Raw genomic sequence first — 72,089 nt, 5'->3', positions numbered from 1 at the left:
AATGTATACCCCAAAATACCTGATAGTTTGGTTTTGAGTTCTTGGTTGGTTGTTTTTTTTAAGCCAGTAGAGCTTCTCTGTACTGGATGACATCAGTAGCTGGATTAATTGCAGTGGAAATCATGGTGCTGGAGAAAATGACTGAAGACTAAGCTTTTAACCTTTCTGAACAGTGCCCTTGTGTTACACATAAAAAGGTTTGCCTTAAAAAATAGTGGCTTGGGATAGCAGAGAAATCTCGTGTCCTCTTAAAGCTTTCAAATATTCATGTTAAAGTTCAGTTTAGCAATATGTCAAAATTTATTTAAAATGGGGCTTGTTCTGAGTCAGTCTTGCAGTTTATACCAACTGCAATAGTATTCCTGGCAATTCAGAAAGGACAGTTGCAAGCAGTCACTAGTAAGACTCCATGAAATGGAACAACCTCTTAAAAGTTTTATCTTCCTCATCTTACTCTTCTCTTCTGCTTATAGCACATCTTCCCCTCTCAGACCTGGTTTATCTTGGCAAAATTTGCTCTATGCATCTTTCTCTTGGGATCTGGAATATATCTCTCTCTCCTGTGATTCAATTTCTTTCATAGAGTTTTCAAGAAGTTCTTGTTGGGTAATTAGATGATTCTGGGACATTGCATTGTGCCAGTTTTAAAGATATGTCGCTGTGAGAGTCAGAAGTGATTGTTCTGATCATTTGACCTCCTGCATGAGATGGTTACAGAATTTCACATAGCAGTTTTTATGTCTTAACTTCTGTCTGAATTTCAGTAAATAGCAATTGTTGTCTGAGGTGACAATTTACTGAAATACAGTTATTATATCTTGCAGTACTTGGGGAAGATGTCAGAGAAGCGTAGGTTTTAACATAACACTGTTTGAACGTCTTTTGCATGCAGCTTCAGTCTGTACTGCTTTGAGATGGAAGAGCAAGACAGGGATCATCTGCATCCCAAATGGCTCCATTCCCTATTGCACAAAATAAGATGGATTGTCTAGATTATTCCATGTGCTTTCTCTTGCTGAATTATGTCTCTAATACAAAAGCAGTTGTTCAGAAAGCAGTCTAGTGCTGGCATTTAGCTATAATGGTTTGGAATACTCAGTCAGAATAGGGATCAGGAGCCTTTTTTTGGTGGCTTTTTGTTGTTGTTTGGTGGGGGTTTGGTTTTGTTTGGTTTTGGTTTGTTTTTAATTTGATATTAAAATGTGTAGAATGGAATGGCCACTTGGTGGCAAAGCTGAATAGGAATGTGACTGCTTCTCAGAAATACTTTGTCAGGCATTTGCGGGAAACTGTCAGGATTATAAAGGCACACTGATTTCTACCTGCAAGGCCATGTTTCTGTTTGTAATTGTGTTCCTAAGTTTTTGCAATCATAACAGTTTTTGTGGTGCTAGTAGAAATGCTTTGATTCCCTGAACACAAGGTGTACTCAACCAGCTTTGCTTTCATTGTGAGGTGAGTTGTGGCAATGTGAGTGCACCTTTCAAAGTCTGTAGCAGATTTCGAGACAGTGGCACGAAAAAGCTTCAGTGACACACCCAGGGGTGTAGTTCTATAGTTTTCTCTATCCCTAATGAAGGTTTTGATCTTCTCCTAATGAGAAAGATACATGCTCTGTACTGTAATGAAGCAAGGTGGAATATGTTAGAAAACTGACAATAAAACCCCAAGGTAATTCTGCTAGCTAACTTCTCTTTTAATTTATTATTTTTAATGTTTTAAGGAGGTGTGGTTTGTAGGGAGACGTTAACACCATTTATGACATCAACCTGTTGTATTGGGAAGTGGGGGAAGACCCTACTAAGATTTCATCTGTATGAGCCTTCAGGACATCTGGATGAGACTTGGAAATGTTTCCACATGCAGGGCACTAGATTTGCTGCATAGACACCAATGGCTCCTGGCACAGCATCATAACAAAATAAAATTATGCTATGCCTTTTCTTCAACCAGAGTTATGACTGTGCTAGACCCTTTTACTTCATATCCCAGTAGACAATATGTCAGCTGCAGACTCATGAGAGAATTGAGCAATTGAAATAAGTAGGAGACATCTCCTGCAACTGCAATTCAGGTGAGGCAAAGAGGTGATTCCTGACAATGTTCAGCAAGGTCTTGAGCTCACTGTGTTTGGAAATGTATGAACAGATTAATTTATGTGTAACAGGAGAATCTCTCTGCTATTTCATCCTGTCAGACAGTCAAACTCCGTTTATTAGCAAGCCTCTCAATTCTAAATAAGAAACTGAATTAATTCTCCCATCTCCTTATTCCTGTAGATCTCCATTAAGCTAATACTCTCAATAGAAGCAACATTCACTTGTTGCTTCTTCCTATCCCATGCTCTCGCTGCATATTCTGAATGGATACACGTGCGTGCTATTGAAGCAAATGAGCTTTTGTTCTAGTTTAGAAAGAAGCCCTTTAAATTGGTTGTAAAAGGACAGACATTTGCAGAACATGTATCAAGTAGTAATTCCTGCTACTGGAAAGCATAGCAATTACATTTAAAAAAAAAAGTAATCCAGGATTTCTTCCATGACACTCTAATGTATCCCACCTCTTTTTGTGTACTTGCACACATTTTACTCTTGGACATGGAATTTAATAGAATTCTGTTTTTCCAAGGCTTTGGAGTTTTACAAGTGGCATTATTAAATAATTCATAGATTTATAATTCTGATTCCCTTGGAATTTTCAGTTCCTTCCTTCAATGTCTTTACAGTATTTCATTCAATGTTTCTTGCTTGGACTGGCTTGACTATGTGATAAAAAAACAGTCAACCCAAGCTCTTTAACCCATCAATTTTAATGGTTAAGATGGCAGGTACTTATCTCAGGTGTCATCTGTTCCCTTTGGACCTGGATAGCACAAGAAAAAAAGACCTTACTGGAATGTATTGCCTCAGAATGTCTTTTCTTTCTTAAATTCCCAATTTATTATGTGAAATAGTTTGCACAGTGCAGTACAAATAATGCACAGGAGACATATTATTAGCTGAAATGGAGAGCAGCAACTCTTAAATACGGCTTTATCTAATCAAATACAGTATATCTGTATGTTTAGATGCTTGCTAGAGCTGACTCAGTAATTCATGCATATGGGGAATGCCTGTGCCCTGCTGCATTTGCAAAGATCAGGCACGTTGCACAGGGCAGTTGCCTTCCCAAGCAGGTTTGAAGGATGTCAGGGACAGGGCATTCAACACTTCGGGCTGCCTCTGTTGACCACTGTTGTTCAGCTCTAAGTGTGGAGCAGAGGTGTTTGACCAAATTACCTGGTGGTGGAAGCTTGTACTAAAGCATGCCTAGGTTTTCCTTGGTGGACCTTCTTTTTCCTACTCTTACCCTGTCCTAGTTTGGCCCTGCAGCTTAAGCCCTCATCTGTGGGGTGAGGCTGTAGGGTCTTTTGCAACGGCGGTGTAGGCAGGAGCCAGACCCTTGAGGGCGCAGATGCTGTCCTTCGCTCTGAAGTGGTGTCCTGGAAGGACTGAGGATCCCCCTTCAATCTTGGACGGGGAAGGCGGCCCCCGCGCTGGCCTCAGGCTTCGCCTTCTGACAAAATGGCTCCCCTATTCCTGCTGCTGCCCCAGGGGCCCTGCCCTGCCAGGAATGGAGGAGCGGGGCAGGGGGCAGGGGGCCGGGGCGGCCCCGTGGAGCTCTCCATGGTGGCCGCCAGCCGTCGCCCGCTGAGGGGCCGCTGGGGGCCGGACCGGGCCGCCGCACCGCCCCTCTTCCCCACCACCCCCCAGTCTCGTCCTGACGCCTGCCCGGCGCGGGGGCGGGGGCGCGTCGCGGCGGGGCGCTCCCAGCTCTTCACCCGCCTCTGCTGCTGTGGGTGAGAGTGCCCGGGAGCGCGGGGCCGCAGCCTCCGCCCCTCTCCGCGTCCAGCGGCGGAGGCGCCGCCCCGGAGAGAGTGGAGTTTCGCCACGCTCCCTAACGGCCGCGCTGGCGGCGCGGCGCAGCCAGGAGTTTCGCCACGCTCCCGCAGTCCCCTCGTGGGGTGGCGGCGCGGTGCATGCCGGGCCCGAGGCGGACTGTCCCTTCGCTGCGCGAGGAGCTGGGTGCCGCGCCTGCCGCCATGTTCCGCTGGGCCGCCGCCGCCCGGGGTCTGTAGCCGCCCCCGCCCCGCTTCGTCGCTGGCCGCCGTGCGCCCCTCTCCCCGCCAGTCCACCGGCGGAGGAGGCGGAGGAAGGCGCCGCCGCGCCCAGCAACCAGCGCCGGAGCTCGGCAGCGCCCAGCGATGTCCGCCAAGGAGGCGAGCAAGGTGCTGCTCCTGTCGTCCCACGCCACCAGCGAGCGTGCCGTCAAGGGTGAGCCTCCGTCTGACTGGCGGCCTGACGCTGCCCGGGCCTGAGCCCAGCGGGTGTGCGGAGAACATGGCTGCCCAGGGCGGCGGCCGCTTGAGTGGCCGGGGGCGCCCGGGCTCAGAGAAATGGCCCGCCCGCGCGTGGGGATGGGGGCCCTCGAGTGTGCTCGCCGTGCAAGCTGCTCTCGGCTGACATGGGAGCGGCGCGCCCGCAGGAGGGTGCCCGGCTCCGTGCAGAGGCGTGGGGTGCCTTCATGGGCGTGGAAATAGCCGGAGTCGGCTGGGTTTGTAGATGGGGAGGCCGAGCTGGACGCCGAGGCTGCCCCGGAAGGCAGCGGGGCTGGTGCCGCCTGCGATGAGCCCTGCGGCAGGCCATCTCCTGGAGCTGCCCCTGGGACTGAGGGTCCGCATGCTGCGGGTAGTAGTGGTGCCCGAGGCCTGCGGCCCCGGTGCAGCCCTCCCAGATGCGGTGCTCGGGCGTTGTTAGCATGAGGGTGCGTGTGCTCTGCTGGATGGGGGCCACCGGCTTCCCCGCCCGGGGTCTGGCCCTTTCACGCCTCCTCTGCGGGGGCTTTCCTGTCTGCGCAGAGGAGATCCTTGTAATTGCAGAAGCTGACAGCGCCGATGAAGAGGGAGTGGGAAGGTGCTGCCGCCCTTTCTATTGGCTGCTGGTCTCAGGTTCCCAGTTATGATGGAAAAAAATTCACCTTGATCTATTTCTTCGTGGCCTTTCTTGATAGCACTCCCTCATGGGAAGCCCTTAAAAATCGAACGTTGTACTTCTCAGAAGAAAAAGCAAAACGTTTTAAAGTAGTTAAATCTATGTGAAACTGAGATGATCTAGTGACCATAATACGGTGAAATATGAGCATCCTTGTTCAGGAGCCCATCAAGTGTGTCATTTTAGTGTTTGTGGGCAGAATAATCCTTCACAACTAAAGCATCCTAATATATATTCATTAGATCAGAATTGTCAGTTAAGAGGATAGCATAGGTAACACTTCAAAGAATTTCTAATTTTTGTTTACTCAGATTACAGATAATTTTATTTTGATCTCAAAGGTTTTGGAATTGAACTATATTTGATAATGGCAGTGTGGATATTCGTAGTAGCAGACCTGGGCTATTGGAATTCATGGCCATACACAATGCAGTCTGCTTTCTAAAACTGATTTTCCTAGGAACACAGAGTGTGACTGAGTTCACCTGGATGGAGGTCTTTTGGCTTAACATTTTATGTAACAGAAAGTCTTGAGAAATGAAAAGGATGTCTTTGCCTTCAGTAGGTCTTAATTAAAGCCCGTAGTATGTTTTGGGAATCAGCGTGTTTTCCAGTAAGCTGGAAAGCTTTGCTCACAGTAAGTTGTTAGTCATTTTGGATTGCTTAACCTGTTGATTTTTTTTTAACAAATTGCAAGAGTGAAAATAGAAAATGTTAAAACTTGTCTATTGGAAACTTGTACTCACTAGCACTTTTTTGATACAATGTTTAGACTTTCTGAATTTTTGGACCTTTACTACAATTTGTTGTTAAGAAATTGAGTTGTTCAAGCAGACCAAGTGACCTAATGGTGATTAGATACTTTACAGTGCACTGGAAAACCTGCTGATGTCCAAGCGCTTAGTAGTTCAGCTTGTTAAACATGACCTGTGCACCTGGCGATTGGAAATTATAACTAAGACTTGCTTCATTCTAACAGGAGTACAGCATGGGGTTACAGAATTTCTTTGAGCCTGGGTATGTAGGGTACAAAATGACTGTAAAAGGAATCAAGCTGTAATAGCTTCATCTGACATAATTGCAACCACTTGAATGTTCATATAACAACATTCTGTTTTTTGTTTTTTGTTGTTGGGTTTTTTTGTTGGTTTTTTTTTTCTGGTGACCTATTCATGCATGTCATGCTGAATTACTGATTTCTGGAGAAAGTTGTGTCAAGATGTCTGTGTTCTTGATATGAAGGACAATGCTTCTCCACCATTAGGTGCAGTGCAGTTGGAAATATTTCTTTAGACAGTGACCCCAGAGGTGCAGGATTGCAGGTCATATCAGTGCAAAATGGGAGTATGTATGGAACATAAATACATTTGTGGAAACCACATTTGAACATGACACCAATGTCACATCCATGTTCACAAACAGATTTGTTGCCTCTTGCATACCCAGAAATGCTTGCCATACTCTTAACTATTGTGTGATCACCTGATGACAGTTAAGGCAATACTCTATAAGGTGGGCCCTCTGCTTTTGTCAAGACAGCACTGCATACCAGGGAGCCCAAAAGTGTGAATTTTTTATGCTGAAAATACGTGGACCAGGTGTGCTGGTGAAACTATTAAGACAACAGATCAAATGGTTTTGGATTGTCTGCACCTTTAACTTCTATAATTCTTATGAATAACTACAGAAATTGCCTCTTTTTTCATTAGTATCCACTTATTGGTAATTATTAGTGAATTTATTTACTTGAATAAGGTTTTGGGATTCTTTTTAAGGCAGTAAGTTTTTTCTGTTTGTTTTCTATAATGTGATCCACTGTAGGAATAAAAATTGTGAAAGCCTTCTGAAAATTTTACATAATAAAGTAGGGTAATAATTAGAGTGCATCACTATTTATATTTTGACGGATATATTTAGCAGTTACTGGGAAGCACATATGTCTAGGAAAATATCTGAAAGGTTATCAGGTTTAATGCTCATATTAGGCGTATATGTAATAAACATAGTCATAGTTTTAAGTACATAGGCTATGCAGCCTAGCTGCGTTGGTATGGCCTACCTTGCCAAATACAAATTCTTAGAATCATAGAAACAACTGGGTTGGAAGAGACCTCCAAGATCATCCAGTCTAACCTATCGTCCAAGATCATTAGTTGCTTTTGAAGTGCATAAAAAGCTCAAATTTTCTGTTTTCATAACTTAGACAATTTAACTAAGTAATTCATACTTAAAGCATTTCCTATGAAGTAATAGTTAGCTACAGGACTGAAATATCTAAAATCAGTTTTTATATTTGCTTACCAAAAGTATCTTACGGCTAGGCTTTTGTTATTGCTCGTTGCTTGTTTGTTTTTAAAGAGATGAGAAAAATGTACCTGTCTCCTTGATTCATTGTTTTCTGAGGCACCCTCTTCATCTTTGAAGAATGATACGTAGTGCTTTACTGTCTTGTGGAAGATAGCATTTGCCTCTATTCTGTCAAAATCAGAAAAACTTTTTTTTTTCTTTAAATGGCTGTTGATATTTAACTGCTATATCAGGTTCATTTGAGTTTGCCTTCGTATTTGGGTGATGGACTGACTAAAATCAGTACTTGTGCTTGAGCTTTCATACTTTAAATTTGTCAATGTGTTGTATCTTTTCTACTGAAACAACTGTTCCACTAGGATGCAGTAAAGTGCTTTCCCTGATATGGAGGAGGAAGTGCTTGTAAGCTCAATTTGATGGAGTGGTCCTGGACACAGCAGGGATGAGTCTTCATTGGTTTTACTTTAAGGGCAAAGTACCATGGCTTTTGTCTGACCCACCTGTTGGTAACTAGCTATGCCACAAAATTGTACTTGGAAGTACTCTATCCTCCTCAGCATTGTCCTTTGTGTACTGTGGGTGTTACTAGGCTGTGGGAAACAATCCACAAGCCCTTGTCATGATGAGCTAATGGATATTTTTTTTTTTCTAAATTTGGAGCTGATGTCTGTTCTTCTAAAAATGAGAGGCTTCAATATTCCTTTATTTTGGGTAAAAGTCATGCTGTAGTTTGGCAATCAGTCATTTTGGATGTTAAATGGTAGCTCATTGAAACAGCTCTTTAGGGATTCCCAAAAAGAAAGTAGCTCATAGACTTGAGCAAGGTCCTAAGTTAGGACACTAATAGCTACTTTGTAACAATGATTTCCATGTAAAAGCAAAAGAAATTATTTTCAGTATTTGAATGGTAAAAATACTCAACAGGTAAAAGGATAAGTGCTTACAGGCCAGATAAAAGCTGTTTTTAAAATGTTGTAAGGCACTTAGAATACCTTTATGGTGCTGGTTGGAAATGATTCTAAAATAATTCAGAAACACAGTGAAGTAAAGAGAATATTAAAAGGTCCTACATAAAAAAAAATAACTAAACATCATCAATAAACTGTTACACTTTTGTGAGAGAGAACGGGATGGAATTGATAAGTTAGTGTGTGGCCTTCTAATTGTGTGGGGTTTTTTGGTGTTTGTTGGTGTTTGGTTGGTTGGTTTGTTTTGCTTTGTTTTATTTTTTGAGAGGCTGGTTAGAATCATCTTAGTAACAAAACCCACTCAAATAATGGAAGCCTGCCTCAATTTTAGTAGGGCCAGTTGGCAATTGAGTCTTGGAGAGGTGAAGCCAGAGAAGTATCTGTCAGATACTTACATGTGTGTTTATTGCATAAGGAACTACGAACTCTTTCAAGACATGAGTCAATTCTTAGTGCTGAGTGGGACCCCAAAGAATTATCTCATTTATATGTAAGTGATTGTAGAACCTATCAATAAAACAATTATTTAATTTTGTTTAAACAATCCCATTTTTCTAGTGTCCCTAAGGGAACTCTGCAAAATTGCAGATTGATTTTCCATAGCCTGTAGTGTAACTCATCTTCTTAATCTGAGAAATGGACCACAGCAATGTTTCTTAAACTCTAGATTGAACTGGAGAGCTGCAGGTCAGGAAGTTTACTCTAAACAGACTCATATCACTTGTTAAGAAAGAGTGGATTAATTGTATTCCTGGGGGAAATAGAGTGTTAAAAAGGTTTTGGTACAGTTTTCATAGATTGAAATCAAGATAAATTGTTAGAATATTTTGGAGGAACCAGTGAGCTAGTTGATCCAGACAAAACTAGGCACAAAGGAGCCTTTGAAGTAAGCAAGTAAAAGACAAAATAACCTTTTGAATAAAAATTAGTTAGGAAAGAAGAAATTAGTAGGAAAGAAACCTCTGTGGTTGAAGGAAGTAGATATCTGTCATCTGTACTCTTGAAATGTATTGCTAAGTTATTAGAAAACAGAGTGAATGGCAAATAATAATTCTTACTCAGGATAGCAAACTTCCAGAGACGTTTCAGAAAGCTCTTTTTAGACTGAGCACCTTGGCAAAGAACTTACAGGAGTCACTGTTGTGATAAAGGTGGAGTAGACTCTACATGGGAAAGAGGGTGGTCAACTCAGGAAAGAAACATTGGGGTCTGTATGGATAATATTCTGAGAATGTTAGTGCAGTGGCAGCCAAACAGGCTGATAGGAGTTTAGGGATTATTAGAAGATCACTTTAGGAAAAAAGAGAATGCACCATCATGCCTTTGTTATATCTTGTGTTATATGTACATCTTGAGCAGAAGCATGTAATTTTAGTCCTTCTTGCTGATTTTCTTCTTTGTATAAAGATATGTTCAGAGGCACAGAGTGGCTTTCATGGAAGGTGGAACAATGAAGATGAGAAATCTGTGACTTAGAAAGGGGCAGCAGAGTAGCAGATAGAATTAGATAAAGCTTACATCATGGAAAAGTTACATAGGAAGCAACTGTAATTCTTGTCTCCCTGTGAAATGGAGAAATGCAATACTAAACAAAACTTCCCAGAAATTCATATAAAAGAAAGGTGAAGTACTTTTTCATCTAATTAAAAATTAAAATTGTGGAATTCATAATAAAAAGGTGCAAGGGAGGCAAAACCTACAAAAGCATCTATTCAGGATCTGGACAAAGTAGTGAAAAGTAGTTCTCAGCAATTGTAAACGTGGTGGTCACGACAAAACTCTAGAGGAAATCCTTAAAACACTGTTTGGAAACAGCACATGGAGGGGAAGACCTATGAATGCATCACTGCTAGAAGCACTAAATAATGTAAGTACTAAATAATCTTTTGTTGTAACACACTATGGCCATTTTAATTGGAGGAGCACCTTTAAATACTTTTCAAATAAATAATTATGTTTTTTCCCAAAGAGAACCTTACAAAATCATCAACCAAGTTAATAAAAAAATTAACAGATAGTATAAAAGATGAATACAAAAGGACATATTAGGTATATTGACGGTCTCACTTGAGATTTAAAATTTTATGAAATGTTTAAGACAGCAAGGATGTCTTAAAAGTCTGAGCCTCTCTCCATCATTTTTGAAAAGTCATGGAGAACAGGAGAGGTGCGTGATAACTGGAAGAAAGCAAATGTCAGTCCAGTCTTCTAAAAAGGCAAGAAAGAGAACCCAGGCAACTACAGACCAGTCAGCCACACCTCCATCCCTGGAAAGATGATGGAGCAGCTCATGCTGGAGGTCATCTCTAACCACGTGGAAGACAAGAAGGTTATCAGGAGTAGCCAACATGGGTTTACCAAGGGGAGGTCCTGTCTGACTAATCTGATAGCCTTCTATGAAACCATGACCACATGGGTAGATGAGGGAAGAGCAGTGGATGTCATGTACCTTGACTTCAGTAAGGCTTTTGATACGGTCTCCCATAATATCCTCATAGAAAACCTCAAGAAATGTGGCGTAGACAGTTGGTCCATGAGGTGGATTGAAAACTGTCTCAACAACAGAGTTCAGAGGGTTGTCATCAGTAGCAGAGTGACCTTGGAGGCCTGTGGCCAGTGGTGTTCCCCAGGGATCAGTACTGGGTCCAGTTTTGTTCAATATCTTTCTCGATGACCTGGATGAGGGCATTGAGAGTACCCTCAGCAAGTTCACTGATGGCACAGAACTGCAGGGTGGCTGATACCCTGTCAGGCTGTGCAGCCATCCAACAAGATCTGGACAGGCTGGAGAGCTGGGTGCAGGCAAACCTCATGAAGTTCAACAAGGACCAGTGCAGGGTCCTGCATCTGGGGAGGAATAACAGCAGGCACCAGTACAGGTAGGGGCTGCCCTGCTGGAAAGCAGCTCCATGGAGAAAGACCTCCACGGAAGTGGAGAGCGAGTTTTCCATGGAACAACAATGTGCCCTTGTGACCAAGAGAACCAATGATATCCTGGGATGAATGAAGAAAAGTGTGTTCAGTAGGTCTAGGGAGGTTCTTCTCCCCCTCTACTCTGCCCTGATGGGACCACACCTGGAATGCTGTGTCCAGTTTTGGGCTCCCCAGTTCGAGAGAGACAGGGACCTGCTGGAGAGAATCCAATGGAGAGCCACAAGGACGATTAGGGGACTTGAGGTGGGGCTTCTCAGTCTTGAGAAGACTGAGAGGGGATCTCATCAATGTCTATAGATATCTGAGGGGTGGGTGTCAAGTGGAGGGGGCCAGGCTCTTTTTGGTGATATGTAATAATAAGACAAGGAACAACGGGTACAAGCTTGAACATAGAAGATTTCATCTCAACATGAGGGGAAACTTTACAGTGAGGGTGATGGAGCACTGGAACAAGCTGCCCAGAGAGGTTGTGGAGTCTCCTTCTCTGGATGCATTCAAAACCTGTCTGGATGCATTCCTGTGTGGACTATGCTAGGTGATCCTGCTTTGGCAGGGGCATTTGACCTGATGATCTCTGGAGATCCCTTCCAGCCTCTAATGTACTGTGATACTGTGATGTGCTAAGAAAGGATAAAATAAATAGTGCCTGCGGTGATTTTGTGTGGTTTCAGGGTTTTGGGGGTCATTTTTCCATGCTTCCAGAATGCTTGTTAAGATAGCAGGTGGTATGCATTCCAAAAAACTTGTGTAAAGGAATAGGTTTTGTGGCATTTAGGAAAAATACCATAATTTGCAAGAAACTGAGTTCTCTGAATCTACACATTCTCGTTTGGGATGAATAGTGTAGCTCCTGTCTTTTCACAGCTATTGATTCTAGCTTTTTGATTCAAGTAACTGCTGTTGTGTATTTGTGCTTAACTGATATTTTCAGGGTTGCTGATCCACAGACCATCTGTGATGCCTTTATGTGATTTCTTCTCAAATCTCTTCTGTCAAATGCTGGTGGATAATTAGATATATTCTGTCCTCAGCAGTCATGGGTGCCGCATCACTTCTCAGGGACAAGCTGAAAGATGTGCTAGGTGTTAAGCTTGGTGATTCAGAGTGACAGTACTTTGACAGCAATGCATTTGTAAAATCAAAACCCACCAAACCTGATTAAATGATAGAATAAACACAGACAACTATGATATCATGGTAATAAACCTGCTGACAAAATGAACTATACTGGCCTGTCTTTCACAGAACGGCATGGTTGTATGATATCTTAGCAGCAACAAACATACATTGTTTCATTTTACCTGCCACCAAAGCCACAAATTCTTTATGAACGCGGTGTGTTTGGTAACCTTAGCAGTGTGAGCTGAGACTGTCTGTGATTCCAAACCCACACTTAGAAAATGAAATCTGGGACACTGAGCTTTTACAGCCAAAGTAGAGTTCATGGAAAATGTTGTGGGTACTTGATTATAGAGGAAAAATAGCTAGTTTTCTTTCACTGCCAAGGAATAATAATTATCTGAGTTTAAAGGTCTTAAGAGCAGAAAACGCTTTGCTTGTGAAAATAGAGTACCTTGTACAGGTGTTCCCCAATACTTTTTCCTACCATTAGTCTAGAGGCTTGGATCTCATCTAGTTTCTTGAACCTGTTCCAGTGGAGTGACTGATACTAGCCAGATTGAACCAAGATTTTCAAAATGTGCATATATATCAGCATGGTTTAAATTTACAGTATCTGCATGTAAGATGTTATTAGCAGCTACTGTTGTGCTCAGTTACTAGGCAATGCAAGATCTGCCTTGGGTGTGAAAGTCGTGTGTTTGTATTAGTTGCCATATTGTACCTCTCAGCAGGGATTATTCTACTGGGTAAAGTGCCATGCTAATACAGTTTTTCTGCTTCTGAACTGCTTTGCAGCATACAATGGATTCATCCATTCAGATGTGTGCTAACTTTTGGATCTCTGTAGCATACTTTGTTGTGATGTATGCAAGTACCCAGAGGTTGTAGAAAGTCAGTGTAGAAGTAGGTTTAGAGGTTTGACTTTTGATATCTGTTTTCTGCAGTATAAAGGAAAGCTGATTGGTTTTTTCCTCTTTGTAAATGCATATGCAAATTGTAATAAAACTATCACAACCATTTTGTTAACAACCCCAAACACTACTCACGTTTTTTTCCCAGCATTACTTCTTAAAATTTTGCATCAATATAGTTAAAATTGCATATCCATATGTATTTTAAAAGTGAAATTGATTCATTTGTGATGACAAGTAACAGTTTGTTTCAGAAAATATCACGTTGTTGTAAATTGTGATATACTATTTTTGTTACTATTTTTAATCTTTTGCTAATAGTATATAGTCTGTTATTTTGTGCTGCAATATGTATTGCTTTAGAGAGTCATCCCTAAATGCTTTTCTGTTGCTTATCTTTGCTGGAAATGGAAGAAGGGAATCCTTTAATGACCAATACCATGTTATTTCCTTAGGGTGATTCCTCTTAATTACCATTCCATAGCAGTCTCAAGAGCACAGATTATGCACAAAGCCTTTGAAACATGGATTATATTTCTGTCTTGGAACACATCATGCCGCAATTCCTTTTCCTTAGGCTATAGCATTCTATTATGACTTCATCAAAGGTTTAATTAAACCCATTAGTTTGCAGAAATTGTCTACATGCTTCAAAAATGATCATCTTTAGCCTATTAAAATACATTATTTGTAATATTTTTCAAAAGTACAATCTCAATACAGTGTTCACTGTTGTTGAGACAAAAATTAAAGTATTAAATGGAAAGAAACAGTTTCATAGTGTTGTTGTTTTATTCAGTTGGGTGATGCAGATAAAATCTGTAGCCATGCTTAATTCTGCCTTCTCTAAAGATTATTCTAAACAAAAAATACCCTTCTTAGGCAATAGTAAAATACATATATGAAAAGGATTTTGTTAAACTATGAGGGAGGAAGTATTTTAAAGACTTCATTTTTCCATGAGGCAAATACAAATTTACAGATGCTTAATTACTTCTGATTCTGACACTCATGATTCAGGAACATGATGGATAGCCCCTGTATATCCAGAGATTTTTAATTTGAGTCTTCATAAATACAGTAATTTGAATACTTTGAGACAGTTCTTTCCGGACACTGAACAGAAATATCTGGTTTTCCAGCCCCCAGAAAACATAGCTTGCTAGACAAACTCAAAGCTGTAGTTTCCTAAAATAGACAGAATTATTTTTTTTGTTCAAATCCCATCTGGCATATATTACATGGACATAAAAACTTAAAAAGAAAATTTCATCTACCTTAGAACTCTTGAGATATTTCTGAACTGTCAGAAGGAAAGGATCAACACCATCTCTCTAAAATCTGCAGCCACTGGTGATCATAGTAAGTCAATAATGATATGCACTTAAGAGAGTGAAGAACAGATGGAAAACTCAACAGACCATTTCTACCACACCCTACATCTAAAAAAAAGAAGTCCAAAAAGTAAAAAGAGTCATCTTTCATTTAAGTAGATCGGTATCTAGGAATAATACGAGAACTAGTGAAACAAAACTCCTATAAAACTGTGTCTTGGAGGTGATTGATTGGTTCTGGCAAGGTATGGTCTCTAAAGCTTTTACAACAATTATAGCAGAAGAAATCTCTGTTGTCTGTTCTCATAAAAGGATGAGCTCCACTTGGCATTTATAAAGGGAGCCATGGGCCCACAATGTGTTAAAAGGTGAGCGAAGAAATGGCCTAAACCAAATTTATAAATATAATTAATTAATAGATTAATATAAACTTTAGATAATGCAAAAATAACATTAAGATAATGTGAAGGTTGGAAAGTCAGGTTAAAAAAAAGGTTGATGCTTGCCCAGTCACAGTTAGGTGACAGTTAAATTTGTCTTGTTGGAACAATGGATTTTAGAGACAAATTATGTTTTAAAACATGGATTTTAGAGAGACATTATGTTTTAAAACTATTGCTGTGTAAGTGTTTATGAACACTTGGACTAAATGGAATTTTAACACTTCCAAATGAAACTTGAATCATTACTAGAGGAGACTGGAAGGAAAGACATGCTGTTGCTTTTGTGTTAATAAAATACTTCATGTCCAAAAGTAAAGTTCCAAATTTATTATACACCATGTAATGTAAAGGCACATTTTTCAACTTCTTCCTTACTTACAAACTTTTATAAGAGGGAGAATAGACAATTCTCCAGTTTATTTTCTTGTCTCATTTACTGTCAGTGAATATATGCCCCTACTCTTAATCTTTTTACTGGCAGTGCAACAGGAAGATAAGAAAAGAGAAGCTCAGTGAAGGAATTTCAGCCTACAGTGGGAATGTTGTAGGCTCCCCAAATTACATTTTTTCTTGATTGTATGAACTTGTTCTGCTGTTTAGTCAGTAGTTTGACAGAATTTCAAACTGGCAGTCCATTTTACCCCTTTTTGCCATTCAGGGGTCATGAGCACATGCTGTCATAGAACACTGTTAGAGTCCCCTTTTGCTTACATTTTTCAGCTGAAGAATACTGGTCTGTTTATTTACTCCTGTAGAAATCATTCTGACATTTTGATTTCCATTACTGGTCCTTGAATCCTTTTAAAATTCTTAGTTCTTTTTTATTAAGTGGACAAACCAGAGTTAGATGTTAGGTTTAATGATGGCATGTCCTTTGGTTTTCAATTCACTAATAATCCTTACCATTCAATTTTCTGCGTTTGTTTGACTTGTCAGCATCAGTGTTTTCCTAGAACTACAAGAAAGACCTTGGTTCTGAATAGTAATAGTGATTTACATATATATTGTAGTCTATATAATAATATAGTGTGTTATAATCTGTGGGTTTTGTATGAAAAGTTACCAATTTTTTCCTTCCTTAATTTGCATTTATTAACATTTAATGTGTCATATTTTGCTGAGCCACTCAGTAGCATGGATAACTTCTGTAGCTGCTACTCTTCGTTGCCTGGAATACTTACTGTCACCTGACTTACTTTCTTTCACCTGAGTTACTCTCTTTTCAGTGTAGTGTATGAATTTATTAAATAGATTCTAGGAGGGCTTCTCTTCTTCCTTTCCAGGTAATGACTAGTACCTTATTTTACTTCTTTAAACAGTATTTTGTCATTTTCTTGCTAATTCTGAATTTGTTTTGATGGTGCTTTTTGGGGTTTTTGTTTGTTTGGGCTTGGGGATTTTTTTGAGGGTTTGATGATTGGCTTAAAATGCCTTTTAATTTTTTTAGATACATACACAGATATCACTGTTCCATCCAGCTTTTAGTGATGTCATCAAATTGGAAAACAACTATTCCATAACAGATCCAATTCAGTTAAAATAACATTGTAGTGACTGCTGTTTCTCCTTCTTAAATTTTAGCTGTCCCTTTTCCACCAACACATCGCCTGACATCTGAAGAAGTGTTTGACACAGATGGAAGACCAAGGGTTGACATTTTGAAGAACCACTTGATAAAAGAAGGTCGAGTGGATGAAGAAATTGCACTTAGAATCATCAATGAGGGTGCTGCAATATTACGGAGGGAAAAAACTATGATAGAAGTTGAAGCTCCAATTACAGGTAATATTTCTTGTTAATTTCACTCATGAATAAATTTAGTAAAGCCAGATTTTTCCAGCAGTATAATTTGCCTTAAATATTACTACAATAAAATTTCTCTGTAGTCTTAATGAATTGTCCCTCACAACTGTATTTACCTAGCAGTACTCAAATGGTATGAAAAAATTTTCTGCACGTTATTTTGCAAAATGAAGGCATTAAGCCTGTTGTAGAAAAGACAGTGGTACTGAGATTAAAGCAGCAAAATTGAAAGTAGCCAAATGCTGATGAATTACAGATTTCTAGTTCCTGTAATGTTGTAAGTGAGTATAAGACAGCTTCCTGGAATAGAAAAATGAACTCAGAATTGTACTGAAATCTAAATACGTGAAAAGAAGCTAATTGCTGTGGTTTGAGGCAGATACTGTGAACTGGAATTCAGGGTCAGAAGTGCACCTTTATAGTTCCTGTATAGGTGAGACTGGCTATTGCATGTGAAACCATGTTATGTGAGGGTAATAGCACTGGAAAGTGTTGAAAAGATTGTTTTACTATCTTTAACACACTAGGACTAGACCCACTTTGATACAGGACTGACTCAGGGCTTTTGGGAATATTGTTAATGGTTTGACTAATTCTGTTTCTGTCTGGCCTGGTAAAAGGTGGAATTGGTGTCTTCTAGTACTTTTATTTATAAACAGTCCAGATTTATAGAAGATAGTTTATGCTGCATATCTGCTACCTATGATAATGCAAGTAGATTTGATTAAACTGTACATCATTACTGTTTTTTAAAAAACAGATGGTTGAAATGGTGGAAACCACTACATTTCTGAACTCAGAGTCTTTTGAAACTCCAGACAAAGCTTAGAACTACAGTATTGTCCATATATTTAGGATTTTTAGATTTCTGTTTATTCAGATAGTTCTCTAGAGCTACTGGTATATTGGTAGCTGAAACAGAAGGAAAGTTCTTGCAGTATTTGAGTAGGAATCTTAAGTGACATAAAAGAGGACACATTCTCTTAATATTTTGTAGGTCATGATAACAAATGCTCCAAAGGAATAACAACCTTTAAAGTGTGGTGTGCCATATCTGATATTTATTTCCAAAGTTATAGCAATATTTTTCTGGAAAAAAAAAGGAAAGAATTACTGATAAACTCTGAGAAACTGGGCAATGCTATTCATCAGTTGATTGGTGGCATTTTGAATCAGTGACAGGCATCATCTCCCAAATCCTGTTGTTATCAGCAATATCTCATGCAAAGATGAGAAAGCAGCTCCTGACTTCTGCAGCGCTGGGAACTCCTGTGGGGAAAAGGAGTTAGAACAGTTGTCTCTTCCATATGTTTTTTTAATTATTTTTTAAATTGAATTGTGAGAGGACCTGGGTTTGCCATGTGCTCTTCAGGGACTTCCCATCTGCTAGCTTTGGCACTTCTGCCTTAGGTTGCTGACCACTGGTCTCATCCTGTCTTATATTCTAAAAACACAAGAAAAAATCCACTGTTGAAATGGTGAACATGGTTCTTCGAAGGAGAAAACTAAGTAAGCAAAAAGAAGATATGTCGATATTAAAAGGATTGTTAGTCTGACTCAGAAACAAAATCATTTTAACCTCTTTTTTTTTCAGTCAATAAGGACACAGCAAATTGTTGCAAAGCAGGAGGCATTTTCAAATACTGTAACAGTGTGAGAACTGAAATCCCGCCCACACCGACAATAACCAGGCTAGCTCAGTCTCTCTCTCCAATGGAAGTGTTTAGAGTAATCATTATTTTGCTTTCTAATACCCAATAGTGACTTATTTACATTCTTTCTCTGCTCAAACTTTGTGAAGAAAAATTAAAAAGATAGTCTTAAAACCATCACAAATGTGTATACAAAGAGAATTTACAAAGATAGCTACAGGCTTGGAGTGAGCACTAAAGACCTGCTCACAAGAAAGACAGCTTTGAAGAGCTCAATGCTCTGTGCATTAACCATACTTTAAAAATGTTCAGCAATCTGCTAGAATCACATAGGACTATCATCAGTTGTCTCAGGTAGTGAGGACAGCATCTTAATGAAAAGCAAAGGTAGAGACTTCAAAAAATTTATATTCCTGCTCTGTACCTGCCTTTACTCTTAATTAGAAGTTCTTTGTGGCTGTTTACTTAACTATATATTAATAACTTTTCTATTAGAAAGTTTTTTTATTTTAAAAATTAATTGGAACAAAATTTTTGCTTGCAGTGTGTGGTGATATTCATGGCCAGTTCTTTGATCTAATGAAGCTGTTTGAAGTGGGAGGATCACCTGCTAACACAAGATACCTCTTCCTCGGTGACTATGTAGACAGAGGTTATTTTAGTATAGAGGTAACTGAATATATTAATCTGTTCTTTGTCCTAAACCTTTCTATAAACACACACTTCTACATTGGTTTTCAAATGAAATTTTAGGTCTACTTTAACACATGAATGTGTTCTGCTCGCTTTGCCCTATGATAAGCCTGACTGACTGGACTGTCCCACTGAAATAACCAGACTTACTCATTTTTCTCTCCTCTTTCATTAGTTAGTTTTTTAAAAGTTGAATTCTATAGCATTATTATATATAATCCTACTTTGGAAATATGCAGGGAGGTGTGTATTTACAGTTTTGGAGAACAGGTGAGTCATGATGGCAAGGTCTTTTAATTTATTATAGCTGTTTATCTGTATAAACCAGTTTCATTTTGCTTATGTAATCAAATGTTTTTTTAATCATTATTAATATTTTTCTTCACTAAAATTCTGGGAGTGGTTGCAGATAATTCCCTAAGGATGGCAAGTGTTTCTGCCATTAATTTTTCAGGTATTGTCAATCTAAATTTATTATTTTTTTTCTGCATGATTATTAAGTGTGCTACATGCCAGAGATGTCATGTTATTCATACCATTTCCTTTCAGAGCTATCATTTTAAAATTAACTGTTGTTCTGGATCCAGCCTGGAGGGTGCCTCAGCTTGGGATTTCTTCATAAATACCAAATCTAATATATTAGAGTGTCACACCATGAAAGTATTTTGCAAGTCATGGTGTATGATACCTCATTTCTGTGTTCAAATTATGCTGTACTAATAACGTGTGATTATGTACTGTAAAGGGCATGCACAATGCCTTTCGGAGTTCTAAGGGGTGGTAGAGAAACAGGAGAAGCAGCAAGAGCAGTTGCCTCAAAGTCATATAAGGAAAAAATTTCAAAAGGCATTCCCTGTTTATTAATGTAGTCTTCTTAGCCTCCTCCTGATAATTACAAATAATGTAATTTCCCTTGAAAAGGCCATTCACATAGCAATACTATATAGTAATATATCGAAACATGATACGACTGCTTTTTACACTTAAAAAAACCTTCTGAACAATGGATGTTCTTGAATATATTTTTTCTCATGAGTTTTATTTTAATACAATATTTTGCATGCTAAATATGATTGTGGAATATGTAAAGATATGCTAAATATACTCTTGAAAACCACTCCAGTGTTCTTAAAAGGCTTGTCTGTCTTCCTTGAGATAATCTGCTCTCTTCTACTCTGAGTGATTGTTTGGGTATCAATGAACTATGTGGCAGATTATCTCAATGAAGTTGAATTGCTTCAAGTGTGTGAAGTTGGGGCTATGCTTTGGGGTACTGTTGAGAAAGAAAAAAGTAGTACATGAAAATCAGCTATTTGTTTTCCATTTTAACCTTAAAAAAAAGTCCTGCTGAAGTTTTTGCTTTAACATTCAGGAAGTGTGATCTGATCTCCAAGAGTTTTCATGTATGTTTGCTTGAAAATCTTGGAAATGTGATACACTTGGTAAAATATTTGACTTTTCACAGAAAAGAGAAGGTGAAATTTTCAAAAAATGTACAAACAGTGAAGTATCATCTTTCAGTAACAAATTCTTTATCAGTCTGTCCTGAAAGACTTATCTTTAATTGCATTGGTATTCTAGTAGTAACCCATTAAAAAATGTCATCACTTCTAATAGGGAAGATAATTACATACTACCATTGTATAGAACAAAATGCTGAGATCAAGATGGAGTCCTTCACATAAGTGTGTGCAAATTATTCTCTTCTGTTCTGGAAATAGCAAGACCAAAAGAAATCTGGCATTAGTGTGTATTTGACAATGAAAAAATGAATATGCCAATACAGGAAACGTAAAAAAGAATAGTTCATTTTGTACTTTATAGGGAACATGTTTGAAGACATTTAAATCTCAGCAATTTAATGAAATGCAGTATCCATTCACTGAAAGGAAGGGATTACTTTGACACTTCTCTATTAACTGTTTTCCAAATTGACAGTTTTTATAAATTTTTCATACAAACTGACTTAACTGAAACAGTTCACAATTATAGAACTTGTCAAATTAATTCATGTAGTCATTTGATTATGATAAGTAGGTTTTTTGTAAGAAGCTGATTATACTCTCTGCTGGGAAACAGTTTTAAAGAGTCCAGGGACTTTGCAATATATTTGGATGTTTTGGAGATACAGAAACACTGGAAAGCAAGTGGTATAATTAGCAAAATCAGTTTTGCATATTTTTACTAAGAAGATAAGAAAAATTCTGTAATTGCTTTAGCTAAACCTCACGATAGAAGTCTTTGATGTATTTTTCCATGTTTGCTGCAGCTTTTTTAAATGTTCCTTTGTTTTCTTCCTTCATTTACTTACTGTTCTGTGGGATATAAGTTTGAGGAACAATAGCTTCAGGGTGCTTGTATTGATTAAGAGCAATAGTAATAACATGGAGGTAACTTCAGTGTAGTCTAGAATTTCTCATATTTTAAGTTTTCTGTACTCAGTTAAAAATAAAAGAATCAGATTTGGAATTTAAGAGCTACATTTTGGACATACAGGACTGCTGGGTAGTAACAGACTCTTAAATTGAAAAACTTGTGCATGTTCTGTAGCTCTGTCCTCAACTGTTCACTGATGATGTTGCAAAAGTAACGACATATGGAAACTTACTATAATTCTTTGAATTTACTGCTTGAACAGTGAATAAATAAAAAGGCTCTCCCAGTTTTGGGGGAGGAAGGAGATTTATGCTATCCAGTCTTAGTTTAAAACTGTCTCCAAATGGTATAGCTAACTTTAATGTAAATAGTTCTGTGAAGTTTTTTTCTTCAATCTCTGTTAATAAGTGTCTGCTTTCCTTGTTCTGCCAGTATTTAGAATCATAAAATCACATTTTAGGTACAAGCACATACATTATTTGTCTAGGTGAAAGTGTTCTGCAAAATGATTCTGCTGAGTTTATTTTATTATTGAATGTCCAGTAAATATACATATTTTTCAGCACGCTGTGCATCTGTTCTAAGGAAAGTAATAAGCAGATTGCATAGATAACGGCCAGAATGGACTTGGGGAAATAGTGCTGTATTTTAAAATGGCACAATAATCTGTTATTTGCTTTTGAAGCTGTTAACATTCTTATTCAGCATTTCTCGTTGAGTACTCTCATAATTTTGAAACTAGTGAGTTTTACCGGATGTCTTTGTTTTTCAACAGTGTGTGCTGTACTTATGGGTCCTGAAAATTCTCTACCCAAGCACGTTATTTCTTTTGAGAGGCAATCATGAATGCAGACACCTAACAGAGTATTTTACCTTTAAGCAAGAATGTAAGTACTGTCTAAGAATGTAAAGTTTGCAGACTTCCAACCTGCTGATCTACAGTCTTATAATTTTGCTTGAGAGATGTTTGTCTGTTAGTTTAATTAAGGTCTTCCAAACATTTGGAGGCCTCTTTGAGTTCTGTACAATTAATTGCTTGCAGTTGAGTTTGGCATTGGAGTGCAAGTTATGGAGAAGAATGCTGAGTGCAGAGATACATTATGGAGTACCTTTTGGTGTATGAATCCTGATTTTAAACTCTTGGAGAGAGGAAGGTTATTTAGTCAGGAATTCAAAGTAATTTACTGAGCCACATTGTGAAGCTAGCAAGCAAACCCTACTGCTGAGTAAATTTTCCATTTGGGGAATTGATTTCAGCTATACTATTAAGACAACTCTTTTGGTGACATCAGCTACTTCTCATTTGGAAGCTCATATAAATATTGATCCAGTGATAAATGGATCATTTACCCTGGTAAAACCCTCTTTGATGTAGGTAAAAGTGATGTAATGTGGAAATGCTCATCTAAACCCAAACATACTGCTTTGGGTTTTTTTTTAAGGATTTGCTTTGAGACTTGCTCTTATAAGTATGATCCACTAGATCGCTTCTTCCATATCATATGGATTTCTTACTGTTTTGTGTTTTCATTCCTGCAGGTAAAATAAAGTACTCAGAAAGAGTCTACGATGCTTGTATGGAAGCTTTTGATTGCCTCCCTCTTGCTGCTCTCTTAAATCAACAGTTTCTTTGTGTTCATGGTGGACTTTCACCTGAAATTAATACACTAGATGACATTAGGAGAGTGAGTATTATGTAAATTTGAAAATAAGTGGACATACAGATATTTAAATGTTACTGTACAAAGTCATGTTGATGAAGTTGTCAGTGTATTATTTTCTGATCTTTCCTTGCTTGCAAGTGTAAAACAGGACCTGAAACATAGGCTAAGCAATGCCATAATTAAAAACTCTAGGTTTGTCTAGTGCAATTTCAGTTAGTAGATCTCATTGGGACAGCTGAAATTGTTACAAAACACACACCAAAAAAAGCCCCTCAGAACACTGTGCGGTTCGCTGAGACAGGTAGAACACATAAAGAGCTTCATATCCAATTAAAATAATGCTTTGCATTTCTTTCTGGAGGAGAGCTAGTGTTCTCATGGCTTACAATTATTTCATAGAATGATAGAATCATTAGGGTTGGAAGAGACCTCTAAGATCATCAAATCTCACCTCCTACCCAACACCTCCATGACCAATAGACCATGTCCCTCATTGCTGCATCTACTTGTTTTATGAACACCTTCAGGGATGGTGACAATATTTTTTGGTGTATCAAAAATCATACTGCAGTTATTCTGAAAAACTGGAGGTATTTTATTCTCTTGATCATGTGGATTTTGATTTTGAGAGTATGTGAAATTGCAGCATTCACTAGAAAATCAGATTTGTATTTAAAATGGCAAATTTGGTAGAGTAATGGCTGTGGAATGCTTCTCATTGCAGTAAACAAGCAAAGTACACTGGTAAGAATGAAAACAAGTTTTAAAAATTATACAATGGCAATACTAAGTAGTGGTGTGCAATTTAATGGGAGGAAGATTGTGATGACATGAGTTACCTGTTTCTAATAACTTAGTTTTGACCCATGTGGACTGCTGATGGCAGGTAAAGATTGTATCAGATGAGAATTTTCAAGCTAAACTGCTTTCCTTTTGGCATAGTACTTTTTTACTTGTAGTTAACTGAGCTGACATCTTGACTGCTGCATTCAGAAATGAAACCCATTCCAGTTATGATTAGTAATAGCTAAATTGTGCTTGATTTGAGCTTAAAATATAAATAGGTGGTTCTAAGAAAGCTTTGAGATTATAGGTAAGGATGGAAGAAAAAAACATTGTTTATCCAATATCAGAGAGAAAGAAAAAGTATGTTCCTAATTTGGTTTTACAGTATATAAATATTGCTAGCTTAATTTGTCTTTTATCTTTATTTATTGTATTTGGGGGCATGGGGGGCATTTTCTCCTTTTTTTGTGCCCCATTTTTCTTTTTTACTGCTTCCTCTCCTCAGACATACAGGCCAGTTGAATTTCATTTCTGAATTTACCAGATTTTATTTTATACTGACTATATCATTTCAAGAGGGTGGAATGTCAATTTATTTCACTGCCAGGCACAATGATGAGAAAGGAGAAGAAAATGGCAGAAACAAATAGGAAGCATATTTACAAGCTCAGAGCAGTAAGTAGGAAAATGCACAGAGGCACATTGGATTTTCAGTGCAAACATTGACATGTACAGAAATCCACATGTGTTGTGCAGAGAAAGAGAAGGAAGAAAGCAAAGCAAGTAAATGGTGTCCTCTTAACAAGGCCTTAACACTTCTCAAGTTACAGCTTTTTGGGAAGTAATGTAAATGAAAAACACTTTGGGAAGCTGCTGTCTTAACAGGGTTGTGATTCATTGTTCTTTTAGTCTCAGTCTTGCAGCTAATCAGGTTTCAAAGGGTCAAATAAATTTAATTAAAAGATAATTCTGTCATCTTGGCCCATACTTTCATATATGCTTCTATAATAGTCAAGGCTACATTAGGATGAACTGTAAGCTTGTATGTATGAAAATTGCATTATATAATGCTTCTGATGAAAATCATGTTTAAAAATGTAAGACACTGTTATTAGAGCTGTTTTGGGGGCCTTTTTTTGAGAGAATTATCTGGTAACTTGGAAAACTCACCATGGGTTGGCAGCAGCTTCAGTAGGTGCATTAAAGCTTGGCATGCACTGATGTGGGATTGTAGATAGCAGTTTCTAAGTTCCCTTTAAGAGATAAGACAAAACAAAGAAGAGTTGTATTTTGGGGCCTGAAACTGGGATGAAACCTTTCTGGTATCCGTCTGAAAGAGGCAACTGTCCTGTTTGTGTCTTGACCTTGTAAGATAAGTGGAAAGGAATGCATACTTTTTTATTTTAGTGTAGCTGCAAAACTTATCTTTACCCATATATTATGCCAATTGTGTTAGAGTGAGCTAATTGGTACTTCTCTGGGCTTTGTATCTTTTATGTGTTATATCACCCATTTTTGGGTGGATCTAAAAGGACCCTCAGATGCTATAATAAATGTCTTCAATTATCATGTTGGAGTCCATGATCAATCTGCCGTGGCACACTGATGCTGTAAATGTATTCAAATTAAATGGGTGATGTGAAATGCTGTTTTTTTATCTAGGAAAAGATCATGCACTTGTACTACAAGTGTGGTGCATGAGATGACTTCTCTAAGCAGTTGAGACAACTGTATAGTACAAGCCTTGTGGTTTATTAGCAGAAGTTCTTATTAGGGAGAGGTCTTCTCTGTGAATGTGTAGACAGTAATCTGATATAAGAAGGGATATCACAGCTCTATAAACAATGCAGGGACCACCTAAGGAAAAAAAAATCTGTGCAGATGCAATTTCTTTTGGATTAAGTCTTGTCAGTATTATTGACATTCTGGAAGGTGATTAAACTGCAACAGATTAAATTATTGTTTATGCTGGTATTGACTTATTTCGAGTTAAAAAATATCATAGTACTTACAACAGTAGAGCCTAGCTGGAAAGATTGCTGCAAGTGTTTCTTGTTTCTGGGAAAATGGAAGTTTATGAAACTTGCAGTAGTCTGATTTTTATTCTCTGAACCTAGTTTAGACAAAGGTCTTGGTTCTGTTGCTAAAGATTCACTATTTCAGAAACATGTCCACATTAATTTAGCTGTCCAGTTATTTCACTTACACCACCAAGGTTCTACTGAAACAAAATTCCAGGAATTGTGATTTGTAAAGAGGAAAGCATGCAGATAAGATTATGGAGACTATTAACTAAAAGAGAAGAAACACAAATTTTATCCTGGCTTTACATAATGGTGTTCTTTTATTTAGTTCTTGGTGGTACTAAGGCTTGATCAGCAAAGTGCCTTGAAATACGTGGGGACGTTACTGGGAATTTGTCTTTATAGTACCTTGCTTCCAGTCTGTGATGTGCTGAAATTTAGTTTTCTTTAGTAATGTCTAAGATGACTGCCACTCTTCCCTGGCTGTATACTGTTTGTAGGGCTTTACTATGTAGTAGTTCTCAGAAAAATTAGGCCAGATTAAAGCTGGTGTCTGTGTCTTCAGGTATATGCAACTTTTGTGAAGGTCTGTTACCTCAAAAGTAACATAGTGTAATTTTAATTTACCGTGCCTTAATCTGCCTCTAAGATTTTGCTACTCCTGAATTTGAGCGTCCATGTGGAGATATGATGTGCTTCAGTTCAGTAGCCCTGACTGCACTATACCTAGAAATTAATTTAGGTTTAAATATCTTATGGTACATACCAAAAAATACGCTACCTGTTTCTGTTTAACACCAGGTTTAGTGATATTTATTCCTCAGTGAAATTGTTGTTCTCAGTTACCTCAATCATATTTAGAAGTATGTTTAAACTAATTTGTTTTGAGATTCTATTTGGACATACTTGCAACATATTCAGAAATAGTCAATCAGTGACCCGTGTTTTGAATTGACTAGTGTGCTTTGCTTCCTTGCCGTCCCAATGTGGAGAAACCCTTAAACTGATTATTCTGATTTGGTATTTGCAATCTGGATTGAGTAGCTTGTAGTGCCACATTCTTAAATTGTGAGATGTCTTGAGAACCATGCCAGTTGGTAAAGTGTCTTGAAGGAGACACTACTTTGATGTTGTCAGTATATTTATTTTTACAAACTGACCTCCTTACTTCCAAGAAATGGCTATGCTATTGCTGCAATGCTATGAGACAGTAATGTGGGAGAGAGATGTGTTCCTTGCAGCAGCCAGAACATTTTATTTCTAACATCTCTATCCATTTGGCCAGAGTCATAAAGAAAATCCTTGAAGAATAAGTCAAGAAAATTTCTTAGAAATGTATTCTAGACTTTCAGCCTTTTGTATTGCAGGAAACATCAATCGGCAAACAGTTGATTCTTCCTTGTGTGAATACTTCTATTAGCATCTGGACCCAAATTTATTGCTGGAGGTTTAGAAACTTGATGGTTTAATCTACAGAAATTCAGGTACTTGCAGAAGTTGATGGACTGGCTTCTTCAATCTGGAAGAAATACGCCCTACTGGGTTTATCATCCCATGTGAGAAACGTTAAACCACTGGATTTTTAATAGTGAATAAATTCCAACAACAACTTCAGTTAATACCTGCCTTGCAATTATCCGGCAGGAATTTGTAAAGATCTGGACCTCTCCACTTATGTTACAGGTGGCAGCCTCGGGAGCTCTGATTTTCCAGGGCATGAGAGAGCTTGGCACTACTGCTGGTTCCATATTTGAATGGATTCCTATGGACCGTTAGACTCAAATTCACCAGGTGTTCACCAAACCTCCCTTCGAACCTGTCATGAAGAGTTAAGTGTTCTCTAGTACCATCAAAGTCATCTTCTTTGGTATGGGAGGTAAAGTGAGATAAATGCACTGTCCATCAAAGAACTGTTCCTACATTTCTTGGATAAAATCATCTTGTGAACAAACTCCAGCTACATAAATATCAAATAAAGTTTACATTGAATCTGGGATTTCTAATTTCATTTCTGGGACATCAGAGATCAATTGACTATTACTTAAGTAGGGTATTTTCCTTTTGTGCTAACAAGTGCACTGTCCTCCTTACCTCTGTCCCTCTTCACTGTGGTTTCAAGGAGAGTTGCAGGCTGCTAAAGCAAGTGTTTCCAAGTGGAATTCTATAAAGAAGCAGATAGAGAAAAGAAAACAAAGACATCTCCCAAAATGCTTATGGCCCATTACACCAGGGCTGTAGCTGAGAAATAAGGCCTGTATGAAAGAAGTCTGACAGCTAAGCTAGTTACCTCTTTATTACACTGTTAAATGATCCATTATGAAGATGGGAGTTCCACAGGGGGGTTGGTTTAGTTTTTTGTTGTTTGATTTTGGCTTTTTTTAATGATATATTTAGTCTCTTGTAGTCAGTGCTAATTATTCATGCTTTTTTTTTTCTTTTTTAATAATACTTGTTTTCTGTACTGCTTCTCTTTGCTAATTCCTGGTAGCGTCTCCAGATTGGTAGATATGGCATGTGCATGAAAAAAGGACCATTTTGTTCCATGTCTGTAACTTGACCTTGTATTACACATATCCATCAGTCTGGAATTTATTTCCCTTTTTACAACTAATCTTATTGCTCTTAACAGGTTTGATTCTTTTGGCATGCCTCTGCCTTATTTCATGAGGAGAAGAGGAAAAAATATACAGAAACTACTTCTTTGAAATGGTTGGGATTTTATCCTAAAAATGTTTGGTATTGATGGATATGTAGTTTAAGAAATGTGTATAAGAAATGTGTAAAACTTAATGATTTAATATTCAAGGAGTCTTTCTGCTATTGCCTTTTCTCAAACAGTTAGATAGATTCAAAGAGCCTCCAGCATTTGGACCAATGTGTGACTTACTGTGGTCAGATCCTTCGGAAGATTTTGGCAATGAAAATTCGCAAGAGCATTTCAGTCACAATACAGTCAGAGGATGCTCGTACTTTTATAGGTGAGAGTATGCTATGATCTGTTTGAAGTTCTAATGTTGTGGCATATTTAAAGAGAATTCTTTTTACTCATAGTTGTTTTCATTTCACAGCTATCCAGCAGTTTGTGAATTTTTGCAAAATAACAATTTGTTGTCAATCATTAGAGCGCATGAAGCACAAGATGCAGGGTATGTACTTTGTGTCTTTCAATAAATTATTCACAGTGAAAAATAAAAGTTAATTACTTACTGCTGTAAAATACAAAATAATGTTTGGTTTTTCAGTTACAGAATGTACAGGAAAAGTCAAACTACAGGGTTCCCATCATTAATAACAATTTTTTCAGCACCTAATTACCTGGATGTCTACAATAATAAAGGTAAGAACTTGTTACTAATAATTGTATGTAATAATAAAATAATAATGTCTTAGTACTTAAGTCATCTAATATCAACAGTTTTTGCCAGATCAGAAGTTATAAAGGATGAAAAAAAAAATCATTAATAGAAGTTATGAGTACCTAGAACCACAAGTGTGGGCAAACCTTTCCTTTCAAAAATTGTTGCTGTTTAGTATTTATGAATGTATCACCTAGTGTTTTCCAGTCAGGCCAGGCTATCCTGTGCTGTCAGTTTTGACTTCTGGTTGTCTTCAATTTGTGAACTGAGTAAGGAATGGGGGAAACGTTGATCAGCAACCTGTGTATAAGCTTGTGTTGTGTATTGTGATGGTACAGGGCCATGATGGTTATGTGTGGGAAATCATGAAAGAACTTATCTAAATACCGATTACCACTGGCAATATTATTAGGGATGTGTCAAACAGAAGTTACTAATTTTTTGCATTTTCTACTTAAGATAAAGTTGCACAGAGGAAGTATGCAAGAAGTGTGGAGATTTACAAGTGAGAATTACAGACAAGAGCTTAACTGTGAATGGATACTACTCATAGTTGAGAACAAAGTTCAACAACAAACAAAAATAAATCCTGATGAAATTATGATGTGAAAATATGGCAGTTCAAGTATGTGATGAAAGAATGATCTCCAGATGTTCAGATAGAATTCCATAGAAAACAGACTTATTTCTATGAAATACATTGCATTTTCTCCCACTCACCTCCAGAGAACCACCCCTCCAACCCACACCACTTATGTAGGGTGATTAACTGTACATAGGATAACATGTGCTGCTGTTACTTCCACTGTTTGTAAAGAAAAGGAGAATAAAAATAGTTTCAGCTGGCTTTTTTCACCATCACTGTGGGTATTGCATTTTAAGAATCCTTTTACATGTCTGCTATTATCAGTGTAATGGAAATGTAAGTATGGAAAAAATGCAATCAGTGCTTTGGAACACGTTCTGTGTTTTGTTCTCTGTGCTTCCCGTTCTCCCTGATCATCTAGATTGCTGTGGTTTCACTCCAGGCTTGCAATATGGAAAGACACATAGGAATAATAAAATCTCTATCCCGATGTACTCTTGTTCTGAGTTGGAATTTTAAGTTGCTGAAATTATACCTTTAAAGGACCTATAACAGGATAGTCCAGAACTATATTGACGTGTAACAGTGTCTTAAGCTGCAACATATGCAACAAAAATTCGAAGTTCTCTGTTAGAAATTTGTGCTGTAAATACTGTGAAAGAAAGAATGGAGAATCTCTCGGATGGTTTTGTCTATAGTATAAATTAGAGCTAAAACAAACCTGTGACTTTACATTTGAGATGCTTGCAAGTTTTAAACACTCTTTTCAAAATGTCTGAATTTTATTTTAGCTGCTGTGTTAAAATATGAAAACAACGTGATGAATATTCGTCAGTTCAATTGTTCTCCTCATCCTTACTGGCTACCAAATTTTATGGATGTTTTCACATGGTCTTTACCATTTGTTGGAGAAAAAGGTAGGCAACAACAGTTACATATCACTGTGTTTCGTACTTCTATATTGACTTTGGAAGATGTTTTGGTTGTTGTTTTTTTTTTTTTTTAGTTAAATAATGTTTTTACCCAATGAGGGATTAATTGCGTAATTTCTGTGAAAATGAGTATCTATGTTTGTCTTTATCAGGTAGAAGATTTGGTGAAGTTGTTGAACTGATTTGGAGGGGGGTTTTGGCATGTGAAAATGCTGTTTCTGAGAAAGGATAGACTGAAATACAACTTGTTCTACAGGTTTTGGTTGTTTTCGTCACTTGTGTCAGTCAAGATAGTTAAAACTGTGTCTAGGAAAGCAAAGATGTTAACAAGCTATCATTTCAGTTGAGAGTGTATGCCTGTATTATTGAGTGGTACCTTTGAACTGCATTTGAAGTCAAGATGAAAATTCTTTCTATTCTACAAAATAGAAAGGTTATATACATTATTAATCTTGTATAGTTATAAAATTATATATAGTTATTGTTATATATAGTTTTTGAATATAAATTGTATTGAGACGTTAATATAAAATGTTAACTTTTCTATATCATTATTATAGATTGATATTCATTAAAGATAACATTTGAAGATACCATTTTTCTTATTAAAAAAATAATATAGCACAGATCCTGTCTCCTGACTCTTTCCCCTGAGTTGTTAACTCTGAATTTAGGACAATGGGGCTCCAAGTAGTTAAAAAACAATGAGGTTACAGGCTATTTGGATCTGATTAGAATCCTTCCATGACAAGAACTGCTCTTTTTGTAAAATAGATCTGAAAGACTCTGAATTTCTTTGAGAAGTTTTCTTGAGATTATATATTCACAGTCATACAAACCTATGATTCTATATTTGTTAATATTGCCTTTAGTGAGAAGTTAATGCAAAGAATTTGGACACTTCTTAGGGCTGTTAACCTACTCAACAATTTTCTTATTTTTGAATGGAGGGACATGACATCCGATAGAGGGTTTTTTTTATATATCTCTTACCTGATGATTATGCAGTAAAGAACATTTTCAACAACAAAGGGTTAATACTGTTTATTTTACTTTTGTTATAATGATGGTAATAGACACCCAAGTGCTGTCAAAAAAGTTGCTTATTGACCTGCTGTATTCTTAAGATAGCTGGAATTATGGCCCTTGTAGGGTGTCTTGCCTTTGTACAAATACATGCTTAACACTTGAAAGATACAGTGTGTTATTGTCTGGTCTACATTGAATAGATTAAAATCAGAATAATTTTTTTGGCCTTTTTTCATTAGAGAGTGACTCCTTCCCAATAATGGAGAAGAATACCATAGCAGATAACACAGGGATTGTATGAATTAGTCATGAATGAACGTAGACAGCAGATTACAGGGCTTTTAAACTGTGTGACTGAACTTCTGGGATAGGTTTTTAAAAACTCTAGGGGAAGGAAGAGTTTGGCTGTTTTAAGAAAAAGTCTGATACGTGTGGGAAAGAGATTGAGTGACAGAATAGGAGTTTTACAGAGAAAGAATTGAGCTTTTTGTGTATCCAGTACGTCAGTGTTTTTAAGGGGAGTTTGAAAAGACGTGTAATTCGTATGATACTCAGATCTGAATATTTTTTTCCCTCAGTGCTTCTACTGCATGCATGCAGGTGCCAGGAATGGAATAGCTTTCTCATTTTAAGACTGAATTGAAGCAGTCAAAGTGTTGTCATATATAAGTAAATTTTGCATAAAATCTAGTTCAGATACTTATCCTGATGTACAAATACTACTGTTACTCTTAGCTAGAAGAACTTGTAAGATAGGAGAGAAAGCTCTGCTGAGTTCTTTGTTAGATGGTATCATTTTCAGCTGCTTTTAAATTTCTGTGACAACACAGATCAAGAAAAAGATCACAATTTATGAAACCAGATTACTGGGCAATGATTGCGCTGTGGGAAACTCATTCACTGTAGTTACCAGTGATTAGTTGTATGTTGTGTGCATGGTAATATTTAAAATCCTACAGGGAGTGAATTAAGATTTATTTTTTCCTATACAGTAACAGAAATGTTGGTGAATGTTTTGAGCATTTGCTCTGATGATGAACTGATGACAGAGGGTGAAGATCAATTTGACGGTAGGGGTTACTTTAAGATATATAAGTCTTGTTAATGGTTGATAACTTGTGAAACAGTAGTTAACTTAAAATGGTGTAATGTTACCTGGAATTTGAAGAAAATTGCCTTCAAAATTTTCTTACATAATGACGCTTATGGGGGGGGCAGAAAAGGGAACTGCCTTTGTATTTGTGATCAAATACTCGTAACTGATTTCTATTTAAAACAAACTTTTCATGGAAAATTCTGAGTTTCTTGACACTTTAAATCTGAAACGTACTTTGATAATACATAGCATAAATTTATTATAAGACCTTGAATTTCTTAATTCAATAAAGAGTTGATGTAGGTACAAGTCAGATACAGTTCTTATGGCAAACTGCTTATACATGAAGTATGAAATACAAGTATAAGTCTTGGTGTTCGAGTTTAAAGCATAAAGTCTAAGGAACTGCATTGTAGAATATGTGTTTATGTAAGGAACTATAATACCTTTTTATCTTTTGAACTGTGATAATGTAGCTTGTTAAAGAGACATTGGTAGCATGGTGACTAAGAAGCAACATTAACATGACGACTTAGCATGTCACACTCTTGTTTTCTTTTAAAGCAATCCTTGATGTCACACCTAAAAGTTTGTCAGACTTGGTTCATTTTTATCCAGTAATAGAACTGATTTTCTGGATTGTTTGATGGAGGGGGAGGAGGAAGGAAAGTATCAGCAGCCTTTGAGGAACACTAGAGAATCATTTATAAAGATACCAGAGACATGACCCGATTCTTCATGTTTGATAACTACTGTATTCAAATGCAGTAGTGGAACAGTGTTGTGCTAAGCAGCCGTGTGTGTTAGATTGGAACGCGTTGGTTATAAGCCACTTTGAACATTGCCAACATTTAGATTGTTGACGGAAATGTGAAAAATCAGAAATAGTCTCAAACACGACCCTGAAAACAGCTAATTTATGTTTTCATTCAAGTACTCCTACTAAATTGAGCTTAAAGCAGTTACATCAAGCATCTGTTGGATAGGGTTAGATGGTTGTCTGAGATGTTAGGATTTATGTTGTCCAGCATAAGTGTGGTCAGCAGTTGATTGCATATGCCCTGTCTTTTGTACAATAGCTGCAGTTTCCTAATGTGAATTATTTTATTCTTCTGTTTCCTTTAACAATTTCTTTGTGTGATGCATCTCTTAATGCCACCTAGGTACTGTCTATGCTTTATCTGTGTGGATGGATTTTTTTTTTAACTGTTGATTTTCAAGCTTTCACTATTTTTTTCATCAAATGTAAAAGATACTCAACAATTCCACTTCTTGTTTGAATGCGTATTTAAGTGTTGCAATTTTCCATTTTATTTTTTCACGTTTCTTCTCCATTCTTTCTTTACTGCCACTGCCAAATTAAATATCTTTATTTTATTTGTCTCACTCACCTTCTTCTTCATCGTTCACTTCCTTTTTTTCTGGACTCTCCATCTGAAGAGCGACTCATATATGGCAATAAAAAAGGTACAGACCAGACAGAGTAGGACTGTTTTGAAATATGACTTCATAGAACCTGGCAGTATAAGTATTAATACAGAAAATACTTTTCTGTTGAGAGACATGTAGCATTTTATTATTATTACCCATTTTAATGGGATGCTTATAAAGACTTCTGTATTTTGTTTAGTAGAAGTCATATTCCAAGACATCTGTCTTTCTGTGCATGAATTTTTTTTCCTCCTTTCTTTCATTCCTTTTTTTGTAGAATTTCATTCTTTTACCTATTTCTAAAATTTTATCTTTGGTCCTGCATGTGTAGGGAGCATTCAGTTATTTGTCTTGCTCTTTAATACTTTTATTGTGAACTTTTTTCAGTGTTGTGCATGGAATGTGTTTATACAATATACCAAACCCCAGCTTGCATAGTACTTCTAATTTCCTTCAACTGAGGTGTCAAAAAATGTTTCTTGATTATATGTACAGTGTTGAACATGGCTGGATCCAAAACTTAAAAATAAGCTTTCTAACGTAAATTCATGGTCTTGTCACATGTTTTTTTGAAATCCCAGGGTAAATAATTCTGTGTGGAAAAACTCTTCTGACTGTTATTTACCTAATAATAGGTTTGCTCCCTGTATACATTTTTGGCTTGTAAGGACTGGAATTACAGAGTCATAAAGGTTGGAAAGGAGCTCCAAGATCACTGAGTCCTACTCTACCTGACAATGCCAAGTCCACCACTAAACCATGTCACTAAATGCCACATCTGCAAAGGTTTTTTAACACTTCCAGGGTTGGCAATTCCACTACTTCCCTGTCTAGTTCTATATTTCTATTCCCTAAATATTTTTAATACTTGGGAATACAACTATAGATATGTTTCCAAAGGTTATGTGAATGTATGAAGCGTAATAGTAAAGAGTGTTTCAGAATTTGTTTCTTCTATAGGCATTTGCTAATGGGGAATGGCAGTTATTTGTCACATCTCCTTGAATTTAGGGTGCAAGCAGATGCCACCTTCCTATCTTTTCTCAACTAACCAGGACTCAGTGACAACATTTAGTGCAGTGCTGCAGACTGTAGTAATATGTTTGGCCTTTTGGCTTGGCTATGTTGCCTTTCGATGGCTGGGGCAATGAAGGATCATGTTTAAAAAAAAAAAGCCAAACAAAACCAACACCTTAAATCCAAACAAACACAGAGATATGGGAACTAGCACTGCCAGAAATCTTTTCAGCCTGCATGTTACAGCTCACCATGAGTTTAGGCCTCAAATATGTGAGTAAATAGGGAAAGATTGGTAGTCCCTCATTTAGCCCTAGCCTTTTTAAAAAACTGAGATAGAGTCCCCTTCTCTTCCCAGATCATCAAGCTGTTATTTGTGTTCAAAGAGAGGACGAAAATGTTCTGGAAGTTTAAAAATTGAAAGTTAAAGTTTAACATAGGTTATTTTCAGCCTAACCTATTAAAAGGTTTTTTGTGGACCCTCTCTTTGATTTTTAGGTTGTCGTTGTTGTTTGGGGTTTTTTGTTATCTTGTTTTTGTTGTTGTTTTGTTTTTTAATTTGATGTTTTCAGCTCATTTAAGTTGTTCCCTTTTCTAAAAAAGCTTTACTCTCTAGTGCCTGGCTTTTTTATTTTGTTTAAATGGATTGGCAGATCTTTCTCATGCTTCAGGATTCTTTCATTGTGTTCATGCAAAGCTTGTCTTTCTCCCTTTTTAATTTGTCACTGTTAGACTTGTGTGATTCCATTGTTCCTGTTTGCCCTTACATGCCTTATCTTTTTTATTTTAATTGGTTTGGCATTCAGGGTGGGAAATCTTCCCACTCCTGTGCAACAGAAGGTGTTGCATTCTTTTAACTGTGGTTCAAGAAGGGTGATTCTGTTATGCTAGTCTGTGTACTCGTTGTGGAAGCTAAATACTAGTGAGCAGGCATGAAAAAAGGCTTCTTCCACAGCTTCCTGTTTTGAATATGAGTAGGCAAATTTGTGGATATGTGGCTTTCCTCTGCCCAATTCTTTGAACCTCTATTCTACATTCTTGAAGACTGGCAACTTTTTAATGAGTATCTTCGTCCCAGGTTTGAAGAACAATGGAAGATCAGAGCTGTCTGAGTTTGTTCACTTTTAGTCCTCTCTGGGTGAATTCAAAGTATGACCAAGTAACTCTTCTCTTGGTGTATTTAATCCTCTCCTTCCCCAGTGGCTGAGGAGAAAAGGATTTTAGTTTTGATACCTTCTCATCTGCCTTTACTGTTTTAGTGGAATTGAAGACTCAGCAAAAGGATGAGAAGACAAGGGAAAGGGTGACTTTTAAACATTGAAACAAAATAGTAACACCTGTTGCTGTGGAGAGTTTGAGAAAGGAGCTTCTGTTTTTATGTTGAGGCAAGCCAAGGTGGCTCACCTTCCAAACTGCAAGGCTCCATTCAGAGTGTTATCTTTTATCTGTTACAAATGGTGTCTCTGCTCTGTGGAATGCAGTCTTTACTCCAGATCTTTGGTATTTGTAATTTCTGTAAAGGATGCAAGCCTAAGCTGATGCAGAATATAGGCACAGGTGGTGAGGGGGGTAACACTGCAGGCTTTCTGCCTTTTATTTTGTGAGGGGTTTTTGTGGGTGTGTGTTCTGGGTAATTGACATAAAAACAAACAGACTGCTTTTCTTCTCTCATACAGCTATGTGAGAATTAGCAACAATTTTTTTTCTTTTTTGGTTGCTTCATTATTTCTTTGGGTTCTGTATTGGCCTACATCTTGATACACACAGATGTCAGTGAGGAATTTCAAGTGTATAAAATAAGGCAAATGAGCTATGTAATGGCAGTGTAATGCTTGTTAGCTTTAGGAAATCACTGTGAGCATCTTACATTTTTTGGTGGATGTTTAGTGAACACAGAGGTGATGGTGAGTTTGATGGCATTCTAAAGCCATAATTTTATAACCTTGCTCTTAAGTGTTTGGCTGCTGGCCTCCTATGAAGATTACTGAACTTAAACAGTTGTGCTGAATTTGATGCATTTTAAAGTGGCAACCCTGTAAATACTCATGAGCTTGAGATTCTCTTCTTCTTCCATTGAAAGTAGGTACAGCTGCCGCACGGAAAGAAATAATCAGAAACAAGATTCGTGCGATTGGCAAGATGGCAAGAGTCTTCTCTGTTCTCAGGTACTTGCATGACTTCTGCCTTCCTAAAGCCTCTCTTATGTATATGGGGAAAACATCTTTCTTTGAGGATAATGGATGCCAAAAATTTTTCAGGGACATCATTGTGAATCAGAATCTTGTTTGGCATATTAGTGCACTCCACTGATGTTGGTATTTTTGGTTAAAGAAGACTTTTTAGCTATTTTTTAAATGTTTCAAGAAATTGGAGAACATGATCTTTAGTTTACAAGTTCTTTGTCCGACTGTTACCTGAATGTTGAAAATAGAATAACAAAACAGAGAGATTGAGATAATGGATGTAATGGAGGAAGTCAGGACTGTCCTGGAAAATTTCTGGCATATCAGAAATCTGACAAGATTTTTTTATTTCAGAGTTTTTTTGTTCAGCTTTTAAAAAATACCAATATTTTGTACCTGTCTATATCTAGAGATTTCACAATCACATTTGCCCAAAATGTATAGTTTTCCACAGACCAGGATTGTTCAAATAGGGAACTTTTTTTTTAAACTGGTATTTTCTCAAACATAGGTACTTTGAACAAAACTATAAAACTATGGCTTGGTTTATGGCACTGAGATGTGCTCAGTACTTCATGAGGCATTCAGTGCTAATTTCGAAGTTAATGAGCCCCTGTGAATAATTGCTTTGAATTTGGTTCATAAGTAATCAGTGTTTATAACTCCTAGGCAGAGGGAAAACTGACGTGGAATAGAAATACTTTCCCTTTTCCAATTGTTTGAATTTGAATTTACATTAAGTCTTGACATGCATAAAGCACAGCAGAAGTAGGCTGTCCCTCTCCCCTTCTCTTACTCTACTTTAATACAAGTTAATTATGAGTGAATATTTAAGGTTTTGCTACTGTTCTTGTTTGTTTGTTTTGTTTTGTTTTGTTTTGTTTTGTTCTGTTTTCACACCAGGGAGGAGAGTGAAAGTGTGCTGACACTCAAGGGTTTGACTCCCACTGGAATGTTACCTAGTGGAGTGTTGGCTGGAGGACGGCAGACCCTGCAAAGTGGTAATGATGTTATGCAACTTGCTGTGCCTCAGATGGACTGGGGCACATCTCACTCTTTTGCTAACACTACACATAATGCATGCAGGGAATTTCTTATGCTTTTCAGTTCTTGTCTTAGCGGCTGATACAAGCATAATGTTATGTGTTAATCAGGCAATGTGAAATGGATACTTAACCAGGGTATAAAACAAAAGGCAAATCAGCAGTGGCACACCACATGTCTCAGACTTTGAGCTTACTTGGTTTACAGTTTTTCAGGTGGCAGAGATGCCTGAATTGGGGTGACCTTATAGATCTGGAATTGAGGCATTGATCATTTCAGATACAAAAATGGCAATGTAATTTTGCATCATTACTTGTCTGCTTTCCATTAAAGTGCTTTTATTATAGATGTGTTAGTATTTTCATTGACAATGTCAAATATTTGTTGATATTAATAGGAACAAACAGCTACAGGCTGCAGAGTTCCATATTGCACTCCATTGATAGAACGAAATGTGCTATGTTTTGTACCCTGGTAAATAATGCCGAAGTTTGTTCTCTATGTTGTTTGTCAAATGTTCTATGTATAATTGACTTCCCTGAATTGTCCTTGTAACATGCTGTTTCCTTCCTCTGCAGATGTAGCTGCTTTCTTAGATCTGTCTGTCTCTCTCTAGGTATAGATGTATGTCTGTATAAGTGTTAAAATTAAACCACTATCCCAGGCGCTTGTCTGTCTCCTGATGTAGAAGCAATGTTGTAGCACCTTCTTTTTGAGGTTTGCTGCATTTGCTGCTGCACATTGTCTGTGCAATTTGAACAATAATGTATTTGGGAAATATTCAGTAATTGTTATAAAATCAGCTGAGAATAATGGGATTGAATTTAAAAGTTGTAAATAAATTAAAATAAAAGGGTGTTACTAAGTGTGCATATTTTTTTTTGCATGAAAATAAAAAGAACTCTATACAAAATATACCTGTAATCTGGCTCATTGAATATTTTGTAAAAGGTTTTTCTTCTTTTTTTTAGCTTGTTGAATCATTGGAACATATTTTTCAGAAGGCCCATAAATGATTCACTAGGCTTAGGGAGAATGGTATGAGATTGTACCAAATGTATTAAAAGAATGAAGTCCGTGTTTCTGTTCACAATGGTCGATAACTTAAACATACCAGCCTGAAACTGGACTTCATTTCAGCAGCACTCTTAACATAAATTATTCAAGGACTTTCTATTGGCCATCTTCAGGATTTACTAGAAAGTATAAAAGCTGTTGTATGGGACCACTGGATTGTTTAACTATTGAAAGATTGTGATATACACAATCTATTTTCCAAGAGTAGCTGCTTTTCTCATTTTGTGATTTTAGGCTGCTTATTTTCTGTGTAGTGTTTTCCAAGCCTTTCACTACATTTTGTATTAAACTATCAAAGCTGGTTTTTAATAGCTCTGAAACATGAGTGTCACATCTTAAGTCATTTTTCAGTGGACATATAATGTCTACAAGTAAGTTTATATGTCCAATGTGTGTATGTGATTGTTTTGTGAATGTCTATAACAAGAAATGGTGTACGTTTCCTAATCCATCCAACTATTCCAAAAGCATATGTTCTAATTTTAATTTTCATTGTTAAATAAGATAATTATGCTTAAAAAAAATTAGTCTGCACCCCTCTCACTCATTTAACAGATTTTTATCCAGGTTGCAATACAAACACTTGAGAGGATCAAACTGACTAGAAAATTTTTTTAACATAAAAACGTATGACTTTCTTCCATTTCTGAAAATGTGGGACTTTTGGAAAGTATGCAAAATGCATGTTGGATTTTTGTGGGTATGGGTTTTTTTCAATACTAGAGCTTTAGATGGCAATATTCCTTGATGGCGCTATGTTGTTATACCTCATTTGTTTTAGTCATGTTGACTGCTCAAAGTAACTCATGTCAACTGTTAGTTCTCCTTAAATTGCAATAACTTCTTTTTGCTGAAAATAATTTTTCTGCTTCAGTCTAAAAAAATAATTCTCAAATTATTATGCTCAGTTGTAAAGCTAGAAGTAAACAAAAAATAGAACTTGACTAATTGACACTTTTCTAAACCCTTATAATATCAGTGAAATTAGGTTGTTTTTTTTTTTCAAAAATACAGTGTTAGATGATATAGTAGAGTTTCTTACTACAAATACTTAACTACGTTTTGAAGTATATTGTACTTCATTGATAAGTATACTATCAATAATAGTCTAGATTTGAGAAAATAAAAGAACATCATATTAACTTTAGACTTTTTTTTTCACTGTATCCTTTCATTTGCTTGAAAGTTCAGAAACTTGACCAGTTATGGCATGGTCAAGTTTCAGTCTTATGAGTGCTTGTTTTTCAATGGCATATTGATAAAAGGTCTAGTCATGCCAGTTGCTATTAAATCTGTAAGAAATTGGAGTGTGTATCTGCATTTCCCTAGAGAGTTGGGATGAATGTTTTTCATCAGGGCAAATATATATATATATGTGTGTATGTGTGTGTATATATATATATATATATATACACACACACGTATGTAAGTAAGTCACCAATAAGGCAATACCGATGTAAGTTTTGCCTATATACCTGTTATAACTGATAATGTCAGTACTGTATTCTGTACTGCATTTTGGCAAATATCTCTGCTGTTTCAGGAATTACTCAGCCACACCAGCTATCTCTTGTGAGGTACTGGTCACTCTCAGAGGAGAGGAGCTTGGTGGCACTGACAGTGCAGAGTAGGACACCAAACACATTTGTTTCGTACAACTCCTTTAGGTTTGCACAGATTCCTACTGTAAACAAGAGCTGTCTGAGGGTAAAATACAAATTCTCACTGTAGTTAAGGGGTTAAACAAAGACAAGCCAGTTAAAAAAGATAGTTTTGGAATGAAGTACAAAAGTACATCCTATGGAAGAAGGAAATACATGTATTTTTCTATTTCCAGGAATATATGGATGTATTTTGGTGGGGGGAGGGGGGAAAACGTAATAGGTTATTTTTAGCTCTAAGGTACTAGGGTGAAAACAGACCTTGGAAAATTGTGGCCTTTGTATGTTTCTGATTTATTTTAATTCTTAGTGTAGAGTTATTATTTTTATTATTTATGTTGCTTTCATTACAGTAGTTGAAATACTAAAAGACATATTAAATGCTGTTCTTTAAAGTATCATTTCCTAATGCTGCCACAAACTGAATCCAACAAAATTACTTCCAAATTGAGTCAACATGTTTTAAAAAAAGAAAGTAAACATCCAAAGTCTTATTCAACAATACTAAACACAAGCCAAAATTAAAATTTGTAAGTACTTCCACATAAAGCAGTTAAACTAGTCAAATACTTGTTTTCTTTCATTGCCGCTCTTGCTGTCAGTTAAGACAGGCACTAAGATAAGAGGTGGCAAAAATTCCATGCCTTGTCTCCTAAGTAAAGCAGAGGGAGAGCTGGAGAGCTGGAATTGGGGATGGAAATGCCATTGAAACTTGTTGCTTAAAACTTGCTCTCAAGTTGAGAATTTACTGAGCAAAATTTTCAGGCTTACCTGTTTGTTAGTATGATACAGTATTAATTTGGGGGCTGTCAGAGTTTACAAAGAACATAGTTTTAATTTAGGTGCACCTGCAAAACAGAATCCAACAAAATTGTTTTCCAAATTAGGTCTTTACAGTGTGGTTTGGTTTTTTTTCAAGTGCTTGTATTTTCCAGTCAGTTTGTTCTTTTATGTCAAATTGAAAATTACCTTTTCTTAACTGTGATGTATATTCCAAGGTCTTTCTGGAATAGTTCTATAAGTAGAATGAAGTAGGAGTATATTTTGAAATTTGTGTATGTGACCAAGCTACATAATTTACAGAGATAAATCAGTATTCATGATCTTTTCAGGAAAAGATTGAAAACAAAGACATCACAGGTAACAGGAAATGGTGGAAAGAGGTGGTTTTGTATTTGTTTGGCGAAGTTTTTATAGTATGAAAGTATGTATTTGGTGACTTTCTAAAGTAATTCTTAAACTAATTTATTTTTACAATTTGAGAAAGTTTCTTTCCGTTAACATAAACATAAATAATCATCAATTTTTTCATTTTTTTCTGAGATTCTCTGGTCTCTGTAAATTTAAGTGCAGATTTTTTACTTGTTGTTTGGTACTGTGCAATGTGCAGTATGTAAAAGTTAAAATGCTGCATCACCCTTAAATATTTCACATTATTATAGTAACAATGCAAATATCTGATTTTTTTAAGAGTATTTCATTGGAAATCATAATTTTATGCAATTGTAAGGTTAAGGCATAGTGTAGGCAGTTAACACATAACAGTATAGTGTAGGCAACTTAAACATGTCTGCTTTCTGTTGGATAGGAAATGAGAAGTAATAAACTTAATTCACTTCAAAGAATTCTACTCTGATCTTATGCCATCTTTTCCTATACAGCTAGTTTCCCCAACATTTGCTTGAATAGTCTTATGATTTTTGTGGTTAACAAAATATATCAAGCACTACACAAGTAGGTTTACCACTGTGCTGTTTTTTGTTAATATTTCTGAAATTGTGGTATTAGAAGCATGGCACATAGTAGGAGAGGTATAAAGTTGTTACCCTTATTGAAACTTAGCTATAGTTTAGGTCATAGTTACAAAGTGGTTTCTTTAGCAAGTCTGCCCTAATAGAAAATTATTTTGATATTCTAATAATCTTATGTTAAAGCTTTGACTTCCAGAGCTAAAATAAACTGAGAAAGGTCTTGCACCTAAGAAAATACAGGAGATGTCATGGTTATTTAAGTCCACAAACAACTAATAAGCTAGATTTCTTTCATACTCACATTAATTCACCTACCAAGACTATATTAAATCCAGACCACGTCTGCTGTAGACTTTTTTTGTTGATTCAACTGAACAATTTATAAAACTTTGTAAATATGACTTGCTGGATTTGATTTGTCTTTTGTTTTAAATCTCACAGTTTAGTTCTCAGAGATACCCAATTTAGCTTAAAATACAGAGAGAAATTGAAGTGCTAGTTAAACTTCAGGGAGCTAAACATAAAAGGAAAAATAATTTCTTATTACTAGAACACTGTTAGTGTTATTTTTATAGCATCCTTCCTGATAATTTATTGAAGCTCACTAATACATTTTAAGCTTCGGAAATAGTACTCTCAAATAGTTTTTAGTATTTATTTAAAAAACGTACCACAACTTTAACATCAGTTGAAACTTTTTGTTGCTGTCTTTATAAAAACAAACCAAACCCAAACAGCCAAAACGTTCAAAACAAAAAGCATATGGAAATGTTCAGTTAAGAACATCAGGTAATTAGTGCTGCTTTGATATACAGTTAGTTGTTAAATTGTGTTAGGTTACAGTTAGAAGTTTCGCTCAAGGTTAATAACATACACACCCCCACACCTCTAATCTTAATTATAATTTTACCTAATTGTGATCTAATCTGGCGTAGCATACTATATTAAAATGATCATTGCCTTTTCTGCTATGCGATATTACACTCTTCATCTTTCTCATTCATTTTGCATGCATCTGCTCACTTCTGTACAGCCACTGTAGAGGCAATTGAGGCTGAAAAAGGTATGATCAGAGTCTTTGCCATTGGCAGAGATCTGTGGTGTCTGGGAGGGAATTCAAAAGTACTCTGTGTGGGTGTGTTTTACTTTGAATTTACACAAGCAGAGATGAATCAACTGCATTGATTCATTCCTTTTACATATAACATTCATTCCTGGCTTTAGGATGATGATTATCTTTAATATTTTAGGGAAAATCGGGGCGGGGGGGGGGGGGGGGGAGGTTGGTCTCTTTTTGTTTGTTTTTACAAAATATGCAGTAGGTTTTGTATAATAGCATGTTGTAGTATGTGGTGTTGTCTTGAAGTCTTTAAAACTGGTAGTGTTTAGTGTTGTTTTTTTTTTTTCTCCATTAAACTGTAAGGTTTTGTTTGATTGCAGGGGGTGGTTCTATGTGGAAGGAGGGTTGTTTATGCATGCCTTTTTTAATAAAATCTATTTTAATGGCTTTAATTATATATTTTTTTAAACTTTCAGTAACATAAACTGGTAGTGAAGGAAGTGCGAATGTAATTTTTTTTTTTTTCTGTAGATCTTGAATATGTTGACCAAATTTATTTCCAGTATATAGAACAGCCTGGCAGTATGAGGCATATTAAATTCCCTGGATTATCAGCACCTCTGTTGAAATAAATTGTATATATGTCCATTCTTAGTGGTATGGGGCAAAATGCCATCAAATTATTAGGTGTTCAGAGTATTCAGATTGTAGCCTTTTCAAAGAAACTTTAATTTCCTCTTGCTCAGTATTCAATGAAGTGAATGACAAACAGCATAGCAGTTGAGAGAGCTACTCTGGGGTGTTTCAGTTTTGGTTGCAAAGCACCATTTAATGACTGTATTCTTTGTTTTTTAATTAAGGAAGTCAGATCTCCAAAAATATAAACAAGTGCCATATTCTGTTCTCACACACACGTGGAAGAGGTCCCGTTGTTGTGAGTGGAAAGCTGTACTTAAATCTCCAAATAATTATTTTCATCCCAAAGACTTCAGTCTTATGTGGTCAACCATTTTCAGGTGTAAATTCACCTACAGACCTCATTCATTAAAATAATCTGTAGCAAAATAATACCTTTTTTCTATACTTACTTTAAATACGTTTGTATTTAAATGACACCATTGTTTAACCACAGTGCTAACTCAGTGATTGTGGTTGTGTTCATTTCCATCATCCACGTGATTAGCACAGAACATGAACCACATCCTGCAGTTTTGCCTGCATGAAAACTGCAGGATCAGGCCATCGATGCTTATGCAGGATATAAATCTATGATTACTTCTGTAGCCCTTGCTGCTTTGCATCCACTGCACTTGCTGTGCTGCTTCGATCTACTGACATTCCACCAAAGAGAAGGGGGATGTTAAGATAAGCCTGATGCCCTGGGCAGCAAAAGCAGTTGGTGTTGATAGCTGGCCACACCAGGGACACACAGAAGCAATCAGTGGGCTTAAACCCCTTGATTTCTACTTGCAGAATATTTGCCATAATTTGTTTTTTTTGTTAGAAACTGAAATGGTAATTACTGTTGAATATTTCAGGAAAGGAGGTTAGAGAAGCTTTTACTAATGCAGATGCAGAGCCATGTTTCATTGGCTGATTTCTTACCTGTTTTAAACATCATTTGTTAGAAAAAGTTAATGCTTTCAACGTATTTTTCCATTACTGACATATCAAATTTGCATTTTGTTAAGCAATACGAGGATTCTCTCCGCAACATAAAATCTGCAGTTTTGAAGAAGCAAAAGGTTTGGATAGGATCAATGAGAGAATGCCACCAAGAAAAGATGCTCTTCAGCAAGATGGTATTAATACTATAAACACAACAAATGCCAATGGAAACAACGGAACTGGCAACAACAATGCACAGTGACCACGTCAGCTTCCAGTTTACTCACTCATGTCTTGCCTGAGAATTCCTAGATTACTGCTTTTTGATGTGACAACAGATGAAATAGCCAGGGGGATCGTGTGAAGTGACTACTTAATATGAGGTGGAAAACCATCTGACCTGATCCCATTGAAGAAAGACCATCATGCTTTTGAGACAACAGCCCCTCTCCTTACATGGTGACCCAACTTCCTGGGACCCTGCCTCACCTATTTACGTGAATTCCATCACTTGGCTGCTGAAGCTTAAGAAGAGATCTTGGGAAAGAATTGGGCTGTTATCACTAAAGCACATCTAGACTAGCATCTTACGCTTATCGTTGTCAACACTTTTTAAGTTTACAAATGGGATTTTTCTTTCAGTAGAGGTAGTTTGTTTGTTTGTTTGTTTGTTTTTAAATCAGATTTTCAAATACAACCCTAAGAGCTATTTATTAATGGACATCGATCTCATGAAATGTCTTTAAAATGATAGATTAGAATGGTCTTAAATATCTGAGGCTGCAAAAACTGTATTTTAAATAGGCAGACAAAAATGCCAAAAAAACAATCTCAGTTGGTCATTCTATAAAATGCTGACCTCAGGTTTACTCCTTAGATGTTGCTAATTCTATATTATATTCACTGTATTTTTTAGTTACAGCTTATCAGAATATTTCTATGTAGGAATGTTTATTACTTGAACACAGATTTAAAAAAAGGAAAAAAAAAAAGAAATATTTAATTTAGAAACTTTTTTGCCCAGCTTTTTCAAGACTCTTCCTCACCTTGAATGAAAAAAAAAATATATATACTAATTTTAAAAGTTAGAAAAATATGGAAATGTTAATTTTAAGGTACTTTTAATTGAACTTTGTACATTGTTTAAGTAAATTTTGATCATATCAAGTCTGTAAAGCTTGGCATTGTATTTTGTGTATGCATGTTTTCATTTTGCAAATATTTAATATATAGACCTATGAAGTACATCTATAGGTTACCTAGATGTTATGGGTACTTTTAGTTTATTGTGAGTATACGGTTGCATAACTAGCTAATAATCACTGGGCTGCATAGCTGCAAGCTTTTTATTATTTTTAAATATGTAAAGGAAACTGAAAACTGTATCGGGCATACTTTTTGTTTCGGCAAAACGGCGCGTAAGCAATTGCTCTGTTCAAGTGCTAAGGCATTAGTGAAAGTGTAAACTCAAGACTGCATGTACTTTGGTATCTACAGGACTGCTTGGTTAAAATAAAAATTGAAGCCCTGTGCTAATTTGTTCACAAATAATGGACTGTACTGATTGCCACTGTACTTTGTTATATATTTTGACATTTGCTACGTGTCTTCTCATCCCCTGGAACACAACTTGAAACTTATGTCACTAGAGTTCATCTCTCCCTTTTATTTCTTTTGGGTTTTTTTGTTTGTTTGTTTGTTTGTTTGCTTGCTTTTGGTTTTTTGGTTTTTTTTTTCCCAGAAAATACAATCTGTACATACCCCTAAGTTGGAAATTTTATGCATGATATGAACTATTCAAGTATTTTATAAACAGTAGCACACAATAAATTTTGTGCATGGGCTGAGGCTCCTATGATTGTGTATTGGTTTTATTTGGCATACCTGGATCTAATCTGACCTTAAAAATTGTTTAGAAACACTATTAAAAATTTGAGGTACTGCAAAAATAGCCTAAGAGGTCAGATTTATTTTGCAGAAAACTAATTGAATTTAAATGCTATTTAATTTATATATTATTTCTGCTTCTTTTTTTTTTTTTCTTTTTTTTTTTTTTCCTTGAGCTCTCTCTCATAAATACAACACAGATATTTTCAGTCTGCTAAACTGCACATCCATTGTTGGTTTGTATGAGCAGGGTTAGTTGATTCTAGAAAGGCTGTTAGTAACATTTCTGTGTGTGAAAACTAAACATTCAAGATCAGTGTGTCAGGGCTACTTTCTGGGCAGAGCGGGAAGACTGTTTGGTAGTACAGATGATTTAGTCTTGTCTTTTTTAAAGTAAGGACAAGCTGCTGAACAGGATGACAAGCTAAAAGATAAAAATAGTGACATGCTGTTGCTAATGGAGTTCTAATGTTTGGTTTTACTTTATTGCAGATGCATTCTAATTGGAAACTCTTCTCAAAGTTTGAGTGTAGAAGATCCAGTTAAAAAATGGTAAGTTTGAGTTTGCTTTTTTTAGGTACCTTCATACTTGCAAGCTGTGTGGAGTGCATATGATGTCATATTAGAACAGAACTTGTGTTAGGAATTATAACTGAAGTTTTGTGTGATGAATGTTGTGAGCTCAGAAGATGGTATTTTTCATGATTTGGTTGTGATTAGTATTCTGACTAGGTGGAGTTGTGTATGTGGAGAAAACACAGATTCAATCTTTGTCTGGAAAGACTTCGTTGTAATTGGAGAGAACTGGTTGTGATACTTGTATGGCAGTAAGTGCCCAGCTGCAATGCTTATGTCCTTGAGGATTCCATTGTGGTCTTGTTTAGCTTCCTTGAGGATTCCCCTGCAGCGTCCCTTGTCTGTAGTGGTTTTAGCTATATACGGAGGCACATGTGCAGTAATGTAAAATTTGGGCAATTGACCTGATTCTCATGGTGTGGGTCTCCTGTCACCCCTTAGGCAAGCAGTCAGCTAACAGGATTATGTTTGTTTTCTTTGTTTGGAAAGTAGGTACTAATTTTTTGCTATTGTGCTTCTGAAAGGTGGAGTCTGGAGCTGTCTCTAATTCTTGTATTGTTGGGGAGAAGAAATTACATCCTCCCTGCTAGAAAACTGTAAGTAGTTTGCATTGCTCATTTTAAAGAGAGGGGAGGAAAATAGTGTGTCCTTAGTCTGTTCATGGGTGGGGTGGGGAGAGGGCTTGGAAATAGCTGTAAGCCAAAGCACACAGGTAGCAAAAACTGTGGGAGGCACAGCTGGTTCCTGGTTTGAGTTGAGGCAGTCAGTGCCCCTGCCCTGCACTGAGCTCAGTGAATACCATGTGGGTCCCAAGGAATGGGCCACTTCCACCCTGAACTGCTGGACTAAACCACCAGCTGTGGTGCTGTTATCTGTAGGGCACGACCAGGGAGGAGGACTCAAAGGTAGGCTGGTGGGTCTGACTGTTCTGAAAAGTGTAAATGTATTTTAGTGAAACTGAGAAGCAAATGTACAAAATGTGCTTGAGGAAGGTTTGGGGGAGCTTATTATTATAACAGCAGGGACTTGGGCTGTCAAGAAAATTGCTGCCACCTGCCACCAGGGAAGACCAGCGTAGTTCACAGTGCCTACCTACATTCAGTTTATTGGCAAACAGCTTTACCACCCAAGATTATTTATAAATTATAAATAGGCTATTAAGTTCCAGATGAGAAAAGAAAAAATTGCTATAGTTGTATCTATTGAATTGTGAAGATGTCTTTAGCAAAAAGACAGATGGTTGGGATTAGGGCTATTTCTCTCCTTAGAAAAAAGCAGGCATCTTCTGGTTTTAGTCTGAACACTTTCTGAGAGAAAGAGTCTCAGAAACGGCTTTGTCTTTTTCAATATTTAATCTTGAGAAGCCATTACATTAGTTACATGTACAAATTAGGCCTTTTGAGACAGGACAGACAGCATCTGTTCTTTCTTGTCTACCGTTTGCTACAATTTCATTATGGGTCTCGTTACCCATCTAACAATTCTTTGTTACCAGCATGCAATGAAATGAACTTTTTGCCATAAACCAGGTAAGTATCATTAGGACACAGAACTCTTCACCACGTCATTTTCTCATAGTAGTGGGGTGTACAAACCAGACTTAATCAACATTCTGCTTTGAATGACAAGTGAAGTGGTGGGGATTTTTTAGTCACATGAAAAGGTGTAGACGCACTGGTGTGCCTTACTTATTAAATGTTAAGCTTCTTCAGTTGTAAGGAAGTTTGCTCAAGAGCAAAGAAACAAAAACCAAAGCTTAAGACAAATCTTGGTCAAGCTTGGAAAGCTGTTGTAAGGTGCATATATCACAGTGGGTACTTGCACCAAGGATGACCAAAGTGTTGCAGAGTGGAATGTCTTTAAAAGTCCTCTAAGCTGCTTCTATCTACTGTTTGCATTTGGAATATTTAGTTTTGCCCTGACCCAAGAACTTTAAGTTGATCTGTATTTCTGAGTTTAATATCAGAAAATTTTTAAAGTCAGATATAGGTTGCAGAATATTCATGTAAGTGAAATACTTAACCTTTTTTTGGTAAACGTGATATCTATTATTGTTTTCCAAACCTTTCACATAGATGCTGTGTAAGAGTGAAAGGTTTGCCATATTAGAATCAACTCTACCAGCCCCAGCTACTTTTGTTTGAGAAGCATTAGAAATAGGGTGTTGTTGTTTGTGTAAGGGTGTCCTATAATACAACTGTTACTTGGTAAAGCGTTGCTTAGAAATGTTGGGAAACAGCTACTGGACTCTTGAAGCTTCTGTATGTTTATGACTGAGGACAGAATTACTGTGGCTTTTTGTGATGGTTTGAAACTGTCTTTTTTAATTTTTCTTTGCAAAGTTCAAACAGAGAAAGTGAAAGAATGTAAATAAATCATTATTGGGTGTAAGAAAGCAAAGCAGTGATTGTTCTAAACACTTCCATTGGATAGATAGAAATGTTTAAGAACTATTACCCAAAACAAAGTGGGGCACTCTGCACATTCTGCGTTCTGCAGTGGGGGCAGCTTGCTGGGCTGTCTGGCTGCTGTTTTCTTCTTCTTCTCTTCTGGCTGAAGATAACACACACTGACCTTGGCAGCTAAGTTAACAACTTTCTGCTTTAACTAACTCTGCTTTCTGTCCAGGGGAGTCTGGGGAGGGAAGAAAGCTGAGAGAGAGGCCCCTTTGGGAAGGGTCCCCTTTGGGGGGAAGCAAAGGGAGATTGGTTGTGCTTTTCTGTTGATTGTATATACTTGTTGTGAATTTTGTGTATTTGTACATACTCATTGCATTTCATTGTAGATTGTAGATTCTGCTTTGTAAATACAGCTTTCATTTGCTTCCAGACTGGGCTAGCCTGGTTATTGTCGGTGTGGGGGGGAATTTCAGCTCACACTGACACACTTTCTGAAAAACCAAATGTGCTATTCCAAGCTGTTCTCTTTCAGCCCTTTGAAAACATCCATGTGGCTGTTTATATTGTCTAGGTCACAGTCGCTTTCAGTTGGGATTTACACATGTTCTGTAGTATTAGCATTTAGATACAGGCTTTTTTTAATTACTCAGTCAGTTGCTGTATAACCCATTCCTTTACAGGAAGATACTTCAAAATTAGATCAAAAATGATTTCTCATTTCCTTTGCTGCCTTAAGCATAATGGTAGCTCATCACTAATGGTAATTAATTAAAGAAATTAAATAGGGGAGTGCAGTCACATTACAATGGAAAGACATTAAAAGGGAGGGAAGGAGGGAGTGCTAAAATGCTTTACATCATATCCTCGGGTTTTTTTTTGTCATCCACAGTTAACTCAGGTATTTCAAGCAAGTTGCTGATGATGAAAGTTTGTTCAAGACAAATGGTTTATTGATGCAGGAATGTGGCAGAGGGTCAAAAGGACTAAGGCTTAGACTAATAGACAGGATATATCTTTTATTATACAATAAAGCATATTATGTGCTGTAACTTAAGGCAATTGTAAGTGCAACAAGCTTATTGAATCATCGAGAAGGTATATTTGATTATACAAAGTTTAAAATTATTCTCCTACACACAAAGATAGTCATGTCTGCATAAAGCATATTCCACAGCCTCCAGTTTGTTTTAAAAAAGAAAACAAAACTCAAACAATCTTCTACTGCCCAACAATTGCCAGCAGCAAGCGCCGGTAATCGCCGCTTGTATCGCTTGCTATCATTGTAGCCAAAGTCTTCTGATACATTTGTGTGAACATCTGTTTAATTTGCACGAGGTCAATCTGTGCAAAGAGAAAAAAAAGAAATTATGAATCTCAAAAACAGTGCATGATTTGATCTCCTTGACAGCTACCCTGCACCTCCCCCCTCACAGACTAGAGAACACATGTCAAAGGTTAAATGTGCAATTAACAAACTGCACATCTTAAAAGTCAGCTGGTCCCTCTAAGGACAGGGCCAGCTCCCAAAGCAGAGTCTAGCAGTTGTTCCTTTGTTAGGACTGTGCTATCCTAACTCTTAATAGCTGAACCTTTGAACTTGAGCTGTTATCTACACCACAGTTAAGAAGGAAGACAAGCAGTACTGCTCCCTAGCCAAAAGCAATTAAGTTACTAGATTAAATGTGGCTTTAAAACAAGCAGGATCATGTAAATCTTAATCCCCGTAAAAGCTTCCCTTTAACACACGATTTTGACAGCTATGGAAAAAGGACTAAGTGAAAAAAAAGTCTCCCACCTTCCAGTGGAAGGTGTTGCTGCCTATGGCATGGGGGTTCCTTCTAACCCAAATTATTCTGTGATGAAAAGCTGGTTAGGTAGGTAGCTTTCCACTACATGCAACATTTACAGAGGAGAAGGTTTCTTACCTCACTGCGAGTAACTATAATTCTGATGAGAGTAGAATCATCTGTGCCAGCTCCTTTCATAGCATAATAAAGTCTTTCTGCAAAAAAGGCTGGGCGATTTAAAGCACATTGCACTGCAATAAAGGATAGTTGTAAGATTACTTCTAGTACTGTGCACTGTGTAGTGATGCTGTGAGGGCAGGATCAATTCAGGACTTTTGCTGTAGGCAGCTACGGATTGGTATTGGTGAAGATCTGATTACTGTGGATTAAAAGAATCTGTTTTATAGAGTGGAATTTAGTTTCATAATGACCAAATGAGGCATTCCTTCACCAGAGGAGTTATGGTTATTAACAGTTAACTTCTCTGGAATTGCTCTCAAAGCTGGTTGAAACCTTGCTTCTCAAATAGGTAATTTAGAAACAGTTATTCTCCTTCGATAGCTGGTACTAGGATACAAGGCATTTTACTTGTGTTCCATTGCTAGAAGGTCACTAGGAAAAGTACAGCTGTAAAAAGTTCTCACTCTGGTAGTTACAGGACGGATCTGGTTTCAGTTAGATTGTTCACACTCGTGACGAATGAGCCTTTATTCTGTTACATGATTCTTGGAGTTGAACTCTTCCCATACAACTCTAGCAAAATATAATCTGTGAAGTTTTTACCCATTATGGCTACAGAAATGCTGTCATTTAAGTAAGCACTGCTAGGACTGGTGTCTGCAGATTTACTAGTAATATTGATAGCTACCCTCACCGTGGGCAAATTCTCCTGAATTTGAACTGCTTTACTATAACAAGCCAGCAGGAAGAAGTGAATTCAAAACACGTCTTCCATTTTGCTGAAGTTTTTGTTAACAAATTATGATTTTGGGGGGGGGAAGGTGGGGTCAGGGAAAATGAGTGGGAGGGGAACTGTGCCTACAGTAGGTTCATGTTGGTTCTAAGATCATGTGTGGATGGCTCAGGTGTCTCTGCTGTGCTGCAGCCATGCCTCTGTTACCCTGGTACTCACACTGTTTTGCAGAGCTCTGAAAATGTAACTACAAGCCCTAACCAGTGCCCCATTTTCTCTATAGTTGCCTGCTTCCCCAGAGGAGTGACAAGTAGTTCTCTATGGCCTTTTCTTCTTTTTAACTGACTTCCTCATGGTGGATGCTTATTTTCTCCAGTTAAGTGTAAAGTTAATAATTTTAATAATTGAAGTTACTTTTGTGCTAGCAGCCTCAGGTTGTGAGTTTATTTGCCATACAGCCAGTGCTGAATTAGGTGGTTCTTCAATTAGGCTTAGAAAGCTTGATTCCTAAGGGACTGGAGGAGGGAAGAACTTACAAATAGTCTTCAAACCACGTTCCACGTTTCCAGAAAATTCTCGGTCAATGCTGCTTAATAAATCACGATTAGCAATCTACAAACAAATCAGATGAACATGCGGACAATGAGATGCTGTAACAACTAGACCCTTAATCTTAAATACACTGATCAAGCTCATTTAAAGTAAGAGAAGAAATCCTACCCTGGAGTATGCTTCAACTGTTGCTTTCAGTTGGGGAAAACTTCTGCTTGCCAGAACCATGTTAAAACAAGACTCATCAGTACCAAGTTTTCCTTCACCTGCTTGGTACAGACGCTGAGCATCTTCTTGAGCCTTTTGGTAATCCACAGTTTGATTCTCATCCCGATTACCCTAAAAGCAAAGAACAACAGATGTCAAATGAAATTACATGGAGAAGACTATGCTTTAACTGCTTGAAGTGTAGACCCCAAGGATATGTCTTCAAAGCTTTAAGCAGAAAGAGCAGTATCAGTTTCCAATACACTACATAGCTTTAAAACTACTCTTTCGTTTAATATTTCTTATAGGCAATAAATACAAAAGTGGCCCAGAACCCTATCTCTAGGACATGCTTCAAACTGTAGATACACTGACTCAGCCAGCTTCACCTCTACATAGCATCTCATAGTTCTAATTAAGTACTATACTTAATTCTCTAGTTTACTTAATGTAAGCTTTCTCTTGGTTTGTTTCTAGGTTTCAAGTTGCAAAGAATCTTCCCAGACAAACTAAGGAATTATTTTACTGAATATGCACACCTGAAACATCTCAGGTCTTCTATTTTATTTAGGATTTGCCAGTTTCAAGTAAAAATGTCTCTAGAGAACACTTATAGTTGTAATATGTCACTAGGGCTTATATGACAGTTTGTGTGCTTTGATTTCCCCCCCCTTTTTTTTTCTTGCTACCCAGTGCATGGATGAATATTGCTAAATACACTATCTGAGTAGGCTTGAATACATGCTCTCAAATACTGTTGTATCTATAGTGGTTAATATAGTATTTAAATTATGTGATTGTCAGTTACTGTAAACTACTGGATTTATCAAAATAAAAATTACCAGCATGAGTTTCTCAGGGTTTGCTTTCTTGTGGATTTTGACTTTTTAATCCAAATACCTAACAGCATAGCAGAGCTCTCCCAGAGGCAGAGGCAAATGAGATGATAAAGAAGCATCATAGAAGTTTTAACAGCAAATAGACAGATTGATCACAGAAATTGAGGAAGTTTCATTAGTACCTATTTCTTCCCAAAGACAGGTAACTGCAAGTTACTATTCTTCAACACAGAAAGAGCTCTAGTAAATGATACGCAATAAGCAGGCTCCAATGTACACGAGTTCAATAAGTAGCACCTTCATAATGCCAGTGATGGGAAGGGAAGAAAGGGAGTGGTGTAACTTGGGCGTTGTATTTTGCCCCATGGTACCTCTTAACTTGTTCATAGGGTTCACAGGTGCTCTTCATACTGCCATGGTTATTGTGTCAGAGTCACACAACTATTGAGTTAACGTATGCAAAAAATACAACAGCATTTTACTTTAACAGCAGCCTGCAGCACTGCTTTACAGTACCACTTGATTGCATCTGCACAATAATGTATTTACATTTAAGTTCCCTGAGATGAACATAGGGTGCTAAATGAAGTCACACTCTTCATCATAGATTTGTAGATAGCAAGTATCTCTTCCTTGAGGAGAGACTGAAGTGTCCCATCTTATCATTAGGGAATAAACTGATGGCCCAGAGCAATTTTTTTTCAAAACCTTGCTCTTGGTAAGCATACACAGGCTATTTGTGGAGCCATCATGACTACATGCATTGAAGTCATAGTGTACACCATTATCTCACCAAAAAAAAAAAGGGGGGGGGGGGGGGCAAAGAAAGCTCACTTGGCACATAGATACAAGTAATCGTTCGAAGTGTCCTGAAGTGTCTGCTCTGATGTCTTGTTCGATGTCACGTCCAAATTCTGATTTATAGCAGTTCACTATTTCTCGTATTTCTTGGTTCGTCCTTGTGCAGAGTATCTCAATCAGCACTCTCTCCTGAGTGCCTGGTCCCTGTAGGCAGAGGAAAAGGGGGCATAACTACAAAGCACTAGCTACTCTGTTTTCTTCAGTCATCTGTTTTTTCAAAGCTTAAGATAACCTACACTGTAAGAACTGTGTCCTCACACTGTGAAAGCACCAAGTCTGCATCCTTAAAAAGGAATGGAGATTCCTCAAACATTTGATTCTACACCAGTTCAGAAAAGTACCCCAAAACTATAGCTCCACAACAGTGACACAAGCCAAAGTTAACTAGAAAATGGTTTAGGAAGGAATTTCTTTGACAGCCTTCATCTGCGAGCATACTGGAGGAAGGTAGAGCTTTGCGATAATCATTAAAGCCAAAGATACACAAATTCTCTTTTGGTCAGCACAGAAGTGTGTTCCTTATTCCACATGTGGCTGCTTCCTCAACAAGGAGCACTTGCAGGAACTTTTCATAGATGCTGCCCTCTCCCAGAATAAAAATAAAATGTGAGTTCTGTGTACACTGAGATATTACTGGCATGGTGGTATCTCTTCAGGCAAGTATTAGCTAGAAATCTTAAATAGATCTATTTCTGCGTAATGTTTTTTGTTGTTGATTTTTTTTTGTTTTGTTTTTTAATGGAGGGGCTATTGCCTCCACTAAAGACAGATCTTAATTTAAGCTCCACATTCTTTAGAAGGTCTGCATTCATACATGGATTAAATTACTCATTTCTAGTGTCAGCCACCTGCTGGCTGCTGCAGCTCAAAACAAGAAATGCTGGTAAACTGGATGTACCAGTTTACCTCAGCTAAAAGTTAAGGTGAGCTAGTTGGTTTAATCTCTGGTGCAGTCTTAATAACTGAACAGATAGATACATGCAGCATCTCACCTTAAAAAAAAAAAAAAAGTCATACTTTTGGAAAAAAGCTGAGATAATCCAAAAATCTTTCAGTAATAATGGTTTGTTCCTAGTAAGGAGAGGTACATACCTGTACCTTTATTTTAAATAGTGGTTACAGTTTTAACAGCACCCTGGCCCTCTCAAGGTTCTAACAAAAGTTATGACCAAGTGGGAGAGAACAAAGTTCTGTCTCACAGGGATTTATGCTCTGCAGAATGGACACCTGCTCAGAACTGGCTAAGCCTGCAGAAATTGGCTGGATGTGAGGGACACAGCAGAACAGAGTTTTCAGCTGCACAATCCCCAAATTTGTTTGCCAGTACAGGATTTCTCTCTTCTTAGATGAGCATTTAAAGACTCTATCTAACTATTTAGTTGACAGGAAAAGCACACCTTCATTGCATGACGTAAACTCCAGGCATCATAGTAGGTACTAGGCATGAAGAGTGCTAGAATCAGTTCTTCCACATTTCCACTTAACTCAGACTTCAGGTCTTTAATTAAATCCTATTGAATTATAAACACAAAAAAGACTTTGTAGAGTATTTAGCAAGGTAGATTATGTACTGGGGGAAAAAAACGTCATCAAATACAATTTGTGTGACTAATTTCTACCTTTGTGCTGTTTTTATAAAGAACTTCCCTCTGTCTAAAACTTTGACAGCTCAGCTCTTCTTCACTGTCTCCTCTCTACTTAGGACCTAGTCAGGTCCTGAAAAATACCACAACTATAAAATCTTACTTTAAGTTGCAAAAATGACAGAGGGAAGAAATTAAATTATCTAAGCCTTTTACTGATTACCTAATTCTCAGCCAGTTTCTCAGTTTATTTCTGATGAAAAAACTTATTTCAGTGCTGCTTTGTGTGCATAAAACAGTAGCTTCAGACACTAATACCAGGACAGTTTAAGCTTGATTATTTTCTATCAAGCACTACAAAGCACAGAAGCTTCTTGTTTAGTCAGGGACAGAGCCAGCCCCCTGCCTTCCCCACCCCTGCGTTTTGCCAGCTATCAGAACAACACTGTGTCATGACATCCTGTTAAATACCAGATGTGCCCCAGCACATGAGAAATAGAACCAAAAGAAGCTCATTTTAAAAATGCCCAACCTACTCCTCAGGACTAAAATGCAGTACAGCAGTTAAAGCAGCAGGTGAAGGTTTACTGATGCAAAGAACTAATGAACATACCTTGCCATACATAGTCTTGAAAGCTGCCTTGATTTTTTGCCTTTGATCATTGGAGCGATTAGCAACAACATTTATGATAGCCTGCTCATCAGTTCCTTGGAAACAGAAGGTCAGTTTCATGTAAGAAGTCATAATAATCTCTCTGAATCTGCATTTTTCAATCTTGCATTTGGGCACAGCTACAAAATAAATGACTGCTACCTAAGTCTGTGTCACGTTTTCTATGTAACTTTAGTCTACTGCATTGCCCAAATCATTTTGAAAGTGTGATTTTTTTAAAAGCTCGGTGGAAAAAAACCACATAGTTAAATAGAAAATGAGGAAAAGGACATAATTGGCTTGAAGTTAGCTCAGTAGAAATTTAGGCTTCTATCGCTTACTTACCAAACCCTTTCATAGCTTTGCGTAGTATTTCTGCATCCCTTCCAGCATCAAAGTTTGAAGCAGCTTGAATTGTGCCCTGGGTACCCTGAACTACTGCTGCAGGCTGAAAATGAGAGTCACATGTAACTAGCTATTGTGCACAATATAAATTCAAATTAAAACCACAACTTTGGAATCAGTGCTTCAGAAGGAATTGTCCATTGGTTCCCCATTTTTCTCTAGCACAGAATCACAATGATATTAGTTGTGTTAAAGAGCTTTGACACACCAATGCCAAAGCTTTGCTCTTACCCAATTGTGTGAATGAAGATTTACTTATTAGCAAATATGCACAGAAAGAGGATTATGATTTTGTGCAGGTTGTACCCTGAATGTAACCAGGAATTCTTGATGCAGAACACACTGTTAACTGTTGGAAACCAACTGTAAAAACATTAACACCACAAAAGATTGATTATAGAAGAGGATGCAGCACATACCAGACCGGGCATTGGTGATGGTGCTTGTCCACCAGGATATCCTACTGAAAATAAATTAGAGAACATGATAAAAGGAGTTAATTAGGTCTCTTCCTATTATGTAAATGCTGTTTAATCTGAAAATAAAGCCATTTACAGACATACCACTTCAAACAACCTGTTTCCTAAGTAATGATACTTATCATGATCCATAACTGAACTTCTTGCCCTAGGGCATGAGGGGAAGAAGCAATCACAGACACATTCTGGTACATCCACAAACAAGGCAGTTGTGAAAATATGAAACTTAACAGTGCTGTGGGAATGGGAAGGATCTTTTCTTAGTAAATATTGCTGTCTTTGAGGAAAGCCAGGATAGCCCATGTGAATGAAGACTGCATTTCCTGTGTTCTCTTTAAAAGTCATACACTTAAAAATGTTGAGCTTATGAATGATAAACATTAAGTGTTCATTGGTGCATTTGTGATCAAAAGCACTGCAGATGCAAAAGCTACAACTGCTTTTTTTTTGTACTAAATTTTATTTTTGTTCCATAATACACAGGTACAATTGTTATCATTTTAACAGCAGTGTAATTATTATTAGAGTTAAGAAGGTGATCATTAAAAAAAAACCTAGTTTGGTGCTCTGAATTTCTTGCAAACAAAACTGACACATTCTTAGACATAAACTGTCTTGTTGATAACTGACCACTCAAAGCATTAGAAACATGGCATTGTTTTTAAGCAATTATGTTCATTCCACTTCCCCCACTATGCCAGGGAGCACACAGGTGTGAAAAATTCATCCCATTCTCTGAGGTGAACAGAACAGCCAGAAATTGAATATGCAGTCTAAATTTCACAGTTCTCATCAGTTCAAAGAAGGAAAAGCACTAAAACCCCTACATCATGACCATTAATTAGTGACATCCATCTATAGACATGATTCAGTCCATCAGCAGTCTTGTCAAGAAAGGTGGTAAGAGGTATATAGCATACAAGCCTCAACAGCTAAAGGCAACAAAGCCAAGGGCCTAATTTGTTACTATGTGTACTAAGATCTCTTGGTTTAACTGTGGGATGACAGCAGCAGGTTCAACTGAATCCATGACAATGCTTAATGTTTCTTATGTATGACATACCTGGAATTTGTGCTGGTCCACCTCCAGCATAGTTTTGTGCAGGAGGCTGTGGGTATCCACCAAAGCCAAGGCCAGCAGGAGGCACACCAAACCCAGGGCCTGTAGGAGCTAGAAGAAGAAAAAAATCAGCATGCTTAATGTTTTGTACTTGATTTCTGAAACAACACGAGCCAGGTTATTGAGCAGAGCTATGCAAGAGACTTAACTTCTCTGTGACTGTGCAGTGGCCCAAAACCATCAAGACCTACCATCAGCATGCAGGTATTAACTGCTAGATAGCAACCTGTTTGGCTACCTGCATGCTGCTTCCTAAACTGATTGCTGAACAAAGCTGCTTTTCTTTACTACTTCTACCAAGCACAGGGAACGGTTACACCAGAATCCACTCCCAAGGGGTGCTCCAACAAAAGATCAAAATTACCTCCGGGATAAGGTGGCATTCCTCCAGCCTGGGGAACTCCAGGGTAGCCCCCTGGCGCAGGATATGCTGCTGCTCCTGGATACCCAGCATTTGGTGGTGCTGCAGGATAGGTCCCTCCTCCTGCTGGAGGGTATCCTCCAGGAACAGCAGGATAGGAGTATTGACCTGCTGGTGGATAGACAGACTCCTGTCCTGTTGGCTGAAACACAGAAATGGGCTGTCTGTACACCTGCTGATGGGACACCAGAGTGAAAACATTTTCTCAAACTACCACAATATCCATGCGTATAATACATTAATTATACAATTAGATTCAGCACTTGAAGCAGCATCAGCAAAATTCCTGATGCCTGGATGGGGGGCTGCTGGTTGGGTTTTCTGATGTGTTTCCCATGTTGATACAGAATCAGCAAGTGTTGCAGCGTGGAAGGCACCCAGATGGCTTCTGATCCCATCCACCTTCAAAGCAGGGCCAGCCTCAGCATTAGATTTAAGTCATGCAAGGCCTTGTCAAGTTTTCAGTATCTCAAAGGAACGGTGAATCTGCAGCCTCTCTATGACTACTGTCACAGTGAAAAATGTTTTCCTCAAATTACAAATACCACAGCTAGCCCTTTCACTGTGTACCTCTGACAGGAGTCTGGCTCCAATGTCTACATTTCTTCCTACCTAGCAGAAGACTGAACAAATCTCTGCTTAGCCTTCTCTTTAGGTGAGAAGCCCTCCTTTGGACACACTCTTGTTTGTCCACATCTGCGTTGTACTGAGAGGCCACTAGACATGGTATTCCAGATGTGGCCATGAGAGCACTGAGCAGAGAGGAGTAGTAATTCCCTCTGACCTCCTGGCTTTGCTCTTACTGAAGGCTTGTATGTCATTAGCCTTCCTACCCAGGGACATGCACTGCTGAGCCACAACTGACTTGTCAACTACAGGAACCCAGGTCCTATATTGAAAGCTGCTGCTTCTATTCCATATAAGTAACAGGTGAGCTCAGCTAGGCTTGCTCTCTATGAATCATTAGGCACTCCCCTCGTTTTAGAGGACTTTAAAGAGCTTAGTATCTTTGAAGCTTCAGCCTCTCTTGCACAACCAGTACTTTCAAAAGTTGTATGGTAAGAACTTGAAGTGAGGGGGTTTTAGCCTTTCTTTTGGAATCTAGGTTATCAAGTGTGGATATTCAGTGACTAAATCTGGACAACCGAGTCTGAACACCTATTACAGAAAGTCAAACATCTATATGCCTCCATTAAGATTCATTGGAATTTTCAGTCCAGTCATGAGCTGAGAGTGGAACAAAGTTCTGTGGCTAAAGGATAGGGGGTCAAAGTCAAGATACAGTGTCGTTTATCCTCAGAAAAATATTTACTTGGTGTTGTATGAAAGCTGGACTACTTAAATAAAGCATTCTAAGTTCTTTGTGAGGGTAATGTCCACAGAAGTTTGTTCAGCATCTCTGTAAATCCTGGGATACAGGTACATGGAATATGTGGCAGAGACTGTGGCAGAGATTACCTCTGATCCTGTATCCTGTACATACAGACGCTCATACTTGTGTAAGAGCTACTGATACTTTAAAAAATGATGTGCTGAGATAATTATATAAAACCTAAACAAACTCACAAGACCAAGATAAACTGAAACAAGACCAAACAATCAAAAATTTTTCTTAAACCACAGGTAACATTAAAAAAACCACAGCAATAAATCTTAAAAATTCCTTCTTGGAATTCTTACCAGACAACTCTAAAGACATCCTCAGGGATATACAGACAAGAACAAAGGCCACGATCTCTAGAGAATACTGTATATGAACTAACAGCTACTATTTACCCACAGAGAGTATAGGAAGAAGGTCTACTGACAGAATATAATACATTAGGAATGACACCTATTTAAGAGCCATACTTACAGGATAACCAGGGAAAGCAGGGTAGCCATCAGAAGGGGGATAACCTGGGTATGCCATTCTGGATAGCGGGGAATAAAAAAAAGGTATTTTCACTGTCAAGGCACTGTAACCAAATTTGTAGTAGTTATTTGCTTGAACAGTATGTTTAAGAGGTTTAGAAGTGCTCAGGGTACTTGTCAGCTGTTAAACCCATAAAACGTTTCCCTAGCAAGCAGGATTCAGAAGGGAAGCCATCTTGTAATTAACTACCACTCTTACTTAGGGTCAGATGGACATCCCAAACAAATTCTGAAACGCAGACTCCACTTCGAGGTGCCAGCAGGAGGGGGCTGAGCCCTTTGCCAGAACAGAAACAAAAGGGTCAGGCTAAGGAAGGGCCCCAGTCCCACACTGCAACAAGCAGCCTTTACTCCCCCTTCATGGGGGTAGTTTCTGTTAAGAGAGGAGCACCCTGTGCATCCTGTGTAAAATGAGAATAGAAACATGTAATACTGCTGCATTAATTCATTTGTGCAGAAGATTTCTGTTCTCTACAACTAACTGTTTATTTTAGTGTCATTTTTAACAGAGGAGCCTGGAAAGTAGGAACAGAATGGGACATAAATCATCCCCCACATCGCCAACCAGTTGGGCAGGGAATTTTGAGGCCATTAGCCAGGTTACAAAACATTTAATGGCAGGGAAAAAAATGCCAGCCAGCTAGATTCCCTGATCAGGACCTTGGAGTTACTCGTGACATGTTTGTAAGTATGCACCTTAGCTGCACAAAAGGAAGGACATGGAAAACATAAAAAGGAATGCAACACAGCGAATGATTATTCACATTTCTAGGTATTCACTGGCCAAATCAAACAGATTTGAAAGCAGAGTTCTTACTGGATTGGACCACTAAGGCAGTAGGTGATCATAGAATGAAACACCTGACACTTAATGTGGAAAACATTAAAACTTTGCCTAGGTTAGTTCAAATAAGATCCAAAAACAACTTGCAGAAAAGCACAGCTATGCAGTCTCACACTGACAAAACTTGGATCATCACTTCCAAATAAATAAAGGGGAAAGAAGAACATGAGGTATACTTGTAAATCTATGCTTTAATCATAAACACTGTTAAGGGCTATTTATTTCCCTAAGAAACACCTTGAACCAGTACCTGTACAATAGTTATTACTGACAGCTGCTTGAATGGACTAAATTTGGCTTTCAACAGCACATTTCTGGTGGTATTTCTGACTTTGAACACTAACTGTAACTCCTTTCAGGAATAAGATGACCAGCAACACTTCCTTCTGCTTTTAGTTTCACTCCTGCTTACAGGAAAATGTTATGTTAGCAAAACAAAAATCAACAATAACAACAAAACCCAACCCTTCAGCTTTTCAGCTTCATGTAATTCAGCTAAAGTTACACCATTTAAAATACAGGATTATAAAGTCTGTAAAACTTATTGAGGTGCACTGTGTAATTTCCATTGTACAACTTACTATGTTTATCGTGATGCAAAATCAACAGCTAATGATGGCAACTCAGAGATTTCAACAGCTGTAAAAAGTTTCGTTTGTACAATGCATATTAATATCTGATGGGTGGGTGTCAAGTGGAGGAGGCCAACCTCTTTTTGGTGGTGTACAATAAGACAAGGATCAACGGGTACAAGCTTGAACATAGAAGATTTCATCTCAGCATGAGGAGAAACTTCTTTACAGTGAAAGTAATGGAGCACTGGAACAGGCTGCCCAGAGAGGTTGTGGAGTCTCCTTCTCTGGAGGCTTTCAAAACCTGTCTGGATGCATTCCTGTGCAGACTACCCTAAGTGATCCTGCTTTGGCAGGGGCGTTGGACCCGATGATCTCTGGAGGTCCCTTTCAGCCTCTAATGTACCCAGGAATCTTTTAACCATATTAAAATATACCATACTTAATACTAAGATAATGAATTCAGAATTAATTTTTCAGCTATATGGCTCTGATTTACTAGCAAACAATGCATGAATTTCCAACATCCCACTTCCAAGCAAACAAGCCTATACAACAAGGCTGTGTCGTATTTTTGATTAGCAAATTAACTGCCCATGTAAACCTGTGACCAGTAAATTGTTTAATGCTTTCCTTACTTTTGTTGTGTTGGTTCCATTTCCAGCATTCAATTTGTGAATCAAGGTTTTTTGGGGGCCAGGTAGTGGGAATTGTGGTATTTCATTTAATCATCGCACTCTTAACAAGACTTTGATTCCTATATGTCATTCTTCTGAATTACAAAGGTAAAATAAAAACATTTTCTTTGCATTTCCTTGATGTATCTGATATTTTTTTCTTTTTTATTCTGTAATGATAGAGTAATATAAAGGTCAAGTAAGGACTGCTGCTTCAAATTACTGCAGACCTTTTATAACTAGATGGGAATGCTCAACTGGGATTTCAGACTTGTTTCTGAAACCAGTTACAAGAGTCTCTCAAAACTTAGTATGCCCAGGCAGCTGTATTTACTAAAACCCCTTTCAGTACATAGATATTTTCCAGGAGACAAATTAAGTCACCTACACAATACTAAGTAAACCAGATGGCTGCTGCCATAGTGCGTGGCCTCGCTTCATCTCAAGCACAAGCATCCTCAAACAGAACAGAGGCTCTGATACTGCTACTTTTAAAATCAAAATAAAATATTTTCCATCAGATTTTGATCTCCGCCCCGTTCTACCGGAACGGGGCACAGGGCAAGGCCTGGCTGGAAGCGGGTTAAACCGAGAGCCGAGCGCTCTTAAAGCCCGTCCGGGTATGAGTCAGCGGCGGCCCCAGTACCCGCCAGCAGCCGAGAAGGGCGGACCTGACTTTTACGGGCAAATGTAGCTCTGACCGTCCAACATCAGGTGATGCGCTCAACCCGACATGATGGGCAGCAGTCCAGCAGTCAAAAACGGAAGTTTCTCCTCTACCGCCGCTGCCTGGCTCCTACGGTACAGCCCCAAACCCAGCCCCGCACAAGAAGAAACCCCGCCCAGACCGACCCCGCCCCGCGCACACCTGCGCCCCCAGTCAAGGACGCCCCCGCCAGCACTACACCCGCTCCCAGAGCCTTTAAATGACCCCCGTCGGGCGCCTGTCAGTTTCTTGCTCCGCACGGAGCCGGCCCTACTCGCCGGGACAGCCACCGCCCCGCTCTGTTTCGGGATTGGAATGGCGGTCACGTATTGCCCTGTCTCTCCCCACTCCCTCAGCTTCCAGCCCTAGGCCGGCGTGGCAAGCCCTCCGGCGACGCATGGTTGCAAGCGGAGCCTAGTATTATCCTACTCACTTCACCTGAAGCGACTGGGACCTTGTTCCCGCTCTGCACCGAGTGGGCAGGCCCTCGGCCAGGGAGGTACGACACTCTGGGGCGCGCCTCACACGGACACCTGCCAAGCCCCAGGCTAGCGGCCCGCCGCAGCGCCAGGAATCCTGCCTCGGGCTGCCGCTCGAATCGTCCCGGACCCCAGCACGCCCGTGCCGCAAGGCGCAACGGGGCTGAGGCCGAGCCCTGGCACGGATGCGGTGTGTACGGAGAACCGGCGGGGCTGGGGCAAGAGACGCGCGGGTCACGGCGGCCAACTCCTCCCCTCCACCCCCTCCAGGTGCCTCACCTGAGAAGAAACCTGCGCAGCCCACACTCTGTCCTGCAGCTACACCGCAAAATGGAGGCTGTGTGGCCGAGCGGCACCCGCCCCGCCCCCGGCACCGAGCCCGCCCTGGCCCGGCCCACGGGCTGTGTTCCGCGTGGGCAGGGGCGCCGTGTCCGAGTCCCGGCAGAGCCGAAGCGAGCCGGCAGCGGCTCCCGGTGGCGATCGTCCTGCTAAACCAGGATCCCTGTGCAGGCTCGCCCCGTTTTGCTGAAGGAAAGCTGCAATATGCTCCAGTTCTCCGTCAAAACAGCTGTGGTAAGTGCAAAGACGCAAGTGCCACAGAACCGCTGGGTGACTTGCCAATGGAGTTGTCAGGAGAAGCATTCAACAAGGGAAGCTCCAGGCCGTGCCATCCCACGGGGGGTCCTTAGCCACTCGCCTAGGAAGGAAGAGAGAAGTCCACACTGCAGTTTCCCTACACTGCAATGGAGTTAGCCCTAATGCATGTAGCTCTAAATCGATTCTGTTAACCAGTAACACAGAAGATTTTATATTAAGATCATTATTCAGCAGCTGGCAGGTAGTCACCCTGGTCATCTAGGCCACCAAAACAGTGTGTTACAGGCAAAGTATATAAAAGATGTAAGCAGAACTGGAGGAGTTACTCCTTTTTATGTAGTTACTGAAGATCAGGATCTCGGTCCCAAGGGAGCATAAAGGTAAGATTGTCCTGACTGCTACATACGTTTCTCTAGAAAGAAATCTTAATTATAATTATTTGTATGCAATCGTGGGAAGTGCACTTAGTGGTTTGTTTCTGTCTATTGTAGTATTTACTCTTGTTATGCTTAGAACATGTACTTAGGCATTACCTACACATGGTCCTTCCTTTATCTGGTAGTTAATTATTCTCAGTAGATTCTGACTAGCAAGATAAAATTTATGAAGGATTCATCTGTGTTATTATGCACCAGTTACTTCAGATTATTAAAAAGTAACTTCCTACTTTTTTATGACAAACTTGTTAGCGGTTCAGAGACCACTAAAATGCAAACAATTTTTTCCTATAACCTGATGCAGCACTTGAGCTTCAAATAAAATAACAGCCACTGTTCTTTGTCTATAAAACAGCTTTAAGTGCAGGCAGCAGAAAATAGATGGGTAATAATTTACCATGTTTGCCCACTTCAAATGTAAAGCACCTAAAGCCACGTAAGAAATCTAATAAATTACCTATCTTCAGCAAAGTTGGGCTTGTTCTGCCTTGTTTTCCCAGAACACATCAGGAGGAGCTTTAAGAATTTATTCCTCACAGCGTTCTTCAGCTGACAATCCCACTGTATGTCTGCTTTATTTCACCTCCATTAAATACATTTCTTTCAGGACAGGTATATATTTAAATCCCTGTTTCCATGGGAACCAAGTAAATTAAAAAATACACTTTTTTGTTATCTCTTTCCTTTAGTGGACAGTTTGGATTGGAGCTATTTGAGAAAATAACATCTGTTTTCACAGACAAGTGAGGAAAGAGCAAGAGAAAACATTTTAACAAAACAGCATGTGTCTGAAGAATCTGTTAAGCGCACTGCATGTTTATATGTAAACAAGAATATCTGGAATTACTTTCCTAAAGCATGGAATTGAACCACTGTATTTCACTCCCTGTATTTAAGGAAATCCTGTGGCTTGTTACCATACTAATTTAGAAACATTGAGGAATATGTAATCCTCATAGAATTAACTGGGTAAACAATAAGAAAATATGGGCTTTAGAAAGACTGGGTTAAGAAGAGCAAAATTGCTTAGTCTGACTCTCTGGTCAGTCTGTCTTGTCAACCATATCAGACAGCCTAGAGAGCATGTGCAAAGTAGTTCAGCTAAAGGCCATAGGAAGAGGATGGCACTCCCAAATGACCACCAGAGGACCCACACACACACGAGTGTATAATGTGCACGTGTGTAGGAGATTTACGGATGTAATGAATTCCGTGAGCTAATATGAATATGCTAATCACCTCTTAGAAAAATGATGGTTATATATGAGATGTAAGATGTCTGAATTTTACTGGGTTTGGTACACTTAGGTGGAGCGATCCCCTTTGTGTGCAGTGCCAAAATACAGCAAGCTTCCTAGCACCTCATTGGTCTTAGGGAGTTTTCTTGCCCTATTCAGTTAACACCAGCACATTTAGGAAAGCTTTTATAAGAGCCCTTGCAGAGTCTAAGCAACTTCTTGCTGCTAGAAGATTTAACTTTAGTGAAGTTGGGAGCTAAAACTTTAGCTTCTCTCTTTTGTAATATCCTTGCATCTTCTGCTAAAATGCAATACTGGACAGAATTCTAATCTGGAGGGACTTGGCTCAACTACATAGTCATGCTAACTCAGTGCTATTGTATCATTGGTGACATAGGTCATTAGAGTGTTGCAGCTACTTTGTGTGATGTATCCTGGTTTAAACATGATTTCCCACTTAAAGAACAAGAAGCATTACTTTTAATGTTCTTTTCTAGGTAATACAGTTTTTTTGGGGTTTTTTGTTGTGGGTTGTTTTTTTTTTAAAGAAAACCAACCAAACAAAAAATCCTTTCCCATAGTTTGTTGTAAGAAAGATCTGGTTGGCTTTGAACCATAAGTCCAAGTATAATAAACCAACAGGATACTGCAGTCATACATGTCTAAATGATGTGGTAAAATACTTTTCCTGTTACATTACTTTGTGACTGCAGTAATTAAAATGCAGATAATCAGTGAGCTGTTAACCTTCCATGTACACAAGGAGCAGAGCAAATTCAGTTCACTTTAGGAAGAGCCATGTGTTTGGTTAACTGCTCAAGTGAGAGCCACTACCCAGTGAGTCATGTCAGCGCTCCACCCACTGTACTCCAAACATCAAGATTTCACACAAACCTTACAACTATGTTGCCACCAGGATCTCTGACTGTTGTGAGGAACGACACTAAAAATAGAAGCTTCACTTCCTCAAAGAACAGGAGAACAGGTTGTTCTGCTAGACTGCTTAAAGGTGCAGTGTGTCCATTGTTTTTCACCTGTTTTTTAAAGAATCAAATTGCAGTTAGCAAAATTAAAAGTTTGTTATTCTCAATAATATAGAACAGTTAGCTTTATCTCCACTTGCCAAGGCTTGCAACCAAGCACATAGTTTATCAGAGATTGATCACTCGACAATACTGGGTCAGTTTGGCAGAAGTACATTCTAAATGAGGAATTCAGTGTAAACCACTTGGATGACCACAGAAGGCTTGACAAGAGCCTGTAATTAAACGATGTATGAGCAAGGATAAAGAAGTAAGAAAAAGCAAAGGCTTTCCTGAAAAAGAAATTTGTAGAATTCTGTTAAGTTGTTCTGGGATCAATTTCTTAACCAAGTAAATCACAAAAGTTAGGAACAAGCAAATGATCCCCGCTGACAAAACTGGAGTCACCAATACTAAGAATAATCCAAACCAGGAGAAATATGTTTATAATGCCAGGTCATGCATTTAAGTAAGTTTCTCGGCAAATTGGAGTTCAGCAAGGGCAAGAGACTGAGGTGCTCAGTTGCACTACACAATGGACACCAAGAGGCAAACAAGGAATTTTTAACAGGAAAATATCAATGTATGCTTTTATTTATTGATTATATGCTGATATGGGTGTGGTCTTTACCAACTCAAGAAAAGACTGAAATTAAGCTATAAGTGGGTAGTTCAGTGATTAAAGCATAGACAGTACATCAGAACAAAGGAGGTGAGGTTTAATATGTTAAGTAAAACGAAGGCTGCAGTATGATGGCTACCTCTAGCTTGCTACATATAAATACCAGGAAGAGTGTGAAATAAGAATTCTAGTAAAGACAAAGGAGTTATATTTAGGTATATTTAAAATGGAAGACAAGACAGGAAAGAACTGAATTTGTGATTCAGGGAACTCCTTCTAAGGTAAAGATCCTGTTGTTTGAGCAGTTAAATACTTTGGTGCTAGGAGCTGGTTACAGAGCCATTTAAGCAAGGTATTTTAAAGTCAAGTACTTAGCAGAAAAACACATGCATTGTCAGAAATAAACATCTACTACAGTGTTGTCCACTAAAATTGTACCCATTCAGAGAATCCACATAAGAAAAAGGCCAAAGAGGTCATGAAGGACAGAAGACCTTTTTATTATATTATTGAGGGTGCTAATATGACTAAATACGCAGTCTATATAGAAACATATCCAGGGATCTATCTTGACTATAGCTAAACTTTGTCAAAGTTATTTGGAGCAACACATCCATACCTTCAAGAATTCCTGTACAGATTTTCATACTCTATAGAAAGAAATGCCTCCTAAGTAACAATACAGCCCAGGCTTTACAACTGAACAAAATGATGCATTACATTTCTGTTTGCAATATTGTCCTTCATAAGAGTAGCCACTAAAATTTGAAATCAGGCATTCAAAATTCCAGAGCTGAACTAAGGTTTGCAATGTGCCCTTCACCCAGTAAAAAGTGGTAGAATGGATTGCATCAGAGACCTATCCTTAGCCTTTCAGGTACTTGCAAGGCCTGGCAAATTCCACAATACTTTTCCTATCTATCATCAGAAATAGACCTTTCATCTCAGAAATTTGCATTTTGTGCACAGCAGCTTATTAAATAGCATTCAACTTGTGGAGCATTAACACATCTTTCTTCTTATATTTGATCAGCTCTTTCAATAGGGAATAGCAAGAGTTCACTGCAGAGGAGAGATCAGAACAAGAATATTATGCTTTCCCCTCTGCAACTTTTTTTTTTTTGCATTAATTGAGATTTATTCAGCCTTGCTGTTTCTCTTTTCTTCCACCTATTGCAAGGCTTACTTTAAAAACCACCTTAACTTGAAAATTTGTGCATTCAATACCCAAAGTTATGAACAGCAAGCTTAAACATGAGAAGGGGAAACAAATGACTTTTTCTTCAAGCTAATAAAAACCAAGAACTGAGTTTTAAGACTTTGAATAACATTTTTGTTCAAAGAGATGAAACTCTGCTCTGCCTTCAGTTTTCATGTACCTTGTATTTGCCATTAAAACTTAGACTTTTAGCACTGAGTCACTGAGGGAATTTCCAGGTGGGAAGAGCCAGTACAGGATCTACAGATCTGTAACCAGAGTCCCATTCTTGGATTTATCTGGCAAAATAGCACAAAAATTATTCTGGGGAACATTGGCCTTGCAGGCTTCTCTACCATTTCAAATTCATTTACTGAAACACATGTGAAGCACCAGAAATAGCCGTAATTAGGTGGGAACAGTTATGTTATAAAAGAGGGACAATTCTACTGTTGAGTAAAAAAATCTCCTTGGTACAGTTGAGCAGACTTCTAAAGGTAATCTTATTATCTGACTATGAAAAGTTACAGCTCAGGTTTGCTTTTTCAGCTAGAACTCCTTTAACATGAAATAGGTTTAGGGGAGTAAATTGAAAATATCTTTTTGTTCACCTAATTTTAGCAGTACAGGGTCATGAACGTAATGTTCCTATGTGACAATGCTCAACTTACAACCTCAAAACTTCAGTTTTCCTGTGCTGCTCTTTTGCAGAGATGGAAATGCATATAGCCACACTTGTTCAGCTACAAATGCTTTTCAAGTTTGTTTAACCATGAATTCAGTTACTAGTTTAATTCTCTGAACTCCCACTTTGAGGGGCTAATGCTTTTGACCTTGATTTCCTTTCTCAAAAGATCAGATATGCATAGATGCAATACCATCAACTGAATTTGCTGTCTCATGCTCTGTCAGTACACTGCTGAATAAGGACATACACACAGCAGTACTCTGTAGTCCTCCATGGAAAAGCAGATTATGTGCAACACAAGAAGCCACCTTTCAAGGAGCTTTAAAAGCTGTGGAAAAAAATAACATGCAAAGAAGTCTACAGAATTGGAGGTGACTTGCATCCACACCACTTTTCTTCTCTGATGCCACATTATCCTCCTTTTCTTTCAAAGTGGATTCATTATACAATAAATAAGAACAGGATTTTTTTCTGGACAGAAGGCATTCCTGCCCTTACAATGGAACTTTTATTTCAAATACATTCTTAACAATAAA

General features: G+C 38.0%; 2 protein-coding genes across 7 annotated transcripts; one reads left to right on the top strand and one right to left on the bottom strand.

Annotated features, from left to right (window-relative positions):
- Window positions 1-16,675: 16,675 nt before the first annotated feature.
- Window positions 16,676-46,508, top strand: PPP3CB (protein phosphatase 3 catalytic subunit beta). Of its 6 annotated transcripts, none has more exons than XM_054382756.1 (13): window positions 16,676-16,831; window positions 19,049-19,173; window positions 22,349-22,460; window positions 23,113-23,258; window positions 28,886-29,025; window positions 29,116-29,193; window positions 29,290-29,384; window positions 30,781-30,906; window positions 32,943-33,020; window positions 37,578-37,659; window positions 38,581-38,678; window positions 44,244-44,273; window positions 45,962-46,508. In XM_054382756.1, exons 1-13 carry the CDS (start codon window positions 16,804-16,806, stop codon window positions 46,138-46,140), a joined length of 1,317 nt encoding a protein of 438 aa, XP_054238731.1. In that variant the 5' UTR covers window positions 16,676-16,803; the 3' UTR covers window positions 46,141-46,508. The 6 variants fall into 6 exon arrangements, with proteins under 6 accessions (XP_054238731.1, XP_054238730.1, XP_054238729.1 ...); XM_054382755.1 differs by having other exon boundaries at window positions 37,575-37,659; XM_054382754.1 differs by having other exon boundaries at window positions 37,551-37,659.
- Window positions 46,509-51,735: 5,227 nt separating this feature from the next.
- ANXA7 (annexin A7) lies at window positions 51,736-66,061 on the bottom strand. The gene is made up of 13 exons (XM_054382431.1): window positions 66,031-66,061; window positions 62,415-62,472; window positions 60,503-60,701; window positions 60,082-60,189; window positions 58,959-59,002; window positions 58,480-58,582; window positions 58,096-58,190; window positions 57,297-57,410; window positions 55,873-56,043; window positions 54,161-54,331; window positions 53,977-54,052; window positions 52,666-52,778; window positions 51,736-52,081 (listed from the first exon to the last, which is right to left on the bottom strand). Exons 2-13 carry the CDS (start codon window positions 62,469-62,471, stop codon window positions 51,959-51,961), a joined length of 1,374 nt encoding a protein of 457 aa, XP_054238406.1. The 5' UTR covers window position 62,472; window positions 66,031-66,061; the 3' UTR covers window positions 51,736-51,958.
- Between the last annotated feature and the right edge of the window lie 6,028 nt (window positions 66,062-72,089).

The sequence above is a fragment of the Indicator indicator genome, chromosome 7 (genome assembly GCF_027791375.1).
Source record: "Indicator indicator isolate 239-I01 chromosome 7, UM_Iind_1.1, whole genome shotgun sequence".
Classification (NCBI taxonomy): Eukaryota; Metazoa; Chordata; class Aves; order Piciformes; family Indicatoridae; genus Indicator; species Indicator indicator.
Note: the sequence above shows the minus strand (reverse complement) of the source record. Positions and strands in the feature narration are given on the sequence as shown.

What these genes read in the sequence shown, in the direction of transcription:
- PPP3CB (XM_054382754.1), top strand. Translation starts at nt 16,804, where the DNA reads ATGATAGAAGTTGAAGCTCCAATTACAG. An exon ending in TTTTACCTTTAAGCAAGAAT is followed by an intron (nt 22,461 to 23,112) that starts GTAAGTACTGTC and finishes TCATTCCTGCAG; the next exon opens with GTAAAATAAAGTACTCAGAA. An exon ending in GGATGCTCGTACTTTTATAG is followed by an intron (nt 29,026 to 29,115) that starts GTGAGAGTATGC and finishes TTCATTTCACAG; the next exon opens with CTATCCAGCAGTTTGTGAAT.
- ANXA7 (XM_054382431.1), bottom strand. Translation starts at nt 62,471, where the DNA reads ATGGCATACCCAGGTTATCCCCCTTCTGATGGCTACCCTGCTTTCCCT. An exon ending in TACTTGTATCTATGTGCCAA is followed by an intron (nt 54,332 to 55,872) that starts GTGAGCTTTCTT and finishes CTTTGCTTTTAG; the next exon opens with GGTAATCGGGATGAGAATCA. An exon ending in ACGTGGTTTGAAGACTATTT is followed by an intron (nt 52,779 to 53,976) that starts GTAAGTTCTTCC and finishes CCTTTATTGCAG; the next exon opens with TGCAATGTGCTTTAAATCGC.